Source organism: Dermacentor variabilis, chromosome 5 (assembly GCF_050947875.1).
Source record: "Dermacentor variabilis isolate Ectoservices chromosome 5, ASM5094787v1, whole genome shotgun sequence".
In the NCBI taxonomy this organism is placed as follows: Eukaryota; Metazoa; Arthropoda; class Arachnida; order Ixodida; family Ixodidae; genus Dermacentor; species Dermacentor variabilis.
In genome coordinates, this window is record NC_134572.1 from 12442339 (window position 1) to 12504477 (window position 62139).

The following is a 62139-nucleotide window of genomic DNA, read 5'->3' on the forward strand; positions in this document are numbered from 1 at the left end:
CACACCAGCTTTTCTTCAAGCATCTACTCACATTCTAAATTTAAAAATTTTCAGAGGCTGTGTTATATCTACACTACCAGCGTCTAGGTTTTCTGAAGTGTCCAATATTTTGTTGCAGTTCATGTTTCAAAAAAATTCTGGGGCCCATTACAGAAATTTGCAGTACAGAATAGTGTTGCTGCTGTTATTAAACCATCATGGGAATGTTGGGAAGTACAGGGTTTGTCAGCGTGCATGCTTTACTATACATACTCAATTCACTGGTGCACTTTTGATTCATGCTGCTCACTTCACTTTGCATCATCCATATCTTCATGATTTTTCATTGATGCCTCAATTTAAATTTAGGCATTATTGTATTGCCACTATAGTGGCTATTGTCATGCTGGCGCACACAAAAGCAATAGATTTGGTGCATAGAAATCGTACAAATGAACTTTTCTAGCAACTTTTCAACTCTGCTGGAATGCAGGGGCCACATGGTGACGTTACGTGTGAAACATACTGCACTATTCAATATGAAGGCAGGTGTGTTGGCTCCGACAAATTTTATTTTTTTTCACGGATCCCCATGCTCAAAAAACTTCTGCAGTCAGAAATACACGCACAGAGTACACGGTGACCTTGTGCGACATTCTTACTCATGAATTTCCATCAGTGGGTCCCATTGCAACTTTCATGTCATAATAAATATCAACACAACTGTAGTTGTACTGCATGCTAAGCCGTAGAGTGGGCCATTAGCCGTAGTTGCAGCACACATTGGCTAGGCTACTGGCTGCATCATATGCTGTGTTGAGCCAGTGCCGATTAATTTTGTGCTGGTTGAGCCACTGCTGCAGAAGCCCACATTAGTGCCACATTATCCTTTAGGTAAACACACTCATTAGTTTGGAGCAATCACCAGAGTTTTCAAGTGATCATCAACAAATCGCACATTTATTTATACTTCAAATGCCCTGGTGCGGGGTATTACGTGAGTTACATTTGTGCAAGGTCTTTGATGAATGACTTGAAGTGGCTAGAATTGGAGTGGTGCACAGAGTCGGTGGGCAGATGATTGCAGTCATTCGCTGTACAAATGAAAAATCAGTTGAGATGCGCAGTAGTGCATCTTGCGCACTATGCACAACGGCTGTGCACTACTGCGCAGCCATTGCGGAGCAAAAGGCGATGAGCAGGTATGATAGTCGAGCAGGCAAGAAACAAGTAATAAAACTCGTGGCAGAGGGACAGGAGCACTATTTTTCTGCATGGCTCAAGACTGGAAAGATTAGCTCTATGTTTTAGTTCTAAGATGCTCGAATAGTGAGAATAACCTGAGAAAACAAATATAATGGCGCAGTTTTGAATGGACTCAAGAGCTCTTGTAGATTAATCTGATGCAGCTCCCAAACTGCACGTGCATATCCTAGCTTGGGACAGACAAACCTTTGGTACGTTCGCAGTGTTACGTGAGGAGAGGTAAACTTACGGTTACACTGGACATACCCAAGGATAAGGTAAACTTCATTTGTTAGATTTACTATATGACACGACCAGTTGAGATCATAAGTCACCGTGATACCCAGGCATGATGACACTAAATATAACTCGGAAACAAAAATGCTGTACCTATGTGCTTGGTAGGAAGCAGGGCAGTGGAAGGAAATCTGCAAAGTTATCCTGCCATTTAAAGACATTAGCCAAGTTCTACACCAGTTTTCATTGGTTAGTAAAGCATTTTGAAGTAAAGCATTTTGAAGGGCAATGTTATCATGGAAGCTATGGATAGGATGGTAAAGCACACAATCGTCTGCGAAAAGGCAAATACAGGAGGAGATATTAGTCGGTAGGTCATTGATGAAGATTAGAAAAAGTAATGGTTTGAGAATGGTGCCTTGAGGAACTCCGGATATAACAGTGGCTAACAACGAAGCATGCCCATTAGCACAGACAAAATGATTCCTGTTTGTGAGGAAGTCACACTGCCAGTCAAAGACAAAGGGTTTAAGGTTTAGGTTTAAGAGCTTAAGGAATAACCATTTTGTGGCACCTTGTCAAAGGCTTTCTCGAAGTCCACGAACAGGACGTCTATGGGAATACTGTGATCAATGCTTGAGCTGATGTCATGAACAAATAATGCAAGCTAGGTCTCACAGGATAAACCTTTATGAAAGCCATGTTGCTGTGAGTGAAAGAAGCCTACAGAGATTAGAAACTTGGTTACACGCGAATAAATGACGTGCTTCATAAGTTTTGAGGTTTGATAGCTGTTACATGATGATGCAGCAACTTTCTTTGGAAAGGGGATAATCTTGCCCACCTTCCAGTCCTGCGGCACTATTCCTAATGACAGAGACTTGGACAATGTAAGAAAGGATGGCACTCGTACTATGTTTGGTATTCTTAAACACATTAGAGTTAATTCCATTGATGCTTGCAGAAGATGACAACCTAAGATTGTCAATTAGTTCACAGATACCAAGAGGGCTGTATAGGTAGGTATGTAGGGCATAGTGGGATAATCAAATTCTGGAAAATCGGGCAGTTCATCAGTGGGTTCATGGGTGAATACAGAAAAGAGTCATTGAGTACATTAGGAACCTCTGCTTCAGGGAGAGGGTTATTGTGACCGTCACATAAAGAAACAGTTTTATGGTGGCCCAATTGTTTTCTAGAATGCTTTGGATCATTCCGCAACATTGTAGGTAATGTCACAGAAAGAAAAAGCTGCTTAGCTTCTACTGCGATGCGCTGAAATGCTTTTTCTGTCGCACTGTATCTTGCTCAAGTGCATGCACTGTTTGAATTTTGGGTAGCTAGAAATTGTCTTTTCTTTTTATTGTTCAGACATTTTGAGTTTTTATTGAACCAAAGGGATGATACACACTGTAACATAAATAGTATGTATTTAGCAATTGGGTCACACAAATAGCTCTTAAATAATAGCCATTTGTTTCAACTGATCTACCTGGAAAATCAACTAGGAACTAGGTGCAGAAGTCAGCTGGGTCTCTATTTACGCTGGCACAATCCCCTTTATCGTACAGTGTTAATAATTTGTTCTTTTTTTAGGGTGTGATAGCTTGCAATGAATGGAACCGTGAATTATTACGCAATCACTCAACCCAGGTAAAATTTTGGAATGTGAATCAGGATGTGATAACAGAGTATCTCGTATGTGTGCACTTTTTATCAGCAAGTCTCGTTGGTTTCCAGATTAGTTGTGTTAGACCAAATGTGAGGCACGTGTACAAAAATTCGCATTCTTCATTATTCCTTCATGTAGGTGACAGCAGATCGAGTCAGTTTATGGAGGAAAAGTTAAAATCACTGCATAATATGACGGAAGCGTCACGGTGTTTGGACATTACACAGCAAAGCAATTCGTGTAGCAAAACAACAAAGGAAGGTTCAGCGCCAGGGCGGCAATAGCACACACCAAATATAACTGGTGGATATAAAGTGTTACAAACAAAAAAGAAGGCTTCGATTGACGTAGCTATGTTGATTAACAAGCAGCCAAGACTACAGTGGGTAGCCAGCATAACGCTACCACCATGCTTATTTTCACGGTCCCACCAAATTATCAAAATTGGAGGAAACGAATGTTCAGAATCGTCAACATAGGAATTTAACCATGTTTTGGTAAGTGCTATTATTTTAGGTTCAGTTGAGATTGAGACTCTCCATTGACCTTCTTTTAAATCATATCAGTACCACATTGCCCACTAGATAAGCACACTCGTTACTTTGAAGCAATAACCTGAGTTTGCAGGTCATCACTGAGATTTCATAAACCAAGATCTACCAGTGGAAAACAATGTTCACAGTTGTTTTAGAAATCAAACAATCTAATTTTCAATGAAACTGTGCTTTTGTGCTTATAAAGACATTAGGATAATTCCAGTTTTAGTACTGTCATTCTTTTAGTGAGGGCCACTCAGTTGCACTGTTTCAGCTTAGTTTGGTGCTGTATAGTTCATAGTGGTTTAACTAGTGAACAGGTCCAAAGTCAGCAAATGATGCGGTTATCGCTCAATAGAGCAAGCCATTGTGTAATTACAAGGAGTGCTAAAACCAAACTTGTCCTCTTAGCTGACAGAAGTGACAGAACGTTTCTTGATGCTCTGGCTGAAGCAAGAGAGAAATTCACTAGTGTCACAGAGGAACCTGCTCCAGTTCGAATCATAATTGTGTTCACCATTTTGCCCTCCCTGTACCACTGATATATTATTGGCACATATAAAGGTATAAAAAGGTAGTGGGGAAAAAACCTGACCCCAAGAAATGCCAATGAACCTGCAGTAGACTTATGCAACCTTTAGTAAGCATACACCAAGCCAGTTGCAGCTGTTAAAGGGAAACAACAACAAAATTTCACATTGACTAAATTGTAATAATATTTGGGGTTTTACGTGCCAAAACCACTTTCTGATTATGAGACACGCCGTAGTGGAGGACTCCGGAAATTTTGACCACCTGGGGTTCTTTAACATGCACCTAAATCTAAGCACACGGGTGTTTTTGCATTTCGCCCCCATCGAAATGCGGCCGCTGTTGCCGGGATTTGATCCCGCGACCTCGTGCTCAGCAGCCCAACACCATAGCCACTGAGCAACCACGACGGGTATTGACTAAATTGTTTATAAATGAGTAGTACATATATATTATTGCAGCAATCCTGGCAAAGCTGCAGGGCTGGTAAATTAAAAAATAAAATAAAAATAATAACAACCTTAAGCTATCCCCTAAGCAAAAAATGCACGCTTCTCGTGGCTAGCAGATATGATGCACATCCCAGGCCAGGGCATGGCCTCCAAAGATTTGTCACATGTGCCACCTAATCACGAAGGTCATGCCAAGGGGCCATGCAAGTTCTCAACATTACAGGTTCTGCGTCATTTCCAGTGAGCAATAATGGTGGCAGTCTTACCAGTTCTGGTAGTGGAAACACGTATTTTTTTGTGCTTTTCTTGTTGCATCAACTTATATTTCTAATACTAATATGTTCACAGAGGTTGCTCTATACCTACATTATCTGAATATAGGCTTTTTACATAGTCCAAAATTTCATTGCAGTTGACCTTTAAGCGGCACTCTATGCTGACTTTCTGCAATCACCTCCAACACCAAACAATCAATGTTCTTAGCATTATGGTGCACATTTTCTCTGGTGTGACTTTTTTCGTCAGTCAAAACGGAGACAGACAGCTCCCCAAAGGCGAAACCAGTTTTGCACACCAACCTGATGTCAGGCAGAATGCGACTACCTGAGCACACATATGCTCCCATATGATGTTGGACAAGGCCTCCCTCTCCAACTGCTCGTCCAAATCTGCATCACCCTACTCCATTGACTGCTGGCTCTAACATGAAACCTCATACTACTCGAAGAATTTATTTAGTTGGCTCTAATTGTCCCAGCAACATTCTGACACTACTGTGAGCACTTCAAGACTACCTGGAACCTATTCAAGTACTACAACAATGCTTTGCAGAGTTTCAGCCCTCTAGCTCTTCACATTTTCTTGCAGTAATTGGTTATAAATTTTAGGAATGTTTCAGTACTAACCAAGCAGCACAACTTGTAATTTCTTGGTCTCCAGTAATTACTAGTACCAGCTTTTAGAGTTTACCCAAATTATTTTTATAACTTTTACCAGTATGCACATAAACGTTTCTCAACCTCCTGCTATTCTTACCCCGGTATCTTGTTTATCTTTTTCGCTACTCCTCCAGCAAGCGTTACAGCATTTTAATTCAAGACTACCAGTAGTACCCTCGTGTGAGCTAATATGTCTGTGCATTCAAAGTATGTAACATTGAATTTTAGTCCCTAGATTTACCAGTAAATCAGTCGTATCAGAAACTGCATGCCGAACCCACAGCATGTGTCCTCACATTAATAATCAGTTGTTGTGCACAAGCTGAAAGACGAAGGGCTAGGGATTTGACGAACACAAGTGCAATCCCTATTTTAACAACTCATCCAAACCAGTACACTTCTTGCTTTCTTGTGTGTTTCCGTCTTCCGTCACGTGCTGGTCGTAATAAATCCATGCTGAAACCACGAAGTGCTTCATCCAAGACTTTTTACCATAAACTCAACCACTATCAACATTGAGAATGTCCCATGGGGCAACACTGCCAAACACAGTGCTAATATAGCGCATTATTGGGCCTAAACTGGCCCTGCTTTCTGTGCTACTAGGGATAAACAGATGTGACCCTCCCGTCATGCCAAAGAATAGCACAACTAATAAGGGCACCGGCATGACTGACACTATGATTTGCACAATGGATATAACCACAAAAATGTGCATAACATTCAGGTTAAGCACAATGAACATATCCGCAACTGCATATTCAAGAGCCATTGCCTTTGTGGGTTGTTTCCACTCATTCGTTTTAATGTAACACTTCCCGCTGCACACTCACATCGTCCATTACTTGTAAAACTCATGCTCGGACTCGTCCTTTTTGATGTTGTTCTTGTAGCCCTTCTCAAAGTCCTTGGCCAGCACCACATACCGATTCTCTCGCACAGCGTGCATGCCAGCCTGCAAAAGCGCAACATGCAAATGGCAAGATTACAAGGCATAGAAAACATACTCAAACGAGAAGTCCAGTAATATATTTTTCAGCATGTCAGAGAAGTTTAGATTCTTCTGCACCTCCAGTCATGTGCAAGACAGTTCAAATTGTAAATAAACACCAAAATAATAATAAAAATAGTGCACTTTGCATCATTTGTGCAGGACGTAAAGGAAGAGAAAAAAAAGAAAGGACAGGTGCTGTCTACATCATTTCTATATTTTATTATGTCCCGTCTAGTATTTGCGCTACACAAACTCAGTCTTCAAAAACAACATAACCAATCAGCCCATGAATGAACTTTTTACATAAAACTACAACTTTAAGAATTTTCAGCAGCATTTGCAAACAATGTGCAATATTCAGGCTGCTCTTGCACATGGCGTCACTGATTTGCATACCCTTGCTCAACAGTCATTGCACTTCAGGTGCAAGTTCATGAACCTGCAGAAGCAACAACATGACTTGATGGGGCCTCTGTTTTCGCTGAAGTGTAATACTATGACACCCTCTATCATTCACTTAGTAAATGCAGCTGTTGCCTCCAAGACTTCAGTGCACACCTGGGAGTCTTTATCTGCGTTTTGTTTGTTTATGTGCGTGTGTGTGTGATTGGATGTACAAGAGGCTTCAGACAAGATGACTTAAACCAGTCCATACATGAATTATGTATAACTTTCTATCGCAAGTAAAACTGCGTGATTACACATCCCTGAAGCACATGTGACACGTAAGGCACTTCAAACAAGTGCAAATATACTGTATTTACTCGCATAATGATCGCACTTTTTTGTAAAAAAAATTGACGCAAATTCAGGGGTGTGATCATTACGCGGGTTAAATTTCCCGCAAAAAGAAAACATTTTTTTTTCATGCCGCATTTGCTGCGGGATGACAACAGGTCAACAAATAGGTGGCTGCAGCTGTAACAGTGCGGGACGCCAAAACAAAAATGGCGGCCGGCGGAGCAATTCAAACACGCCGAGCGCAATTTTTCTTCTTTTGTGAGTAGATTACGCGCATTGAAACAGTTTTTTCCGTATCAGTAATGAATAATATCGTTACTATTGGCAAGTTTGCGGCAATAACATAGCCATGACCACTTTGATGGGACAGAAACGGAGATGGGCGCGCTTAGCTGCCAGTGACAGAAACACATGGCAGGCACGCTGCGGAAACTGTGTAATTTGTCTTCACTACTATCTTAATACAGCACGCTTCCGCTATGGGTGGGCGAATATCTTAGCTGTGTTGCACAAGTGTCAGCGTATGAATAGGGTGCACTTCTAACGTATCAGTGTAAACGTGGCTACTATCGTTGCCGCTTGCGATTTGTTGCGTGCCCACGAGTGCAGACGAGAATTGAAAAGCGCCTGTTTTGTTGTTGTTGACCACAACCATTATAAAGCCTACAAATAATAAAGGCACGGCAAGTTTCACTGTAGGTTTGTTTGTTTTTTCATGGAAGTGCGGAAAGTGATGAAAGGAATGAAATGAGGCATCTGCTTAAGAATGTTTGGCGTGTGCAGACCGCTTGGTATGTATTGAAGAGTTGTTCGCGTAGCATTCGACAGATGGTAAGTATGATGATCATTAGCTAGACTTGACACATGAGATATCACTGTGGCAATTTCGGGGTGGGATCATTACACGGGAAAGGAAAGAAATCTAATTTTGACGACAAAATTCTGGGCTGCGATCATTACGTGAGTGCGATCATTATGCAAGTAAATACGGTATATCTAAAAAAACTTATTCAAACTAACACTAGACTGAGCAGCCCATAGAGCTGCTTCTCATGTTGTCAGCGGTAATGTTAGACAAGGCATATGCTGGAAACAGAGCACTAGCGCAGTCGCATATCTCAAGACGGCAATGAATTTAACAGGTTCTTGCACCACACGACTCTTGTTGGCAAAAAGAATGCAGAAAAAAATTGTGAAGGCTATGCTACTGCAGAAACCTTCAAAACAGTACATACATTAAATGCAGAAATTACTTGTGCTTAATAAATGAAATAAAGAAACGAAGAATTAATGGAAAATAAAGTGGATGAAAAAACAACTTGCCGCAGGTGGGAACCGAACCCACAACCTTCGCATTTCGTGTGCGATGCTCTACCAATTGAGCTACCGCGGCACTGTTTTCCCATCCACTTTCTTGGGTATTTATGTGTCCTAGTAGAACCCTGGGAGTGTTAGCCAGCGCCACCACACACAGACCTTGGCGGCGGACGTGGGACGTCCTTTTTTGCCGCAGGCGTCACGAGAACGTGATCTTTTTGGGTGAAGGCAACTGGTCAATAAACCCACATATGCTACCTGAAGGCATCAATGTAGCCGGATTCGAGACCCTCGTTATGTAATAAACGAGAGGAAAGGGGGTTAACCGAGGGTCCCGATTTTATTAGTCATATCATAAGAAGCCAACAAACATTGACACCAAGGACAACATAGGGGAAATTACTTGTGCTTAATAAATGAAATAAAGAAACGAAGAATTAATGGAAAATAAAGTGGATGAAAAAACAACTTGCCGCAGGTGGGAACCGAACCCACAAAAGGACGTCCCACGTCCGCCGCCAAGGTCTGTGTGTGGTGGCGCTGGCTAACACTCCCAGGGTTCTACTAGGACACATAAATACCCAAGAAAGTGGATGGGAAAACAGCGCCGCGGTAGCTCAATTGGTAGAGCATCGCACGCGAAATGCGAAGGTTGCGGGTTCGGTTCCCACCTGCGGCAAGTTGTTTTTTCATCCACTTTATTTTCCATTAATTCTTCGTTTCTTTATTTCATTTATTAAGCACAAGTAATTTCCCCTATGTTGTCCTTGGTGTCAATGTTTGTTGGCTTCTTATGATACATTAAATGCAGCCACTCATGGCAATGTGTCTTCTACACATCCTTTAAAGGGTCCCTCACCAGGTCTGGCCATTTTGAGCTGACAAGCGCAGTGCATACAATGCGCACTAACGGTAGTGTCTGCAAGTACTACACCCCTATGCACCGCCAGAAAGAGCTTAAATTTCAAACGGAATGCCTCTTTCCTTTTTCCTCGTGGTTAGTACAGTGAAACCTCGTTAAACCGTAGTTGGCCGGAGCTCGGGAAAGGTACGTACTAAACGGTAGTACTGTTTAACCGAATAGCATGAGTTCGCCCACTTACCTGTCGAAAACGGAACTCAGAGAAAGTGCGATGAAAGGGGAAAAAACATGCAGTATTTATTCACTTCGCGCGACAAAAGCGTTATTTTCGTTTGATGCCGCGGCGGCCTAGCACGCCGACGACAGCGGCCTCAAACTTACTGAAGCTGCGTGCCAGCTTTTCAGCCAGCCCCCTCTTCTCGGCAAACACTCGCATGGCAGATTCCTCGTTGGCGTTACGTATTCACCGTGCACGTGCGCAGTAGTGCTGCAGAAGTCCCGGGGGCGCCTTTTTCATTACGGGTGCCGGAGTTTGGAATAATTTTCATTTGGAATAGAGTTACGTTGCGACGATTGTCGTCGCGACGATTGCATTCATGAGGCTGACGCAACGCGCAGCTTATGCTACTGTCGGGCCTGAATCGCCCGTGCTATCGCTTTCCGTGTCGTCTTCGTCACTGTCGCTAGTCGACACTTCGGCAACAACAGAGGCAACGATGGCGAAAAGTCGAACCTCGTAGCCGACATATCTTCGCGGTCGCAGCAGCGTTGCCGAGCAACTTCTTCGCATTCCAAATGCCACACACTGTAGTCAACAGCAGATCCCTGTTGCGTGCCAGCGCCGACTTCTTCGTGTCACGTTCGATAGCACGGACGATGTCTAATTTTTCTCCTATGCTGAGCACCCGGCGTCTTTTTTTATCCAAGCTTCGGAACGACGCGAGTTCTCGCTTGCACGACGCCATAACGCTCTCTGGCACCGCGTCGAAATGATGTTGATGTTGATGTGGCTTCACGCGCATACGCACAGGGCGCTTGGAGGCCGTTGTTCCGATCTCTGAGGCGTGTTGTTCTGCCGGGCCGCCCGATGGAGACGGCGCAGCGCCGCGTTTGCGCGACGAAAAGTTGGAACGCTACGTTTTAACCGATGCGTACGCAGTAAGCTGGTACGGTTTATGCGGACACGAAACACATTATGTTCAATGGCCGCTGAGTCGGGGATTTGACTTTACTACTTTTAAAACGAAACTACTGTTTAAGCGGGTACGGTTTAACGAGGTTTTACTGTAGTCGTCAATAGCACAAGTGCGCCTATGTGCACAAGTGCGACGTCACTCATAGTGACACATGACTTGGAGAATTATTCAAGGCAACATCACTTATTTGTTTAATATGTTGCTTCAATAGATTAATTAAAGTTTTACTTTGCACCGTAGCAAGAGTGATGTACTTCCAATTTGTCTACTTCTTCCCACGCCTTATAGTCGAGCACACAGAGAATGAAACCGTATCATGCGATCATGCTCTTTCATTCTCTCGTGCCTGCCTCAGTGTTCATGATTGTGACACTGACTTATACTGATAATCAGGTGTTCTCGTGCAGAGCATGCAAAACCGTCCGCTGCGCAAAACAAAACAAATGCAACAGCTTGCACGCAAGACCGTCGCTGGAAGTGCACCACTCAGCAAAAAAGGCGAGAGAGAGAGGGAGAAGAAGAAGAAAAGCCGGGGTCCATGAACGCGGTCCTCTGGCTCCTGCATAGGAATATGCAAGGAAGGAATTCCGCTTGTGAAGGCTAGACAGGGCACATGGAGAGAGAGTTTCCATGTTGGCGGTGATGCTCGCCTCCTCAAATCATGGGTTCGCAGCATTTCAAATATTTTTATTTCTGCTATTAATGAACTCATTCGAAAAATTCTTGCGGTAGAACGCTCTATACTGGGCATGTAACAACTTCCAGTATATAACCAAAATTTCCTATGCGGTCTGGTAAGAGGCTCTTTAAAGACTATAGTATTTCACAAGATGTCGGCACCTGAGCTATGGCGCGCATCCAGAGTGCCCAAGAGATAGCTTGATGCAAATTTTGTTCAGACCTGTAAGGGCGCTTCTAAATCTAAATTTAGGCCACTCCTATATGAATATTTGAGAATGGAGAAACTGTTTTGCTCAGTATTCAGCAAACCAATATCCTACTTCCATAAGTCAGTATAACTTAGCTTTCTTTCTCATGCAACAAGTAGTTCAAGAAGATGTATAGTGAGAGCATTCCTGTGTCTCGTGTGCGTTTGAATCCGGAGTTAGCCCCAAATTTGAGGTTTCCTCTTAAACCCTTGAGGGTCAATGACGTAAACAGACGGCGCCGCGAACAAGCCAAAATGGTCGATGCCGTGTATTTACGGCGCCCTTTGTATGTTTAAAAAGCGCACCCATTTCCTAACTTTTTCTTTTCTGGCATGTGCTGTCACTATGTGGGAATACAGGGAATTTCAAGGTGGAAGCCTTTAATGGATCACTGTCAAGGTCATCTGCCGTTAGCAGACACTAACAGCTGTCCAGCCTCCTGATTGGACTCCTGTGTGTCGTGACGTCACTGTCGCTAGGCACAGGTGTGTGCCTCCCGATTGGCTCGCGTGCGTGACGTCACTGTGGTCAAGTGCGGGTGTCGGGGTGGTTTGGCGCCGCGCAGAATGACTCATCACATCGGCACGCGTGGCGGCCGTGTGTACGACGGTGCGCCCTGACATCAATGTCGTCAGGCGCTTGAGGTGGCCTCCCAATTGGGCGCTGTGTGCCTGACGTCACTGTTGCATGGCGATTGTCTGCTTGGGTGTGGTGTGGCAGCAGCGGTGGCGGCAGTTCACTTTGCGGTATCGTGTGGGAAGGATGCCTCATCTCGCCAAACCAGTGTCTTCGAACAAGCGACGTGCGGCAGCCACTGAAAGCAAGCGGCGCTCAAGAGAGGCTGAGCATATACGTCGCATGCATCAGTGCAGCGAGGCGCGTTTGACACCAGAGTCCAGGGATGCAACGGGCCAATGCATGAGAGGCAATGCGCTTGCAGTGACTCGTTGCATCTCTGGGCACCAAGGCAAATGAAGCTCGGAAGCGCCATGACCGCCATCTTGCTGCGGCAAGCCGAGCAAGTACAAGTCAATCGAGCGAAGTGGATGATGACGATGGCCAACTACGGTACAGCTTGACACCGCCATGAAAAACGAGTCTCCTCCTGATCCACAAACGGCGCTGCAACAGTTCCAGGCGACCACAAACTACTTTAACAAACACTTCATCCAGAACGACGTTGCAGGCATTTAATAAACAAACAAACATTCACATAACAGTGTACGAGTTGTGTGCCTCCGTGGTGTTTTCGATGCAACAAATCCCTATTGGCAATGGTGTCAGGCTTCCACCGTTTCACACTTTAGTCTCGACAAAGTGTCTTCCGTTTTTATTGTCGCGCCTCCCTTTCTCGGTTTTCGTTGCATGGTTTGTTTTAGAACTAGCTTGCTCCGGCGCGTCTATATACTAACGCTCGCATGTTGGTGCACAGGTGGGCGGTGGTTTGGGTTTTGTTCCATGGGCGATTTCGGCTTCTTGCACTCACATAACTGATGGCTATATCATTACTAATCGCTGAAAGGGCGACCGCCTCTTTCTCGCTCGTTTAATGCTCACAGGGGTGCGCATAGGAAGGATGCCGCCGTGCATGCGTTGCTATTTCTTTTCTTTTTTGGAGACGCACGGAAACTAATTGCCTCTGGTTGGCGATAAGATGATTAGCAGAAGTTTGTCACACGTTTTGCTTTTTTGACGGGCACCCAACCAAACAGTTTTCTAGAGTGCGCTCACCTACGCAGTTCAATTACGCTATGGACGTAAATAAAAATATTAGTGTAACAGCGGGAACATTTGAGAGTTGTGAAATATTCTTGTGTGCGCATTTTCTAAGCCTTGAACTATGTGTATAACAATGCATCAAAACTTCTATTCTTACAAGTTGATTTCCTTTTTTTATTGTTTTTATTCATGAATAAACAGTACATATATACCAACACAAAATTTTTTTTTCTCACTTTACGGTCACTCTAGAAAAATTACAGTAATTTTTTTGTTAATAGGTCCATCAGAAGAATTGGAATCTGCAATAAAAAAAATCGACCCTGGGCGGTTGCATATGGCAAAAAAATCGACCCTCAGAGGGTTAAAGGGACACTAAAAAGAACTAGTATTAACCAGAGCTATATTAGTAAATCACACTTCTGCAATAACGAAGCAGCCACAACTAGCGCAAGACGAGTCATGGCAAACCAGAAGGTGTTTAAAAGCAAAAAGCAGATGGCAATGCCATCCTGAAGTTTTTGCACTACCTCGCTGCTACATCACAAATTTGAACACTGTCTACTCGGTTATAGTTTACTGTTTATCAGTGAAGAAGCACTAGTAGTACATTGAATTCTAGAGAAACCAGAGAATCAACCTAATAAAGTTCGAGAAGATTTTCTGTGCTGCCCAATTACGAGGATATATATTTCAAAAATTTGGGACAACACTCTGGCGTACTAGCGATAATGTTTTGGTGCAATTAAAAAAAAAGAAGGAAATTTGGACTTCATTTTCTCCACTAGTAAACAACCCTTTTCATGAAGTATTGATCAAATATGTACTTTAACAGCCTAAACCTATTCAATGTTGTTCTTTAGCGTCCCTTTAATCTTTGTATTTTCAATTCTAAATATAGTGCCCCTTACATTTAACTCAGAAATGAGCTATGACTACAGGAGAAATCAATCAAGACCACAAATACATTTCGCACATCATTGTAAGGTGCACATATTGTGTGTGCAACTTTCACTACGCAACGCTGCCAGTGTTTCACAAATTCATAAGTTTGGAACAGTGTTCACATGTGTTTTCACTGATCCTGCTGGTAGTGTAGCCTGTGCACATGATGATGTGCCAGATCAAAGTCTATTCGCTTACAGATATGAGCATATATCCAGCGCAAACTTCTAATGGCATGCCGCCTGGCACTCCTGCCAGCTATGCCTAACCAGCGCTGTCTCGTCAGGAGTCAGTGGACAAAGTTGCGGTTTGACGCAGAGTCACCGAAGTGCTTCTCAGCGGCTGTATAGCACTTGGAGAATGGAGGAACCACCCCAATAACAAAAGTGAGGGCACATCCCAGTCGCATGCTCCGATTACCGGACTCAGGTGGCTGCTAGGCCTACATGTTTTGCACATGCACAGTTCGTGTAAAATTTTTTAATGTGATAGCGTTAAGGAGCCCGTGTCGCAGAAAATTCGGCTTCGGCGTTCACCGTCAGACATCATTTCAGCAAAAAGGTTTTCAAACCACCTATACCCAGGCCATCTATGTGACGCAAGGAATTTAGTGAATTAATTTAATTTCTCAAGCTAAAATATGCGGAACAATCGTAAACTACTATACAGTCGACTCCCGTTAATACGAAGTTCACGGGGACCGCAAAAAACTTCGAATTAAACGAACTTCCAATTAAGCACAAAACACAAAAAACAGCACTTTATTTGTGGCGAAATCGAGTATTTTCTCTAAGAAAAATAGTCAGTCATCTTGCTTTGCTTCTTCTTGCCGAATCGCGCTGCTAAAAGCAAGTTCTGCAGGCTGTAGATGTGGCGGAACGCTTCTTCCGCGTTACCTTCAGCGGCAAAGAAGCGCTCCACAAGAGCAAGGCCCACAGCTACATCGGCAGCCTTAGGTTGCGGCTCGCCTTCAACGTCATCGTCGCTTTCCTGGGTCGCTTCCTGGGGCCGAATAATCTCTACAATTTCACTATCCGTCAGCGCACCGCACGTCTCGACGCCTTGTCTACGGCGACGTAATCTTCAAAATTGACGTCCCCGAGAGCATCACCAAAATCAGTGCCGTCAAGCTCGCTTGTTGACGCTTCCTCAGCTGAAATTTCAGAGGCATCCTCCGAAGAAGCTGCCACAAAACCACAAGCCCTGAAGCAGTTTGCGATTGTTTCTTGCTTCACACGATCCCATGCTCGCGCCAACATGTGGATGGCACTAAGCAGGCTCACCTCGTACTTTGTGGAGCTATCCATACACAAAATCATGTGTTTGAGGAGGTGCCGCCTGTACAGGACTTTAACATTCTTGATGATGCTTTGGTCCATTGGCTGCAAAACAGCCGTTGTGTTTGCAGGCAAAAATGCGAGGCGTATTGCACTCAAGGCTGGCACATTCACGTGAGCACTGCAGTGATCGACAAGGAACAACACCTTGCGGTTCGAAATAGCAAACTTGCGGTCCAATTTGCTTATCCAGCTCTTGAAGATTTCGGCCATCATCCACGCTTTTTTGTTCGCCTCATAGTCCACAGGCAGCGTTTTCACGCCTTTAAAACATCTCGGCTTCGCGGCTTTCCCGATCACAAGTAACCGACATCGTTCCGTGCCAGTCATGTTTGCCGCGATCAGCACCGACACTCTCTCTTTGCTGCGTTTGCCCCCAGCACAATTGTCGTCCTTGAATGTCAGGGTCTTCTCTGGTAGAAGCCGATAGAAGAGTGCAGTCTCATCTGCATTGAAGATGTCTTCCGGTCTGTATTCGGCGAGATAGTCACGCAGCTTTCCGTCCTTCCACGTGGCGCATGTTTCCTGGTTAATGGACGCCTTTTCACCACACACGCTCTTGAAAACCAGGTCATGGCGATATTTAAAGCGCGTCAGCCATCCATCTGACGAAACGAAGTCATCGATCCCCAACATTGCTGCAAGCGCTCGGGCTTTCATCACAACTATGTCTCCGCTGAGAGGCGTTTGTTGCTCCTGGCCTCCCTAATCCAAACCAGCAGAGCCTTCGCCAACTCTGGGTAAGCGCCGGTGCGCATTCGCTTCCGAGAAGTCTTGAACTTGTCGTTCTCAAATGCATCCATTATTGTCCGCTTGTTTTTGATGTAGTTAGAGAGCGTGTTCGGCTTGATCCCGTACTCCCGCCGGAGTTGATCGCGGAGGCCACGGCAGCCGTAGCAATGAATAATCGCGCCGCTCCAAAAAGGATGGCGTTGCGGGCGGCTGCGGTGGCGATGACACCAACGCGGAGCACGGAACTGTGGCAACACTTGAAAAATTGCACATTCTACCAAAGAATGACGGTCACCTCGAGGATCCCAGCTGAAAATTAACTTCCAATTTACTGAATGAGGACTTCGAATTATCGAGCGATTTCTTCTATAGGATTACATGCAAAACTGACGGGACCAGCACTTCACTTCTAATTAACCGAAAATTCCAATTAAGCGGCTTCGAATTATCGGGAGTCGACTGTTGCTACCACAAAGTGTGCCTTCGTATGGCGTTCGCGGCTGGTGTTTCCTGGTAAACATTACGGTTACATATGCTCCAGTTGCAGGGAAGCATGAGAAGCAGTCAGGGATCTTTGAATGCTATTGCGTTCTGCTGTTAAAGGCGAAGCTTAAGCATCCTCCAGATTTTTTTAGTTATCGTGCAGTACCACTTATATGGAAGTTTGCAACTCTAACGACTTATTTTATAATTCGTCTATGCTTCATAGGTATGCGTCATGAAATTCAATATAAGATTAAGTCTCATACTTTTTTGTCGCAAAATGTGATGTACTTATTACATAGAGAGCATCACAGATCTGAACCTATCCATGGTAAAACCTCATTCATCTGGGAAATCAGATAATCTGGATTCGTCCCGGCAAGCATGTGCATTATTTAATGGCCTCGAACTCTCATGAATACATACACGGCTGCACGTCAGCTAATTTGGACAACACTTGAAGTGAGTTGAGTACAGAGCACCGCAAATATGCAACACAAAAGTGCAAAATTGGTGCTAGAATACAACCGAAATGAAGCGGTGGAGTCCGCATCGCCATAGTCATCAGTGGGAACCATACGGGAATGAGAGGAATGCAAGAAATCTTTGTATATTTATGCCTTCATAGCCTTTATTTTTGTGTTTGCGGCCACTAACGCGTTGGCCATGTGCCATTTATGATTACGTTGGTAGGAACCACAGTTTTATCTACAGCAACTGAGGCAAATAACAGTTTCTTTCTAACTAGAATTGTGTTGGCCACGTGCCTTATGAATAGCATGGTCGCCATCTATGATTGTGTCAATAGTTTCGTCTACAGCAGTTGCAGCGAGCAGTAGTTTCGTTTTGACTTGGTACAATGCACGTACAATGTCACAAACACGAAGGAAGCTTTTGAGGATGATGAGCAATTCTACCGCGGCTTGAACACTGGCATTAAGCCTGCCAGCTAGATTGCAATGGATGGACAATCCGTTGCCAAGCAACTTACGTGGCAAAAGAAATAATGGGGATGTGCGCAGAGTAGTGAAAAGCCCATATCGGATAAAGATGCAGGTCTTATATCGTGGCTGCACCGCAAGCTCTTATCAGTTGCAAGGTGATAAGAACTGCTACTTTCACACTGTTCTTGTGCAAAATAGAAACGGCATGTGCAGATTTATTCAGTAAATTAAAGCATGTTGGTGTAGTAAGCACTTGTTTGTTCTCATAATATGATGGATAATTCGATGTCCAGTCAATTTGGAAGCTTTTTGCAGTTCTATGATGTCCAAATTAAGGTTTTGATGTACAGTCAAACCCGGCTATATCGAACTCGCAAAAAAACGCCTATCAGTTCGATATAGAGCATAATTCGATATAAGCCTGCTAAATAATTGGATGTCATAAAAGCACATACCATTTATAAAATCATTTTATTGGTGAAACTAGCTTAGTTTAGCACGACGTAGTCCTGCATTTTCTTCTGCTTGGGCAATTTCGCTGCCTGCGACGCACGCACTTTTCCACATGGTCAGCGTCGGAGCAGCTGAGGCCGCAACCTTCCGCATTCGCGCAGAAGCACCGACTAGCGCGAGCGCACCAATCACTTCGGAGGATGTGGGCCAAGGAGCGGCGTTGCTTTCCTCATTGTGCCCACTTTCACTTGCGCTCGGTACGATGTCGGCAATGTAGTCTTCGTTTTCGGGCTCTCCTGTGGTCGCGACACCATCATTTGCGATCACAAACTCGTCCACCGTTGATTCGTCAACAGCTTCCGGAAATTCTGACAGCTCGCTCCAAACTTCGGAAACATCGGCAACGGCTTCTTCACATTCATCAGGATTTAGTCATCACCGAGCACGCAAAAGTCGGCACGGCTGAAGCAATTTCGGATGAACCACTCGCACACGGCCCTGCGTACGCGTCGGGCGCCACGGGCACCGGGTCGCGAGTTTGGCTGCTTTAGCCGTACTCTCCCCCTTCAAGATCGTGCTGAGTGCTCCTCGGAATTATGTACGCTGCGGGGACATCTGACTTCTCATCACATTCAATCCTATTTATGATTTCGAGATTCACGACAAAACGCGAATTTTGCCGCTTCATCACGGCAACACTGTGGGAGGCGGCCTACAAGGCGCACACACAATGAACCAGAAAAGCAGCGAGACAACTCGCACTTCCGCCATCCTGCACGACGAGGGCACAAGAGCCTCTGATTGGCTGTCTGAGCAAGCGCTGCGGGTGGGCCAGGATCATTTTGTGCAGGGGGGTGTCGACGGCTCGTCCAAGGCAGGGCGGTCACGGTAGGGAGAGCGGTTGGATGGAGCCGCGCCGCCGGGTTTTCCCGCCACCGGGAGGGAAAGCCAACTTCCGGGGCACTTTCTGCTGCTTGACGTTCGATCTATCGGGAGTCGCTGCTTTTTTTGTTCGATGTAAGCGTAATTTTTGCTATATATACTCATTGTAACTATACCGTGTCCAGAAATTGTTCGATCTATAGAATAATTCGATGTAAACGGGTTCGATATAGTCGGGTTCGACTGTAGTACTACCCTTGAATGTGCAGAGTGCATGCTTCTGCGAGCACAGTTGCCACAGCTACAGTCGCGCTTGCGACCAAAACATTTTATGTCATGTGCTGGAGGCATAAAAAGTTGCACAAGAAATAAGCATAAACATAAGTTGACATAGCCATACACTGAAGTACAGTCAATGACTGAATTTTCGGACATGCCTGATATTTCGGACGTCTTCGCGGCACCGCCATGAGCCCCATAGAATCAATGTTAAGGACATCTGAAGTTTCAGACGCTCGAACTCCCCGTTCAATTTTCCGGACTTTTTGATGCGACGGAAGGTCCTTTGGCTCCTCTCGCAGCGCCCTTGCGAAGGAAATCAACTTGCAGCCGAAGCATATCACCGCTTTGAACCACAACTAGCCGAATCTAGCCGTCACACACCGATTTGGTCTGGCCACACTGGCTATGTTCATCGCCGCACATCCATCGCCGGCGGAGTTTCCGGAGCGGTGCCATTTCGTTTGTTTGCGCAGGCCACGTTTTGGCTAGCGTGGTGAGTGGTTGTTCTGTTGTGTCCAGTGTGCTCTGCGACGCTATGCCTAGGTGCTTCGACGCTCGTCAGCGAACTCCACTCTTCGCAACTTGAGAATTTCGCTTGCCTTCGATGGCCCCCACTCCATCTTCATCTTCCTCGCCGATGGCATCGAAGCGCGGAAAGCAGTATCGTCGATTAATGATGGAGAAGAAAGCCGCCATTATTAAGCAAGTCATGAGCGGCCGATCGCAGGCTGACGTGAGAAAGGAGTTCGGCTGGTTGTGGGGGATTCAGAAGACTCCAATGTTGAAAATGAGGAGCCAATGCCTGCGTCGCCTACAAGCGCCGAGTTGACACGAGCACTGTTGACTCTCATCGGTGTACAGTGCTGACATGACCCTTGCTCAGATCGAGGCGAATATGATTGCATGCAACCAGAACGCCGTCCAAACAACAATCAACAAGTTCTTCAAGCCACTGCAGCAACAACACTAACTGCCCAACAATGCACATGTACATAATAAACCGGCAGTCGGCTGCATGCAGAGTTTTTCAACACCTCTTTTTATATCCACTTCACTGATGCTTTGGCAGGGTTTCGGAAGCCTGGTACTTCACGCTTTACCTCTAGATCCGAGAAGAAAAAAGGTGCGTTTTTTTGCATGCATTCATTTTTTCGGACTGCTTGAATTTTTGGACGCTTTTACATTCCCTAGAGGGTCCGAAAAATCGGTTATTGACTGTAGTTATTTTTGTAGAAAGCATAAAAGATTAAAACTGCACTGTAAAACACGAGACCTTTACGACTGCAATCATTGCGTAGCTTTCATAGCGTTGCTTGTCAAGTATAAAATGGAGTACCATTGTGAGAAGCTCTATGCATCATAGTGCATTTGCAAAGCTAGAAAAATAACACCTTGAAAGGCAGCCATGTATGCTGCAGAGCAAGGCGTTACAAGCACATACCTCTTGGCATATGGCATTGATGTCAGCGCCCGAGATTCGGTCTGGCCGTGCCACATAGTCCTCCAGATCAAGCTCATCACTCAGGTTCATGCGGCCTGTAATGGTGGAGAAGATGAGCCGCTTTTGCCGGCGATCTGGTAGTGGGAACTCTATCTTGCGGTCCAGACGGCCTGGGCGGAGCAGTGCAGGGTCCAGTGTGTCCGCACGGTTTGTTGCCATTATCACCTGCGCAAGTGTTGCATTAAAAATGCGACAATTTGTGATGATTATGCATGTGCAGAGAGTCTTTGCCTTTATGCGTTTAGAAAATTATGATTGCTTTAAAATTTAGAAAGATAAAGCGTAATGCAAAAGGATAGAAAGTTGGGCGAGTTGGTACGGTAACGTGATCTTGGATTGTAGCGCGAAGTGACACGGACAGAGAGTAGAAGCAGGCAGGACGAGCGCTAACTAACAAAATTTTTATTGAAACTGACAACATATGGATAGGTGATTGCAAATACCGCAGAATATGAACATGACAAGGTCTAAAGACATCATTTAAGCATATCAAGGGGTAGGAAAGCCTAAAGAAAAGCATAATAAATGATGCCACAAGAATGCCTGATGCCAAAAACATGAAAATGAGAAATAGATGCATGTGCATTTCCCACCTGCCATGGGAATGATAGCAGGTGGGCTATCACAGTGTTAAAGTTCACTCTAGTGACCCTTTGTTGAAAACTTTACGGTTGCAGCAGCATGTTGCATCATGCTTCGACACACTGCGATATTGACACGTGAACTTGTTTATCTTCTATAGGTGAGTGCTTTTCACGGTCTAACGAATGTTATCGCTCAGCGGAGGACAGGCCTGCATGTGTAGGAAGTTTCTGGAAAGCTATCGATGGTTCTGTCTGTTGTCACCAAACCTTGTGTAATCTGATTGCATGTATGCGCGACGCGAATGGCGTAGAACTTTCTGGAAGACACGTAGGCACCAGCGATTACTCTGGAACGCTCAATGGCTCATGTATAAAAGCTGACACGCTTGACCCATTGATCATATTTTCGACGATCACCGACTGTGTTCGTTGCTGTCACCATTCTTTTAGTGTAGCCTGTTTATGAGGGCACAACATCACCCAATAAAACATTAGTTTCGTCATTCCCAGTTTTGCTGCTTTCTTCACCGTCACAACTACATGGCAATACCATCTCGCTAGCGCACATACAAGTGGAACATACAGCACACAAGTTTAAATGCACAAAAAAAGACAGGTGCATTTTACTGAACTAAAACTAAAAGTGTCAGAAGCGAGAACAGTCAAAAGCTAATTCCAAACCCCCATTGGTATCACCTTACCAGAGCATTAACACAATACGGCGGGTGCCGAAAGCAATAATTGACAAAATGTTATGTGTTTTCTCGACCCACCTATTGGTCACAACACCCACCTTGACGTTGGTAGTCTGGTCAAAACCATCCATCTGGTTCAGCAGCTCCAGAAGGATCCGCTGCACTTCTCGATCCGCTGCACATAATAGGCCCATTTTGATGAATAAAGCAAACATAATCTTTGGCACTGTGATGTTAAAAAATAAAATGAAGACGAAGGCTGCAAGTTGCACTCAAGCGTGGATCATCTGAAATGCAGTCTTAGATGAAGATAACCAGATTGGTCACGCAGAGGCAAACATTTCACCTTCGCATAATGCAACAGCACCGCTGCTAGAGAAAGCTACTTCCAGTTTGCTTTCCAGTTTATTTACTCATATCGTACTTAGCATTCACGGCACTTTCATAAAAAAATAAAATATCAGAATGGGTGTTCTTCATCATTAAGTGAAATTACCTTTATTCATGCCAGGTTATGCTTTGACCATTGATTAGTCTCTAAGAAAGTGGGCTTTTGTAGTTCATGCATGCATTGACATAATACTTGGGCCTATAATTTAATTTTTCTTTTCCTAGAATAAAGCAGTTGGTAGTGGGTCTTAATTATCAGTCTGTGACTGTATTGTATCACCAAGGTTTAGTGCCTTACCATGCATTTTTAAAAGCACTGTCTCGGAAATAACGGGTGGAGTGTGGCTAATTATAGCTGGGAATGCAAAGAGAAGGACAATCTTACTGGGTGTGCTCTGTGGACTATGTGCCTATATTGTGCCTATGTGCCTATTGACTGTATACCAAATATTCAAAAAACCAAATAGTAGATGCAGTCAATCCCCGATTTAACAAAATCTGCATTGTAACCAACTATTTTAATTTCCCGATTTTAGTTACATTGAAAATTGTTTATTTTTTCTGCAATTAATCAAATAATTTCATGACACGGTTTCTGTTGAACAAAGTTCTCAATCATTTCATGGATGTACAGTAGAACTTCATTGATATGGTCGCATTTCATACAATTTCCTGATACAAACATTCGCGACACACAAAAGATAACCTACTAAACAGCTAAGCTTCATTTTTACCTGTTTATACGTTTGCTGAAAACACAATCTTTTGGCACCAATTCTCAGGACGTCGCCAAATTCTGATCATATGATATGTTTTCAAGCTGCTAGATCGCATGTAAACAAGAAAAGTTTTGCGCGAGGCACACGCGATTGAAAGCTGTAGGCACCTGCCTGCGCCATGTGAAAATTCCACCATGCACACATTTCTCTTCTGGTACGAACATATCTCGCGGAGTTGTCGCATGTCACTATTCACAGCCATCACTGCCAACCCTATTGCAATAGGCATCTATCTGTTTCACAGCGCACAGGCACGTGGCACAGTGCCATTGGAACTTCAAAGTGTACAGCACACTATTAGGAGGCGATAACCTAGACACAGCGCTGTTCGCTGCACCAGGCAGCAGTGAGCATCATGTTTCGCTCTGGCAGCATGATATTCCAGCATTGCCCACCATCTTGATTTCATTTTGATTTCCTAACCAGCAAATCTCCGGGGGTCGTTGCACGACGCCATTCACAGCTATCACAGCCAACCCTATTGAAATAAACATATTCACCTCCTTTACCTCGCACATGCATGTGTGGCATAGCGCCACTGAAACTTACAAGTGTACTGCCCGCTTTTAATAATCAACCCAAACGCACTGCTGTTCCCTGCTGCAGGCGACGCAAAGGATGCATCATGTTTCGCTCTGATGGCACTGTATTCCAGCGTGGTCCGCCAGCTCAATTTGGTTTCGGTTTCCTGACCAGTAAATTTCGCGGGTTATCGCACAATGCCATTAACACAGCTATCACTGCCAACCCTACTGCGATAAGCATCTTCACCTATCTATTTTAGAGCCTGCACATGTGGCACAGTGCTGTTAGAAGCACACCACATGCTTTTAAAAGGTGATAACCCAAACGCGGTGCCATTCTCTGCTGCAGGCAATGCAAAGTGAGCGTCATGTTTCACTCTGAGAGAATTGCATTCTGGTGTCGCCCACCAGTACAATTTTGTTTTCCCTTCACAGTTGTAAAACATTACACAATAGAAAAACGATGACGCACGTCTCTGGCTGCCTAGTCCTTATGAACTCGATGAGCCTCGGCATCTCGTGCTGCAACAACTTGCGCAATGCTTCGCATTACAAAGATATCAACTACAGTTGAGTCAGCCAAACTTTCCTGTAACTTAGGATCGTACATTTTCTCAGCACATTCTTTCTCGCATTTCTTTCTTTTTTTTTTTTTTTCAAAATCGAACGAATGAGTCTTTACTGTACTTGGAGCCTCTTTGGCTAATAAATCTAGCAAAATGCTATACAAATGTTGAGCGAGGCAGAAGTCACTACTATGAAATCAACCTCTTCCCTGCTTTTCTTTCCACCAGTACTCTAAACATCTCTTGCTTATCTCGACTGCAGACCGGTTGATGCCCCCCTTCTGTCCACTTTAAATCCAAACACTTCTGGAACGTGTACATTACCTCCGTGTCTCACTGGGTGAATCCCTTAGCATGCCATTAAGATATGCTGAGTGGGCTCCGGCTTTTGCTCCAGCATAAACATGCCTGATCTTGTCGTGAGTATTTTCTCCAGTAAGTTTTTCTCTTTAGGTAACCACCTCAAGCTTCAATTAGAAAGGTACGGGCCTTTGTGTTATCGTACAGATTTTACCTTCTAATTTCTTTCTTACCATTCTTGTAAACCTCCATGGTCTTTCTTGTGTCCAATCTTTGCATTCAATTCGCTGTTTCTGTTTCTCTCACTTCCTTTTTGATGACTCTTGGTTGTCTATTTACACTTTGAACTGCCCTGTACTTGGTTGCCAACTTTCTTGATCCCTTCCTCCCTTCGGTGTCAATGCTTTTCAGATACAGATACTTGAGCACATTAGCAGCACATTTATTTTCATCCATGTTCCTGAGCCTTTCTTTGAAACAAATTTTGCCCTGCACTTCTTACTTCAAAAAAGGCCCAACCCCTGTGACCATGCAATGCCTAATTTGTTGTTTTGCCATGTGCTCCAGAATCTAACTGGCCTATCTATTTTTGGTTAAGAAAGGACAAGGCACTTCGAAAACATTTTTATCTTTAAAACAATTTGAATGAAATATGCACAGTTCATGTATTTTTACCAGCTGATTCCAAAAGCGCATTTATTTTTTTGTATGACCAATATTTTTTTTATAATGATATCCAAAACAGGATGTTCTTTGTTAGAAGCCTAATTAGCTAATCAACTTGCACTGCAATGTACAGCACACAGAATCGATTTTGAATGTTCATAGGGTGTCGTAACCTCTAAATCATTGTTTTAGATCATTTTGTAGAGAAGTTATATGTTGTCAAGCTTAGTCATAAAAAATATGACCTTGATGATAGAAAAATATCAGATTTCCGTATTTCTATCATAGTTATACTTAGAAGCTCACTATATTCCCTCTTTGCTTGGCCATTTGCCAAGTTCTTCCTCTACCTCTTGTGAATATATTTGTTATTTGTTCAGCGTCCAAATTGGGACTGGCGAGATTGAATCACTCGAGTTTGAATTGTACTCGAATTTCACTGTGTCACAATTTCAAGGGAGAATTTTAAGTATGAGCCATATTATAATTAACTTTCATTGTCTATAAAACATAGTTTTGCTTCCAAGGTCCAGTCCATAGAGCTTCAAGTCAAGCTTAATCACAACCAGAAAAAAAATCCACACTTCAGGTGTAAAAGTAAAACAGCAGAAAATAAATGTTCGTACCTCCAGTCTGTGCATCAAAGCGCTTGGTGGCAATGGCATCGATCTCGTCAATGAAGATGATGGCGGGTGCATTCTCCTTGGCCAACCGAAAGACATCCCGCACCATGCGAGGACCCTCGCCCAGGTACTTCTGCACGAACTCTGAGCCCACCACCCGGATGAAGGCCGCTGCATACAGAAGCAAGCATAATTGCGTGAAGCTAGCAGGGTACGATATAATATCTTTTAACAGATGACGTGTGGTCAGTCAATAGAAACTTCAACGTGTTTAGGCCAACACGACCCATGGTGCTTCCAGTGCACATTTCAAGGCATTGTTGGATCCAAGAATCATCATGTAGAATCTCTATTCTTAAAGGGAGAGGACAGCCATGCAGATGCGCTGCTGACAGAGAAGTTGGTGCAGAACATGGTACGCGATGTGACAGGATGCTGGGGGGATTTCAACCCATGACTGTTAAGTGTTCCTTGGACAATACCATCAGAACATAGCCAGGTGACAGCAGAGTCCTAGAAGTAGGGCAAGACCAGGGGAAGCGTATGATCATGTTCATTGCTCTCCACATTTATCACACAATAAGCAGGCGGAGGTTTGGTCGTGACCTGGTATGTGTGGTATAGTGTCTCCCCCTGCCAGATCTCCGTGTTATCATACATTTATGTTTTGTAGTAGTCCAGCTAGATGGCGCACCCCCCTTCTGTCATGTGACGAGCTTGGACCAATGAGGAGGTGCCATCTGGCGAGTGGAGTCTTCTTGTAATAAACGGCTGCTAGCCGGTTCAGTCCTAGTCTGGTTTTCATCAGGAGCAGTTGGCTCCGCGTCTCCCCCCCTGCGTTGGGCGCTCGCCGCACGTTCGCTGGGCGCGGGCTCCCCGCTTGCCTGCTGCTGCCGACACAACAACTTATGGCGACGAGGATGGGATTCCCACTGCGGTTCCGACCGAAGCCCCGGGAAACCAACGAGCTTCGTAAGTGAAGCGTCCCTTCCTGTGTCTGCACGGCAGGCAAATTCCACCGACGCACTTGGCGTCGTGAGGCTTCCGAGCCTAGGCCTTCTCAAACCCTTTGTTCTTCGTTGCCCCATTCCTGCTGCGAGCTCCGGCTTGTTTTCTGCACTGTCTCCTGCACGCTACCGGGCATGGCTTCTTTTATGGCGAACCTTCCCATTTTTCTTGAATTGCCCGGGCCACTGTTAATTCCATGGCATCGATGGAAAAAAATTTTTCAGGCCCACCTCGAAGCGGCCGGCAGTGGCGACTGGACGGACGCACGTCGAGCGTCCGTGCTCATCAGCGCTCTCAGGTGTGAGGGACAACGAAAGTACTTTGCAGACTAGGAGCAGGAAGCAGCAAGGCAGTTAACCGGCGCAGCGTCAGCGTCAAGCAAAGCAGCAAGGCAGTCGACCGGCGCAGCGCCAACGTCAAGTGAAGCGGTCCCGCCAGCGTCAGAATTCCAGAAACTGTTGCAGCGGCTTGATCGGCTGTTCGCCGCGTCAACAAATGTTCTAGCGGAGAGGCACGAATTCACCAGTCGAAGGCAGTTCGAGGGAGAAGGATTCCTGGAATTCGTGACCGCACTGAAGGAGAAGGCGGTACAGTGCAACTTTAGCACAACCTACAATGAGCGCGTCCGAGACCAAATAATACATGGGGTAGCGAACGCCAGCGTTCGCGAAAAGTTATTAGCTCATGGCGAAACCCTGTCCCTGGAAAAAGCAGAAGAAATTGGTCGCTCTTTAGAAGCCCTGCATCGAGCGAACCGCACGTTCGGCTCCGAAAATGTACGAAGAATTGAGGCATCTCAACTTGGCGTTCCGTCGACGGGCCAAGATGACAGACTTCTTCCGGGAAGCTGCCAAGATGGCCGACTTAGTCCGGCAGGCCATGAAAATAGCCGACTTTTTCCGGGAAACTGCCAAGATGGCCGACTTAGTCCGGCAGGCCATGAAAATGGCCGACATTTTCCGGGAAGCCGCCAAGATGACAGACTTCTTCCGAGAAGCTGCCAAGAGGGCAGACTTCTTCTGAGAAGCCGCCAAGAGGGTCGACATTTCGCACATGGCTCCTTCGGGAACCGTGGCGAATGCGATCGGTGTGGCAGCAGGAACCATATCGCGTCTTACAGGAACTGTCCAGCAAGAAATCGGCGATGCAACGCCTGCAACACGTTGGGCCATTTCGCTTCGGAATGTCGAAAGACCCGAACAGCGGTGCAACACGTCTCTTCTGCAGAGACGCTGTCTTCGTCAGCTTCCGCAGGGCAGCCGTCCACGTCTGTCTTGACGGTAAGCGCTTTTGAAACTAAAAAAGATTTGGAAGTTCCGGTCGTAGTTAACGGCGTCTCCATGCGACTGCTCATGGATACGGGAGCGTCTGTGTCATTCATGACGGCCGAAGATTTTAGAAATCACTTTGGTCGACAGCACAGGCTGTCACAAACAACAATGGACTTGAGAAATTTCTTCAAGCAACGCATCAACATTCAAGGCCTGTTTCAAGCCACTGTCCAGTTTTTCCAAAGGTCATGCTCCGTCACGTTCCACGTAACGACTGCAGGAACATCACTGCTGGGTTTAGACGCCATCCAACGCTTGGGCATACAGATCGACGGAACGTCGCTGACATGTCGTCTGCCATCGCTTCCTTCAGTACAGAGCCCCACAGGTGTGCCTCCGGGTCTTGATCACCTCTTCAGTGACAAGTTGGGTCTCGTCAACAACTTTGTGCACCGAATTCATCGGCAGCAAGATGCGAAACCAGTATCTTCAAAGTTGCGCCGTCTACCCCTGGCTCTCCGTGACCAGGTCACACATGAATTTCGACGTCATCGAGCGCGTCGAGGCTTCTGAGTGGGTGTCTCCACTCGTGGTGGTGCGCAAGAAGGATGGAACCATGCGGCTCAGTGTAGATCTACGGGAACAGGACAGTCTTGTGCCTCACGTTCAAGAAAGAGTCTTGCAGAAACAGTGGCAGACTGAACAGTACGTAGACAAATGTAGAGGTGCTCAGGCAACTAGTGTCAAGGTGGGAGACACCGTCAGAATTAGATTTAACAGGAAATAATTTTTTAAGTACAGTAAACCTCGTAAAGTCAAGGCCCAGATAGGACCATCTACTTTTTTACTCAGTGATGGGAAGATGTGGCATGTGTCTAAGTTAACCCTAGTGATAAAGGGTTCAGCAGTTAGTACATTGTGTACAAGTGACAAAGATTTTTTGTACTCATATGCAAACTTGGATAGTCATTCCGATGACTCGTCTGTAGCGACAGCGTCTTCTCAGAGTCATCAGCTTCAGTTGAGTAGTCCGTCTGACTGTATCACTTCCGAGTTTACACAGTCAGCAGTCGTCTCTGATTCCGTAGGAGAATCGGTAGCCTCCCAGGACTTGTTGGGATGTCGAGAGGAGCTTCCTGGGCAACCCTCTCCAGCTTTGAGCGACAACCACATTCAATTGTCCAACCAGGGGGAGGGAAATAGTGGGACGACTGGGTCTTTAAAGTCGACCGATACGCGTCGCAACCCCCAAAGTTCTTCTGAGGTACGCACGCGTCCTCATCGTGACAGAAAACAGCCTCCATGGCTCGATGATTTTGTTTCTGTAGTGTAGAGCGTATTGCCGTCTTCGAAATGCCACGGCTAGGGGCCTCGCTGTGACATTTAGGAGACAGTCCACATGTTTCAATAACACAGGTATAAAGTGCTCCTTGTTGCGGTGCAGTGAGTTTTGTGCCGTGTTCCTTGTCAGACTTTGTTTGAGTGACTGCCTGTGTTATGGTGCCCAAGACTGGTGCGCGTGTATGTGAACTTGGGCGGGGACGGATTGAATTTGTTGTGGACTTAAGTGCGTGCTTTGTGTGCGACTGGTGCGCATGTGTGAACGTGGGGGGGAACGAACTGAAATCGCCTTTGGACTTAAGTGCGCATCTTGTGTGCGCGTTTCACTGTATGTTTACTTTGTTTCCAGGGGGGGATGATGTAGTATAGTGCCACCCCCTGTCAGATCTCGGTGTCATCGTACATGTATGTTTTGTAGTTGTTTAGCTAGATGGCGCACCCCCCTTCTGTCATGTGACGAGCTTGGGCCAATCTGGAGGTGTCATCTGGCGTGTGAAGCCTTTATTAGTAATAAACGGCCGCGGGTCGGCCGAGTCTTCGTTCCGGTTTTCATCGGGAGCAGTTTGCTCTGTGTCTCCTTCCTGCACCGGCGCTAGCCGCGCGTTCGCCCGGTCGGGGCCCCCCGCTTGCCTGCCGCTGCCGACACAACACATTTCAAGACGCAGTAGTCACAACGTATACTGTAATACATAAAATTATACAAATTATAAAATTATAATTTTGAATGGATGTATAGCAGTAATAATTGCTCAGACAATTTCTGAAAATTCTTATGAGAAATTTGAAAAAAGCACCTCAAGGAACACGAATGAAGTTAATCATTTTGTATATTTAGTATAAGTGCCGAGTAAAAAAAAAACTAAAATATACAATATGCACCTGGTTCCTAGTTCGGCTTTTGTAGTCAGATCATGCAAAAAATTATATTATGAAGATTTGCTGGCATTAATACTAGCCATAGCAATGCCCATGCTATACAGTAAAGCAGTTGCTTTGCAAATGTGAAAGTAGTTAAGTTCCTATTGTAGAGAGAGCATTTATTTTTACTCATTGCGGCAGGCACCTGGTGTGTCACTTACTTTGTTCTTTAGGCTCACAAAACTATGGCTGTCAGGTCAGGGAGCATGAAGAAGACTCCTAATACTTGATGATTGTGTATGATCAATTTTTCTGTGCAAGCAAAGTGGTCTAGTGCGAGTCCAACTGGCACTGGAACCTCCATATGCTTTGTTCATTTCCTGTACAGTTCTGTGAAGTAATGTGGAGTGTTGCACGACATTTTACAGTAATGAATGCAGGCACATGAGCAGGCAGTGTTCAACATGTAAGAGATTAGGCAGCTAGTCAAGCTTCAGTCGAAGGCTGGTCTGAAATCGACTGCGTGCTGTAGTGCGAGTAAAAACCCCCACACGATGAGAAGGATTTCTCGTAGTAATTTGTACATAAGCTGTCGAAGAGCCGATGGTTAAAAGAAACCCATTGAGCTGAAAAAATAAAGATGCACTTGATATTAGTTAAACAGAATTATCAAAATAACACGCACTCATAAGCATCTAATGTTGAAACAGCCTATAAAGTCAGATCGGAAAACTGACAACCTGAGACTTTTTCCAGGCTACCCAATCGGTCAAAAATTGTCAAATCTGACAAATATTTGAAGTTCAGTCGACATTTCATATGGTGCATGATGATGGTAAAAGAATTCCAACGGAAATGTTTAACACGGAATAGAAAAGCTGTCGGACAGATTTCTATAGGCACAGTAACAAAAGAGTTAATGTGCACCCATTGCTTAGTAAACGACTGTTTCCACAATCTGTCTTCATCGAAATGGGGGGAATCCAACCCACAACCTTGTTTTTCTGCAGCCGACTGCCATGGCCACTGTCACAATGGATAAAAAGCAAGAACATTTAGCAGGATTCACTCCCCACCAAGGTGGCAATTGAACAGTGTCTGTAACAAAGACGTGGATAGTGCACATTGTCAGGAAACACACAGAAGCACAAGATGAGACTTGTTTTTGACAATAAACTAGCTTTCAACTGCCTCTGTCCCCACAAGTTTGACACAAGCTCTTGACAGGCTTTGTGCTTCCTGGAATGTTGGCGATATTGCAGAATGGACCGAAAGGCTGGCAAGTTGGTGCAGATTCATAGCTACACCAGGGCAGCATGCTGCAACACAAACAAAAAAAAGAGGGAAAGAATGTTCTGTCTATTTTTTTTAGTCTTTCTTTTCTGCATTCATGCTGCCCAGGTGTCTGTGAATTGGCGACATTACCTAGCCAAGTCAAGCTGCAGGCTTTCTTCTGTTAAATGTTTTTCTCTCACTGGTAGCACACCATCTTGAGCCACAGCAGCAAAAGTTTGGGCAGGATGGCTTAGTGCACGCACCTGTGGTGTGGTGTGCAACAGCCTTGGCCAGCATGGTCTTGCCACAGCCAGGTGGGCCATACATCAGCACCCCACGGGGTGGATCAATGCCGATCTGCTTGTACAGCTCGAAGTGGGTCAGTGGCAACTCCACAGCCTCCCTGATCTCCTGCTTCTGGATGTCCAGGCCTCCAATATCTGCATACTTGATGTCCGGCTTCTCGTCTGCACCGAGAAAGAGAAGCGAAGGATTGGTGGCACGAACTGCAGCAACCAATAAGGCACACAACCTACTACGACAACAGTGTAATACCTTTCCCACATCACACTTTCCAACCTTGAAATTTGAGAAATTCGACAGTCGAAGCCAAAAAATACAGTACTTGCTGAAAAATACTACAGATGGTGTGGTTACTCAATTTGTTTACTGTATTGCAGGCTGTATTGTCAGTGATTAGGCACCCTCACCTATAATTAAAGCAAGAATGGTCTTCCCAAACTATTTTTGTAGTGCAATGTCAGTTAATTAGTTATGTTTAGTTATTCAAAATTATAAATATTCATTTTGGGGCAGAAGTCGTATTCGAAAAGTTGCAGAGGCTGCTAAGAAACACTTCATCAACTTGTTTCCATGACTTTATCATATACATGGTTCTTTTTTCTGGGCTCTGAAAAAAGCTTGTGGAATATGAAAAAGTGATGTCCCTGTGTGCTTGTGCATTTGGATAGCGGTGCTCTTGATCGTGTTTCAAAAGAATGAAGAATGAAGCCTACATGCCTACAAAAGCTGACAAGTGTGTTTGCATCCACGTTCAGTGGCCGATTTTAGAAATGTAGTGGATTTTGATCTTCGCAACAATGGTGAGAATGTACTTTGGTCACCATGGCTAACTGCTTTCTTTCTGTTTTATCTGACGTGCAGGCTCCATTGTTTTGAAACATGATTGAGAACACTGCCAATCAGGTACACAAGCATGTAGTAACGTAACTTTTTTCTCATATTTCAATTCCTTTTCAGAGCTTGTAAAAAGAACCACGTAAAATGTGATGCCATAGAAACAACTTTAATGGGTGTTCCTGACCATGCTCAACTTTTCAAATATGACTTATGCCCACAAACGAATATTTAAAATTTGGAATAATTAAATATAATGTAATGAGATTTAATTACAAAGGTGATAATAAGTCTAGCAGCAGGGAACAGCACAAGCTTTCTTGCAATCATAGCATGGGTCACCATCGTCGTCTTTGAGCTGCCACCGAGAGAGAGAGAGTAAAATATCTTTATTAATAATATTTGAATGGCGAGAGCAGTGTGGGAGGAACCCTCAGACCAGAGTCCCTAAGATGATCCTGGCGATGTTTCGAGCCCGTTGTATCACAGCTCGGAGGACCTCGGGAGGTCCGTCACGGAGGGCATCGTCCCACAGCTCTTTGTTGCGTAGGGGGTGTATCAGTCGAGGTGGCCAGCGACCAAATGCTCTTTGTTGCTGAACGTACAGTGCTTCTATAGCCGCAAGGGGTGTGGCAACCAAGGCGCATATCTAATCTAGGCGAGCACGATGAATCGCCGCGCCAGGCATGGCACGTGCGTCATTCCCGATACATCTTCCCTCCTGTGGAGAATAGATGCCAAGTACTTGGTTGAAATTGTGGTCATACCGCAGGCGCTGCGGTGGTCTCCTATCTCTGGTGGATCGGCGCAATGTAAGAGCCTGCGGAGCCGTTGAGCTCACAGTCGGTCCAGTCGTAGTCACGGGCGGCGGCGTCTGCAGAATGTTCTCGGAGCTCACAGGCGAGTCTCCAGTTGCAGCAGGTGCCGTGGGTTGCAGTGCTTCACACGCTCGTTCGCTCTCCCGGTCGTCACATTCGAGGGCTTCTTGCTGGAACAGCTCACCAGTTGGAAGCAGATGCTGTCGGTTGCGACGTAGCACTCTGTTGTCCTCGGTAACTACTCGATAAGACCTCGGTGCAACTGCTTCGGTAACTTGAGCTCGGCAATTCCATGTCTTTTCCTGTGCTCTCACGACATCGCCGGTATTGAGAGGTGGTAACGTTCTCCCCCGAGTGTCTGCCTGGGCTCGCTTGAATACTGGTATGCTTGGCTGCTGCCTGAAGTCTGGGAGTAGAGTGCGAAGCCTCCTGCCCTGCAAGAGTACACCAGGGGAGCGGCCATCTTCGAGCGGAGTGGATCTGTAGTTGAGCAACCCGAGCCAGAAGTCGTTTTGTTTCTTCCGTTTTCTTTAGGATTCTTTTCACAATCTGAACCCCCTTCTCAGCGAGTCCATTCGATCGCAGGAACTCGGGGGCTCGACGTGACGTGGCTGAAGTCGTACCTGGATGCAAAGAGAGCAAATTCATAAGACGAAAACTGCGGCCCATTGTCCGTGTGGACTTCCATTGGAATGCCGTATCTTGAAAAGATGGCGCTCAACTTCTCAATTACGGCACTGGATGTTGTACGAGTCAGCTTCTCCACTTCCGGGAAGTTCGAATGGGCATCAAAAACCGACAGGTACGAGCTGCCTCCGTATTAAAAAATGTCAACGCCCACGCGGTACCATGCATGGGCCGGTGTAGGTCTGATCATAAAAGGCTCACTTTGCTGTTTGTACGTATATTTGCGGCAAACTGCACAACTCTGCAACAGGTTTTTGATTGGAATATGCACCGCTCATAGACTTCATTCTGTTGTTCTTGGCAGTACTCCTTGAATTTCTTAACAACGGTAGCATAATCTTGCTTGTTCTCGCCCCCGAGAAAAAGGAAGTTCTTAAATACCTCCAATGCGTCGTCTCCAGCAGTGCTGAGCAGCAGTGCTGTTTTGGCGGCCGTGGTTCGGGGCTCTTTTGGCGATTCCGTTGCTTCCAGAAAAAGCTCGAATTTCTGCTGGAACAATTCCCAGTTCTTGGCGATATTCCCAGTGACGATGAATCGCCGCACCAGGCATGGCACGTGCGTCATTCCCGATACAGGGGGTAAAGGAGAGTTGGCAAGGGAGGAATGAGGTTTGCAGTGCACTCAATCGTGACGTGGAAGATTGTGGGCAAGCTGCCACAGCCAGGGCAACGATCTGCATAACAGTGTGGTGTTGCACTTGGGTCGCAAGCCCCAAGGGTAGCGTTGGCCTGGCGGCCTGGGGCACAACTGGAAGCATCCGAAGGTCCTGGCAAAGCATGAGTCGACTGCTAACAGAACAACTTGTTTATTCTAGCATCGCAAAAGATCGGCCGGTCAGGTCGACCGAAGTGGAGAGACGGGAGAGCACATTACTCGACGGAAGAAATCGGAGCCTCTCTCTTGGCGTCCGGGGGCAGCTGCTTTTATACTCTCGGAGCTGAGGGCAAGAAGGAACGGCTCTGGATGGGGTGCACGTGACGGCGGGGCACGGACACGCTGAGAGACACGTTGAGACAAGAAGTGATGCATCCGCCGGGCCGGCGCCGGTCAGACCTCCTCGCTTCACAGTTGGGGAGCTCCTCTCCCCGGCTGCCGCGCTTTGACAAGCGTAGGCACCAACATGCACACACATTCACACACACACACGAAGACACGTGGCATTGAAACATGCCTGGACGCGCTTGGCAGGAAGCGTTACGGCAGCGCTGAACGGGCCAAAATGTCCGCCGCTTTGAATGAAGCCCCGGCGTCCGTTGCATCCGCGCCGGCTATACTGCGCGTTGTAGGCGAAACGTAACAGACCGCCCCGCCGGGAGAAGATCCCGATGGTCAGGGGACTGCATCCGCTGTCCGGAGGGATGTCGCTCGATGATGCTCATAACCGAAGTCGGTCGTCCTTCGGCGTTTCTTGAGCGCAGCGCACAGAGAAGGCCTCGTTCTCACGTTCAGGTTCACACAGGACACTGCAAAGTGACTTCGGGAGAGTTGCCATTTTTGTTCTCGTTCCCAGCAAGCGTTAGAACTACGCTGAAACTCAACCGCTCAGTCAGCAAGCACGACACAACCCTCACTAAGCCCTGCCAGGCTCTTTCCCCTTTTATACTACTGCCTAGTTCCTTACCGTAGTCTAGCAGCACTCAGAACGCGTCCACAAATTGGAAAATTGCACTGGAAAGCACGTCATCACTTTGAAACACTAAACAAAAGCAATATGTTAAAAATCCTGCCTCAGGAAGAAAAACATCAGTAACAAACAACTTTGAGGCTGATTCCTACGTTAGGGGCCTCGACTTAAGCCATCGGCATTACCATTGAGACTCCCCTTTTTGTAACGCACCTCAAAGGAATATTGTTGCAAAGCGAGGCTCCAGCGCAGGAGGCAGCCATTTATGGAAGAGATTGTCTGCAGCCATTGGAGAGGGCAGTGATCCGTCTCGAAGCATGCGAAGTGGAGACCGCAGCGAGCGACCGTACACCAGCTCAGCTGGCGAAAACCTTGTAGCCGCATGCGGCGCGGTCCTCAATGCAAACATCACCCCAGGCAGACACAGCTCCCAGTCAGTTTGTCGTTCAAACCACAATGCTCTCAACACGCGCTTCATGACGGAGTGGAGCTTCTCAACGGAATTCGACTGTAGGTGTAACAGCTTCACCCCGCACCTTTCGAGAAAGGCTGTCGTCAAAGCGCTAGTAAACCCTGTGCCCTGATCTGACTGGATTTCCACAGGAAAACCAACTCGCGCAAAATATGGACAGTAGTGCATTGACTATCTCAAATGAGCTGAGTTCTTTAAGCGGCACTGCTTCAGGGAACTTTGTCGCTGGGCAGATCACAGTCAAAATGTGTCTGTACCCCATGGTTGTTACCAGCAGAGGTCCCACTGTATCAATAACGAGCAGTCTAAAAGGCTCCGTAATGATAGGTACCAACTTCAACGGCGCCCTCGATTTGTCCCCTGGTTTGCCCACCCGCTGACAGGTGTCACATGTCCTCACGAAGTGTTCTGCATCACGAAAACACCTTGGCCAATAGTACTCTTGCAAGAGACGGTCCGTAGTCTTCTTAACTCCTAGGTGTCCGGACCACGAACCCCCATGCGACAAGCGCAACAGATCCTGACGGCAGCACTGAGGCACGATCAGCTGATCGAACTCCACTCCCCTGTGGTCTAGATACTTCCGACACAGGACCCCATCTCTTTCCACAAAACGCGCATTTTTCTTGGCGATACCTTCCTTGACATTGCAGCGCATGTTTTCTAGGCTGCCATCTTTTTTTTGCTAGGCTATCAAAGCCAACCGGCTGACTTTTAGCAACCTATTAAGTCCATCTGACGTAGGCGCGATGAGCAAATCTGCAGATAGCTCTTCTAACTTTCCCTTGTCGGGCATTTCCTCTCCAGTATCTGGTGTCTTCAATGCTACAGGCTCAATTTTATTCAGTTCGGACGTGCTCTGAATATCAGCTTGCTGCGCCTCCGACCCTTTCTCATTGTTTGACGTCGGCCCCGCAACTACCGCCTTTGCAGCTAGCTCCCGAACTCTCGATCTGGTTAAGGCCTGAACGCTAGCCTCACCAAACAAAAGCCCCTTCTAGCGCAGGAGGTGATCGGACCTGTTCGAAAATAGGTACGGGTACTGGGGGGGCAGCATAGATGACACAGCGGCCTCCGTCTCAAGTGCTCCGAAAGGTCCTTCGATAAGCACTTTTGCTACGGGCAGACACACGCTATGAGCTTCCACGGCTTGCTTGATCCATGCGCACTCGCCCATGAACATATCGGGTTCTACGTAAGAGGGGTGAACTACATTCATTGTAGCTGCGGAATCACGAAGCACTCGGCACTCTTTCCCGTTCACGAGGAGGTCTCGCATGTAAGGCTCGAGAAGCTTCATGTTCTCGTCAGTGCTGCATAATGACAAAAACACGACTTTTGTTTTGTTTCTGGACACTGCGCCGAAAAGTGACCCGGCTTCTGGCACGTATAACAAACGCGCGCTTGCCTCGTCTCGAACCGCTTTCTGCGTTCGGCTTCGGCTGCCACCGTCTCCTTACGTTCGGTCGGACTGCTTTCACTCGCATCCGCACTACGTGTGTCCCCCCTTGCTCTCATGGGTGTGAACTTCGGCCTCTCAAACTTGGAGCCAAATTCACCCTTTTGACCGTCCTTAGCTCCGCGAGCCCGACGCGTCACAAACTCCTCAGCTAGCTCGGCGGCTTTAGCCACTGTACTAACGTCTGGCCTATCCAAGACCCAGTACCGCACGTTCTCAGGTAACCGACTATAAAACTGTTCCAGCCCGAAACATTGCAGAACTTTCTCGTGATCACCAAACGCTTTCTCTTCTTTGAGCCACTCCTGCATGTTTGACATAAGTCTGTAGGCAAACTGTATATGACTCACTTCTGCCTTTCTCATTTTCCCGAAACTTAACCTAACGAAGGGGAGTATGGTATCCCAATTGGTGTGGTCGGACAAGACATAGATCCTCAACATGTCAGTGAGTGTTCGGTCCAACTGCTCCATGAGACCGTTCGTTTGCAGGAGGGACGCGATCGATCCGGTGAATGATGTTGCACTCGTGAAGAAGGGGTTGTATTGCTTCTGACACGAAGACACAACTCATATTGCTAAGTAGTTCTCGAGGAGCACCGTGGGAAAGGACGAAATTTTGAAGAACGAACATTGCAACGTTGCACATGGTCGCTGCGGGAAGGGCCGCGGTCTCGGCGTGGCAATTCAGGTGATTGATGCCAACAATAATCCATCAATTTCCGCATCCGCTGTATGGAAGTGGGCCATAGAGGTTGATGCCGACATGGTTGAGTGGTAGAGCAGGACACGGTAGTGGCTGTAGTGCACCAGGAGGGCGCTATGGAGGGGCCTTGCTTTGTTGACAGACAGTGCAAGATTGAACATACTGCTGAACAAAGCGGTACATTCCATGCCAGTAATATTGCTGACGCAGCCTAGTGAATGTTTTTAGAACACAGGCGTGGACACTTTGAGGGTCAGCATGGAAGTACACGCAGACGTTGGAGCACGTGTGATGAGGGATGGCCAGAAGCTACTTCCAACCGTCGGACATATAGTTGCGGCAGTAGAGGGCATTGTCTTGCATGGCAAAGTGGGCTGCCTGACAGCATAGCGTCTGCATTGAAGCAACGACCGATGCATGGCAAGGTAGTCGAGCAGTAGGGCAAGCCATGGGTCACTGCTTTGCTCGGAGGGCATATCAATGGCCCATCCCTCACAATCACAGCATGGGTCATCATTGTCTTCGAGCTGCCACAGAAAACATGAGGCGTGTCTGCTTCATTACAGCAAATAATTAGCTAGAAAACTGCACTTCAAAAATAGCTTGAGTAACTCAGAACTGCAAACAATATGCTATTGGTCTCATTTGCCTAAGGTACACCACACAATCTTTATAAAGTTTGGTCCTAGTTACCTTTCCGGAAGTCTATAAATGCTTGTTGGGTGCAAAAAGACATTTCTTAGCAGAATCAGCATGCCCAGTATGAAGCTGATAAGAGTGCTTCTGTATCCCTGCCTGGGACATGAAACAACCCAGACAGCACTTTCAGGCTGCTCCTCCAGCAACATTCTGAGGTCTCAACAGACATTGCAAAACATGCATGAACAGTGCTAAGGAAGAAAAGGTGTGCGGAATTGGTGCTGGACACTTCACTCACAATGCCAGTAATCAACTCACCTTAAAGGGACAGACAACTGTTCATAACATTACTTGAGATAGCCCCTCTGATGGAAAGATTGTGCATCCTACTGACGGAAAACAGCATTGTTCCCTTCATTAAATAGACACTAAAGGCAAATACGAAGTCGACGTGGACTGTTAAAATACCATTCCAGAAACCTTGCAGTAAAACGCCCCGCCATGGAGAAACCGAGCCAAGACAGAGCGTTGGATTTGCCGCTGCAGCTACTCTTGGTCAAGTGGCATGGACCATTCGTGAATCCCACGACATCTCGTGGACGTGGCATTCTATGCTACTTGCAGTTTGTGCGAGTTTCACAAGCCAGCAAAACTAGCGCAGCACCACGCGATGACAAAACTACTGAAAGGCAAAAGAGCGGGCGGCGTAGAGAGGAGAAAACGAAACCTTTCATCTGCCCACGTCGTTGTCAAGGATAGCGTCGTTCAGTTCTTTCTTTCTAAAAAAAAAAAAATCAAATAGAACTTGACAAGTAGCATTTTCTTTCGCCTTATAATGCAATAGAATGTTCTTTTCATTACGAGTGTTTGAGTACTAGTGACAGAATTATAATGAGGAGTGCCTTCGTCATCGGGCTAGTACTTGAATGCCGCGGGGGAGTCTCTAATTGTGTCCTGCATTTACCTCAATTTCTCTATTACTAAAGCTTGGTTCACGATAATACTGACATCTTAGACGTTGTCAAGCACTGATCTACCACTTTAGCTTGACTTAATATTTGCCTTTGGTGTCCCTTTAAATGACAATTTATATTTTTAATTCTTCACAAAATGTGAAGAATGACGTTTGGTGCCCCGCCCGGCAAAAACATGACAACTAATAGGATGCCCAATCACGTGACCTTCCCATAGTGTATGCAGCCGTGGGCCTTGTTTTAATAATGAAATCCATTACACTTTTGCTTATAATTTTTTTCTTTGTTTGCTGTTTAACCCCCCCCCCTTTTTTTTTTATTTGCAGTGTGCAGCTATATCTTCGCTAATAGTGAGCAAAAAAGTGTTGCTGCCTTCACGTGACGGCTTGCAGAGATGGGGGCCTTTCAAAATCTTGGCCATCGCTTTCACTGCCATCACCTGTGGACTTGTTAATATGAACTTACGCTGTGCTTTCCCATGCGAGCTAGAATTTCCAATTCCAAACTGCTGAGGTTTCTGAGCAACTTTTTGTGCAAGAGGGCACAATAGGTTTGTTCGATTCAGAAAAGGTGCATGGCACCACAAACAAAAAGGTGCGAGTGATGCTGGTTGTAGTGCACTGGGTTTCACCGACTTGCTGCAAGGTTCAAAGGTGTACTGTACCGTGGCAGCACATTGCAAGGTTGCACCCTGTGCAATCGAGAATGGGGGCGCAGAGTGTGCTGCTGTACCTCGAACAAATGAAGGCCTAGGTGCAGCACATCGTAAATAGACATAGAAGGTGCAAAGAAACTTGGTTGAATTGAATAGACCTATTGAAATCGCGCATGGTGCCATTGCACCATTGTGTGCAAAAGCATGGTTTCGTTTTGGATGAGCTTTTGGATGCTTGTGACAAAATAAGGAGGCAGGGGGCAAGCCATGAATCATGGCTTGCCCCTTGCCTCCTTATTTTGTCACAAGCATGCCACAATGCCACAAATGGTGCTAACTGCTATCACTACTGCAGATATTGGTGTTTAATAATACAGACCAGCACGCAGCATGGAGATGGAGCTGTCGGCCTCTGGGGGCAGGACATCGACGAGTGCATTGCTGTGCTTATGGAGTGCCACCGAAGCACTGGGCTTGAGCAGCTCACGGTCCAGCGTGGAGAGGATGCGTACATAGTAGTTGGAGCCTGTGGTGGAGCCCACAATGCCCGTGTGCGGGTCCACAGCCTCCAGGAACTGACCAATGACCAGTGGCACGCTTTGGATGCGCTTCACCTCCTCCTGGGCGTGCAGGTATTCCTTCTTCAGGTTGCGTTGCTCATCCTTGATATATTCCTCCTGCACTGCCAGGAACTCCAGCTGACGCTCCAGTTTCTGCAATGCGAAAGCAGTATGTGTAAAGAAATTACACAGATAACCATGTACAGTAGGAATGGACGTTTTGCGAGGCATTTCGCAGATAGCTAGCTACCCAAAATTCTCCAAAGTGTTAACACATGGTCCAACGTGTTTTTGTAAGAGGAGCATTTGTGTCGGTGAGAACTGCAGCAGGCAAAAACGACATTAATGACGACAGTGTGACGACAATGACATGACAACTAATTCAATGTACTCCAGCCAAGAAATGTTGCAACCTGTTTTATACACCCTGGCCAAGCTTGAAATCGGTGAAATGTTGCATAGACTCACAGCGCTGGTACTATTATATGCAATTTGTTTCTACATGATGCATACAAAGGATGGTGGCAGTCATTAGTGCATTCAAATACTGTGTTTATGGCCAAATAAAAACTGCCGCAGGCACACATACATTACTCTTGCTTTTTTATGCAAATTCTTGCTTTGTGACGTGACATATGCACCAATTGTTTAAAAACGCCAGTCAGCATTGGCACGAGAAGAGTATGAAAGCATCTATGAGCTAATAATGGATAGAGGATTTGGTTATTGTGCTGAGGGATCCTGGTTTGAGCCAACCCTCGCAAAATAAATTTTTGAGCATGATACATATGATATGTTAAGTGCAAACTGCCACAAATTGCACAAACAAATTAACAAAGGTTTCTGCGAGTTCGCTTCCATTAACCCTTTCAAGATCAAGGACGTAACTATACGGCGCCGCGATCCAAAATGGTCAATTCCATATATTTACGGCGCCATCTGTACGTTTAAAAAGCGCGCCAATTTCCTAACTTTTTCTTTCTTGGCATGTGCTGCCACTATGTGGGAATACAGGGAATTTTTTTCCCGCACCTCCCTCTGTCGGTTTTTGTTGCATGGTTTGTTTTAGAGCTAGTTTGCTTCGGCGCGTCTCTCGCTTCACCGCGAACTAAGCGTGGGAAACAGCGCACGGCGGACCCTGTCCACGATGGCTTTTAAGATACAGCGGCCCGGTCGTGTGCGAGCGGCCGCCCTAAGTAGAACGCCACCTTCCCCTCACCGCCACCACCGTTGCCCATGAGACTGAGGGATCGCCAGCCGTTTGTGCGTAGGCGCGATTAACAGTGGGCGTGAAAGAGAAAATCTGGGGGCTTTTGCTCCTTGAATATACGACTCTGCCTAGGCACTATGGAGGAGGTTTCTTAGCGCATGTTGTATTCGTTTGTCCTTAGACATGCCGGCATTGCAGAGTGCGGAGCCCGCCGGCTGCCCGCGCGGTGAGGCAGTGGGCGCAGACGCCCCATTTGGTGATCACTGTGTCTGAAGGGGCAAGGTTGTATAAGTTGCAGGTCGCTTTTTTTGTCGCGACGATAGATTGGATTTTTTACAAGCACTGCTCCAGTAGCGCACATGTAACTGGTAAACAGAGGACTCAGGAGAGCTCCTTAGGTGATAATAAAGCAGACAGCGCAGGATCTCCAGGGCACCCAACGGGTACCGGAGGGATCCAAGCTGGAAGCAGGGTGCCTCATGGGTTGGCGCCGCGGAGGCCAAAGCGTACCAGGGGGTGTTTGCATAAAAAAGTGGCTGTCTGCAATAGCGAACATCCCATCTTATACACCCCAGGCACACGCAGGCCTCGGCGAGCCCCAACCCACGGACCAGTCCGGGTTCTAGATTTGGAGTCCTGGAGGTGCCGCCAATAATGCGAAATAATGACATGTTGTTAAATTAGTAAAGCAGACGACTGAATCCAGCCGCCAACTTGTGACGTTAAGCTCGAGCACTACCGCGCCCCGCGACTTCTGCAACACCATATATTATGTGGGAGCTCAAAGAGAACTATAAAAGAAAGGTGCTCCAGCCTGCAACACCAGTCAGAACTTTGCCTCTGAAGGTACGTCGGACAGACATTCTCGTGCCTTCGGTGCTGGTGCTGAATCAGTCGTCACCGGCGGCCTTTCAGCCACTTGCGCTCAACTGACTTAGCACGAGTGCCGCAGCCGCGAGACTGCATGTCCGACACAGCGGTCGCTAAATCGGGCGTCAGTGCCCACTGCTGCACCTATTTTACCGCGCCGGCAGCCAGCGTCCAAGCGTAAACAAACTCGACCCCACTCCGCAATGCCGGCACACCTAGGGACAAACGCTTACACATATGCGCTAAGAAACCTCATCCGCAGTGCCTAAGCAGAGTCATATATTCAAGGAGCAAAAGCACCCAGATCTTCTCTCTCGCGCCCGCTCTTACTGGCGCCTGCGCACAAACGGATGTCGATCCCTCAAATGAACGTCTCATCCATTCCCCTGGCGCCTTGCATGCAACGGTGCACTTCCTCACCGCTTTCTTCTCTCACGTGCGCGAGTTTGAGCCGCTATGAATGGCTCAGCCACGTAGGCTTTCACTCACACATACAGCATGTGGGCCAAGCGGACGATTTTATCGCCCTTGGACTTTATACAGAGACTCACGGTGATGGCGATGGCAAAAACGCACCTGGAAAGTCCATATAATTGCTACTGCAATAATAAAAACACTTAATCTAGTTTGAATAGTAAGGTGTAATGTTTACTTCATTCAAAAATAAAACAGAAGGAAGGGTTAGTAAAATGCACAGCAAGTAAATTATTCTCAATTAAAAAATGGTAAAACCCTTTGCAAATTGAGTCAAATATTGTCAAATACGAATGAAAAGGAGGCGCACGCAAGCAAATATTTTTCAAAGTGAGCTATTTTTATCAAGTGATAGCAACAATTTTGGTTTGAGGCCCAAACTTTATCAGAAGTGATTCTCTCTCAGCCGCTACAAAGTCAACGTCAACCGTCCTGATATAAGCTCAGCTCGCGCACAACACCCCAGTGTTGTGTTTCACTTTTTTAGAGAGTTTATTTCAGTTTGAATGAGGGACACCTGCATCTCGGCGTCAGCCAACACTTTGTTTTTTTAGCTCGAGCTGCTTCAAAGATGCGGTGACACGCTTCCTTTCTCGTTCGTTCTTGAGTGCTTCAGCCCTTTCTGTTTTCGTCCTTTCTAGCTCCTCCTTCCACCGTGCGTTCGCCCCACGGACCATTTGATGCATTCTCTTGGTCACTTCTACGCTGGCAACTCCTCCAGCCGATGACACGGCGTCAAAGACAATTCGTTAGATGACCAGAGATTGTTCCTTCTGATTTTCGACAAGACAGCCCTTGTTAACAGAAGATACCCACACCACAGACGCATTTCCGTGCGAAAGAGAGAGAATCATCTTGGCAAAAGTGAGTAGTTCCTTGTGTGAACCACAGATGCTTGTCCAAAGGGTATCCAGCTGAACCGTGCTCCTGTCACAATTTTTCAGCGCTGCTTGCGCAGAGGCTAAGGAGCCCACATGCTTGTAGGACCGCATAGCCCGATCAGCTTCCGCTCCGGTCATCCAGTGGTGTTCTGTCACAACTTCGAGTGCATCAGTTAAACACCTTTCCCCAAGCTCGAGTATCAGTGCGCACACGGGATTCAGAGAGGACGATCCCCTCGTCAGCTTAAATTTCAACGGTGACCTTACCACAATTTTTTTGGCGCAGTTCTTTATGAAAGCGGCGCAGTCACTTCTGAACTCAAAAATAGTACCATCTGAAAGTTTTGGGGCCTTTCGGAGCGCATTCTTCGTAGAAAAGCCAAGGTCGATTTTGGGCATCGCAAGAACGTTCGCATGCTGGTCCATGTCAACCTTTATCAACTTCAACGAACTGTCCGCTGTCACCATCACTTCTTTCTTCACTATTCGCAGAAGATTTTGCAATGCTGTACCAAGAAATGGAAGCATAGGCGAATCCGTCTGGAACTGAGCCAGGAACGGCTGCAATTCATCCGCGATACAAAGCATAAAAGTTAGCTTTGCAGACAACAGAGGATCATGGATGGGTGTTTCAATGACGCCATAACTGGCGCTGGTCGGTCACTTGTTCTCATTTCGACACGACTCAACATACAGCTTTAAGTAAGGCAGGACCTCAAGAGCCCTCGAAATTACACGAACATATTCAAGCCATCGCACAGAGCAAAACTTCAAAGGGTCAATGTTGCTCCCGGTAATGCGTGCGTATTCAGCACGTCGGGGAGGTACGCATTTAAGTAAATTGTACATAGCCCGGAGAAATCCCACAAGTTGCAATCCTGTTGCCGTGTGTCCGGTTTTGAACGCGCCATTCACTACATGAAGGCCACAGCTTCCAACGTCAACAATTTGGCGGCCGTCGTTGGATTCACACAGTTCTTGCTTGATCTCACGGAGAAACTTCATGTTACATTTGGCCCGTCCATTGATATTTGAAGAATTTTCGAACGTGAGAGTCCATCAGTGGCACTTTTAAATGCGGACACCAATTCTTCAGCTCGCGTGCGCCCAAGAAAGCATGACGTCAGGTAGCGTGTTTTCACGCTTCCCTCTGCACCCGACCAAAAGCGAATAAACACGTCCATTTGCTCCTTTTGTGCAACTTTGTTTAACGATTTGTCAAACGCTAAGACAATGTCGGAGGCTGGGTTCAATTCCGACACGAGGCTCTTTCTAAAGAAAGGCGCGAGGCCATAGACAATAGTATATCCCACCTTATCTTTGCCAAGCTGCACTTTCTTGGCAGTAGCTGATGATGGGAACATCAACGGGAACAGAGAAGCCGATGCCGCGGCAGCACGGAATGATGTGTACGTCATAACAGCATTTATCGCCTCAGTGTCACGTTGAAAAATATCCTTTGCTGCACCCTTGGGTTGGATGTCTGTAGCTGTGGTTGAAGCAGATGAAGGCGGCGCAGTATCTGACGCCACTGGCCCAGCTTTGATCACAACAGTGCCCGGCGGTTCACTTGCCGGCAGCGTAAGAAACGAAGCTACAGAGGGTGTCCAGGGCCGGTATTTTGTAGCGATGCCTTTTCCGATTCTGTGCTTTTTCAGGCTTTTCGCGCTTGGCCACTGGTCAGAGCGACGGTTTGCCCACATTATCAACGTGATCAGGCGGCCGTGTGTGGTGGATGATAAGAATAGCATAGAATAAGGCATAAGGCATCGCTACAAAATAGCGGCCCTGGCTCTGTTTGCAGCAAGCCGGTGCTTCTTAATTACAGCGTGACTTGTCCCCGCTCTTCTTCCCATGTTGCTCAGCGAAAACTGCTTTCTGCATAGCGTACAGTACACCGCGTTCGCATTATTTTCAACGAGCCTAACCTAGGCTGCGAACTCGCAATGTTTCGGATTCGTCCAGTCCTGGACGAAACTACACTTGGACGCGCTCATACCTGTCACACCAAACAAAGCTTGCCTGCTGCACCACCGCAATAACTAAACCAAGTTGGGTTAGAACGGGGTCACTAAAAATTTTTTTAATAACGCGACACAGTTCGATACATTGTATCTCTGCCGGCATTGGCAGATCGCGGCAGCGTTATGGCAGGGCGCGAAGCTATAGTCACACTCTGCTTTGCCACCTGGGTCCCGCGCGTGCCACCCCTCGAGGTAGAAATGGATGTTTCCATCAAAGCATTGTGCAGGAAGAGTTCGTTTAAGACTCGTACTGGAAAGCGGAAGCGTAGCGACAACTTTCTGTGGCTCTGCAGGGAAAGCTACAGAGGCAAAGTGTGCGCAAGTGAGAGCACTTCTGAAGAGTCCCGCGTTTTCATCCATGTTAGTTTAAGCTGGGGAAGAGAAAACAAACACCTTATTAGAAACAGTTAAATAAGACAAAACACACCACTGAATGTAAAAGTTACTTATTTTGCGGCTTTTCCCTTCCCCGTCTGGGCAAAAGGGAAACCGCCGCTCGTGAAAGTAGCGTCGATTCAGCGTCTTCTCCGAGCAGCCGAATGCACTGTCGAACCTCTATGGTCAAACGCTGGTGGACTAGTTGGCACGGTAACACATGTGCAGAACCTCCGCCCCCGTAGCTTTCCCTTCATAGCCACAGAAAGTTGTCCGCAAGTTTATAGTCTCGCTCGCAACGCTTTCTGCCGCCTCGCTGGAGCTTTCTCGCCTGGGAACCAACAAAGGGGGGGGGGTGAGGGGGGGCGCCAGCGACCGGCGAAAAACTCTGATTGTGAGCCTTAAGAAGCCCGTTCTCTGCATTACGTGGCGCCATCGGTGACAGCACCGGGAAGTGTCCGCATAATTTCGACTCGCTTCAAAATTCGAAGCATCACGCTTTTTGCCGCTTTCCTGGCACGTTCTCTAGAAAGTACAGTGCGGGAGGCCGGTGATGGCTGTGGAAAAAACGCGCTTCGTATGAATCATATAAAGTGCATACTGTCTGTTACTCGAGCCAGCATTACTGCGACTTTCGTTCCCTTTCAATAATATTACAGCTAATTTTCCCTAAGAAAGGCACAAATTCCCCGAGTTTTCCCCGAGTTTTTCCATACTATTCAAATTCCCTGAGAATTCCCGGTTTTCCCGGTTGGTAGACACCCTGTGAATCAGGTCGGGAGACAGAGCAGGTGGTAGGGATACCAAGGTTTGCAATTTCTTGCCACACAACTGCTTGAATAACGGAAATAGTAGGGGCCGCTTGGTCAAAGGTACCGTCAGGGGGTCGTGGATGAAGGGGGGCCGGACTCATCGCTTCAATCTCACGGCGAACGATACGTGTGACGTTCTCTTGAAATGCCTCGTGTGGCAGTAAGAGCAGAGCAAGAGGACATGGCAGGGGTGTTTGGGGGCCGGGAGAACTGTGGCACGACGTGGCGGCTTTTGGCAACCTCGAAGCGGTGGCATTCTTTGACGATGGCGGCAATGGTAGAAACGTCCTTATAGACGGGCAAATTGAAGGCGCCGTCCGCGAAGCCTTTTAGGATATGGCCCACCTTGTCAACCACGGTCATGTGTTCATTGACTTTCCAGCAAAGCGCGCGCACTTCCTGTATGTAGGAGACATACAATTCAGTCGACGACTGGACACGGGTGGCAAGCTCTTTTCGCGCAGCCTGTTGGCGACCTGACGGATTGCCAAATAGGTCGCGAAGCCGCGCTTTGAAAATGTCCCAGTTGGAGAGCTCGATCTCATGGGTGCGAAACCAGACATGTGATGTCCCGTCCAGATAAAAGATCACATTGGCAAGCACTATGGTAGGGTCCCAGTGGTGGCTTTGGTTGGCATGCTGCTTATACAGTGCAGTCCACTTATAACAATATCGAGAAAGACAAAGAATATGATCATTATAACCGATGATCGCTATATCTGGACTGCAGTTATAAAAAACGGTAAGAAACGTGGAACATACCTTTGCAGCTTTGAATCCGCTACTTGCTCTAAAGAACAGATGATGTAGAAAGTAGGCCGTGAAAAACAAACTTTATTTCTAGCACCAATGACCGTGTCAAGGGTTAGGTGCGCCGAAATAGTCCGAAATCTGCGCTTGCTTTTGCGGCAGCTTCAGCTTCACAACAGCTGTGTGCATGGATTCCAGCTGCTGCGCAAACACTGGCGGCAATCCATTAGCATGCATAAAATCAATTAAGGAGTCGATCGACAACAGTGCACTTTGCGTGGACATCGAGGTCGGGGCCAAGGAGCCACTGTCAATCTTGTTGTCACTGTCGCTGCTACCGTCGCACAACTTTGTTGTCTGTCGAGACAGCACATCTTCGCCGATCGCCTCATCAGTGACCTCATCGCAGAATGAGGCAGCATTGTCTGCAGTCAAAAACTCCTCCTTCGACGCACCACCTGTGTCACCAGTAGAAACGAGCTCCCAGAGCTCGGTTATGTCAGCAGCGTCCATCGTGTTGGTCTCAGTGGGTTGAGGAAGTTCGTCCTTACGCACAAAGCTCGCCTTTTTGAAGCAATTGGTGATGAACCACTGGTAAAGCGCCTCTTCAACATCGGCGTACAAAGGGTCTCTAACCCTTTTCCGCTGATCGGCATGGCCGCTGATAGCTCCTGCCTTCACAATCGTGGTGCCCCCGGTTTTCAAGATGGTTGATATCGTTAACTGAGCGAACTCATACTTCTTCACAAGGGCGCTCACCTTGAAGCCACATCGAGAGTCCTGCAAGATATCCATCTTCATGGCAAGCGACACAGCTTCGCGCTTTGTTGGCGCCATCTTCGAACTGGGTTGAACCGTTGGTTGCACACTGCTTCGGTGGCGTCAGCCTGCTATCGCGAGAGACGCGGGACAGGCACCACCGCGCTGCTTTCCTCGTCGCTTTTTCTTTCTCTCTCTTTTGGAGCGACTGTGGCCAACGACGTGCATGAAGCAGGTGCGCCATCTTGTGGCGCCCTGCGCCTGCTCAGCTATTCTCCGGTGCGCGGGCAGGGCGGCACGTGCTGCGTGGTAATGGCGGAAAATACAAACTTACGGAGGGAAACATTGCCTCGTCTCGACATCGTTTGTTTCAGGGAACTAAGCAACGCAAATGTTACGATTATTTGGCACGGAAAACGTCGTCCAGACGGCAAAATTTTGATCGTTATATCCGATATGCAGTGAATAACCTATCGTTATAAATGTATTTTTTCCCCATAGACCTAATGCATAAAATAACACTCTCATGCCGACCCATCGTTATAACTGGCATATCGTTATATGTGGTATCGTTATAAGTGGACTGCACTGTACATGCTGAGCCAGTCGTCAACGCCAACGTCATTTTGGGTGGAGAATGTCCCAGGATCAGCGAGACTAGGGCCATGGCTGAGAACCCGACGGTGCGGCCGCTTTGGAGCTCTGTGGCGAGGATGGGGTACATTCCACCTCCAACACAATGTTACACGAAGGACGAGTCAGTAAGACGAGCAACTATTTACAGGTTATATTTACAACAGCAGTTGCAGCGCTGACCAGTTAGATTCACATCGCGAGCCCAGTTCGTTGTTCCTCCTCTTTTCTTGAGTGGTGGCGCCCACGTGCCTTGTTCAAACAATCAAATACCACACGCGTGTAGCAATATCTTTAAGGGCACACTGGGCCTTGAAATAAAATCCCTAGAAAGGATCCACAGGGTAGGCACCCGAAGCAGACACCGAAAGCGCCCGGATTGTCAGACTCTTTGATTTTGCTGAAAAAATAAATTCTTTCTAATTGTTCTAAACTTAAAGACACATCATTTTCTATTTCCAAGGACTTCTCGAAAAGAGCGAGAGAATTAAGAGCCCGATTATGGCAGCTTTCCACAAACAACAGAGCCAAAGGTGTAAAAGCAAAGCTAACGTTTGACAAACTGAAAGCTGACAGGAAAACATTTCCTGGAGATCCGAGAAAGAATGCCAGGAGTGAAATAAAGCAAGGCATCTGTTCCTCCCAGAGTGACCATAACACTTCATCCACGCGTAGAGGCCGTAATAAAAAATAATGCAAACTGACATCACAAGAAAAAAATCAGAATTCTTTCCTTGAATGCATGAAGTATAGTAAACAAAGTTGGTCAACTAGAACATCTGATCCTGTCGTACCAGCCTCACGTATTAGTAATAACTGAAACATGGCTGTATCTAAGGGTCTTGAATTCTGAAATGATCCCTTCGTCATGTAGGTTGTTTCGCAGAGACAGGGGATCAAGAGGAGGAGGGGTATCAGTAGCAATTAAAACAAATTTGAAATGTTTAATGTTACATGGTATTCCGGACCATAAAAATGTAGTGCAGGATCCCTTATTGTGATAAGCGCATAATCTTGGGGGGCGTATAGAGACCACCAAATGTTGCACCTGAATATCTTGAAATGATGCACGACTATCCTTCAAAGCACACCAATACAAAGTCAAAAATTATCGCAGCTGGTGACTTCAACTTACCCGAAATTGGATTACTCTTACACATGACGGTCGGGAAGTACGAAGTCCGGAATTGCTACTGGGCACCACCTTCAGTTTTTCTTTAGATCAACTGGTTACTGAAGATACCCAGATAAGTTTATCCTCATCGTCATTTCTAGACCTAACATTCATGAGCAGTGCACTGCAGGGATTTACTGTGACCATTGAAAATAATATTTCCGATCTTAAGGCAATTATCTTATCCTCCCCCGTATCGACTCGACAACACAAAAAAAAACAATCCCCACATATGTAAAAGATTATGCGCGTGCTGACGATCTTGCTGTGTTTAGCTCCATGGAATCAAATTTGCCAGAGTTCAATAGAATGACAGACGTGAACGAACATATCAGCAGAGAATACCCATGGGTAACCCAAGAAATAATGCAGATGAAAAGAAAGATAAAACGCCGAAGGAAAAAAAAGGAAAGAACGGCGACACCCATAATTTTATTACTTTACAACATAAAAATTGCACAAGCCAAATCACGTTTTCACAACATTACCTTCGTTCATGGCACAGAACCCTCAGAAATTCTGGCGATATTTGGCTGATAAACACGAAATCATTTCACAAATAAAAATTTCAGATACCATTATTTCTGAACCGGAAGGTATTGCGAAAGAATTTAACACTTTTTTCCAATCTGTTTTCACGAAACATGCCTCTAATGCCCAACTAGAAACGTATCCGCTTATAGTGTTTATGCCAGAGTTAAGCAAAGTAGGCATCATTTCTCTTTAAGAAAATTGGATTTGAAGAAATCCCCCGGCCCCGACAACATTACTAATTCATTTCTGAACCGTTATGCCAAATGGGTATCCAAATACCTGCAAAATATTTATCACCTCCTTTGAAACAGTGACATTACCAAAAGATTGGCGCAATGCTAAGATCACTCCAATTCCCAAATCGGGTTCAAAATTAGAATTAAGTAACTACCGCCCTGTGTCGTTAACAAGTGCTTGTTGCAAACTATTGGAACACATAATTTTCAAGGCCATAATGTCCGATTTAGGAAATAACAATCTGCTTTACAGCCAACAACACGGATTTAGATCAGGTCTGTCAACCGTAACCCAACTCGCTGAGTTAAGGGACGAAATATCTAATGCAATGAACGATGGAGACTAAATAGACGCAATATTCTTAGATTTTTCCAAGGCGTTTGACGTTGTCCCGCATCAAGATTTAATTACAACACTATCAGCTTTTGGTATTGACAGCAAAATAATTTCATGGATTTGCAGCTTTCTAATAAATCGAAAACCAAGTGTGACCATAGATAAACATGTCTCGCACCAATTTGAGTTTTACTCAGGGGTTCCACAAGGTTCCGTTCTTGCTCCTATCTTATTTTTTATGTACGTCATTGATACCCAGAGTTCAATGCTCATGAAACGGTCCAAATGCGGTTTTTCGCTGATGCTTGTGTAGTACATACAGTTGCACGTAATATAGGACACCAAGCGAACTAAACAATTCAATCCATCCGTTCATGGTGCGACACATGGGGCATGAGACTTAATGCATTGACAACAAAATGCATGACATTTACAGATCCACTTCATTTCATGTATACTCTAGGAAACACCACACTCGTCAAATGCAATCAGGTAAAATACTGGGGCCTTAATATCACGTCAAACCTTAACTGGGAACCTCACCTCTCCTCCATATGTCAGATCACTGAAGGTAAACTGTCCTTCTTAAGATGTAAGCTGCGCAACACTCCGCCATAGGTCAAATTAAATACCTACAAAACGCTTATCAGACCATAATTAGAATGTTCTGATTTAATCTGGTGCCCTTATCAAAAACACTTAATTGATAAATTAGAGTGCATACAAAAACTGGCAATCAGATTCGTATATTCTGATTATTCAGGGCAGTCCAGTGTCTGAACTATTATCGAAAGAACATTTAGAACCACTGGCACAACAAATAACCTCAAAACTTAAATTCATTTACCTTTTGCACGCACACTTCAAAATTCCACTGTCACGTTACTTACTTGATCCCTTTTTACACTCATCAAGAACTAACCACAGTAAGGTAGTTTGCCAAGCTCCAAGCCGCGTTAATATACATAAATATTCACTGTTTCCCTCCGCTACCTCTTACTAGAACAACTTACCTAACAGTGCTGTGTGTTGTAATACAGTGAACTTTTTGTAACCAAATCAGGGTGTCTATCAAGTTGACATTTTCAAATTCCCTGAGTTTTGCAGGTTCTCCGTGAGTGCCTTTGCAAATTTCCCTGAGTGATGCAGAACTATGTTTTACGTCAAGACGGGCTGAAACCATATTACCTGATGCTGTCACTCTCTCATAAGCACATGAAAAAAATGAAATGGTGACTTAATCAAATTTGAATACTAAGAAGTAGTGTTTCTGTTATTCAAAAAGAGAATAGAAGGCAGGGGTTAGCAAAATGCACAGCAAATAAAGTGTCTTCAAAAAAAAATTGCATATGGAGTTGGACATTCTCAAATACGAATAAAGAGGAGATGCATATAGAAGCAAATATTTTCGAATATGAGCTATTTCTATCAATTGATAGCAAGCTCAGTGGTATGAGGCCCGAACTCTGTCACAATTGAGATTCTCTCTCAGCAGCTCGTAAGTCAACCTCAACTGTCCTGACATACTCTCAGCCCACGCACAATGCCCGAGTGTTGTGTTTCACTGCTTTAAAGAGTTTATTTCGGTTTGGATGAAGGACACCAGGATCTCAACATCAGCCAAAACTTTGTTTTTTGAGCTCAAGCTCTTTCAAAATGGCGGCAGCAAGCTTCCTTTCCCATTTATTCCTTAATGCGTCAGTCATTTCTGTTCTTGTCCTCCTTCCGCCACTTGTTCGCCCCAAGGACCATTTGAAGCATCTTGGTCAGTTGCACAGTCCACGACCGATTTTTCGAACTCCCTAGGAGCTGCGAAAACGTCCGAAAAATCGGCCAGTTGGAAAAAAATAAATGCATGTCATTTACTGCCCTTAGGGGCTCAAACGGCCACAGGCACGTTCGAAAACGCTCTGAAGGTCTGTCGGTACACATATTAGGCATGTCGGTGCTCGTACTGTGACAGGAAATATCGGGTGCACGCGTGCATAATTAAGGAATACATACTGTGTTCCGTGGCAATAGTCCCTTCCCACACTTATGCTTCACTGCAATACTTTTGCGTATGCTTCACCAAGTAACATTTCTGTAGAGAGGCGAAGCTGACTTTTGGGAACAGGTATTGTGCAACGCACTGTGTTTTCCAAGTTTCTAAGCCAATTGCGAGGGCCACAAAGGCGGAGTCCATGCCATTGCTGACAGCAGCTAATTATTTCAATAAAAAACTCGTCACCCAATCCCTATGCAAGAAGCTTCACAGCGAATGTTGAAGCAGCTAGGCCTAGCATTGCCGCAGTGGTGGCAACAGCTGCCAGCGGATCTACGTGCGAGAGTGCCGGTTCGAGGTGGAAAGTAATCAGAACGGCAGTGGTGGTGCCTTTGATTATTGTCGTTTCAGACCTGCGGTCACAGCAAAACGTCCAGAAAATTGGACGGCGAAGAGTTCTTGCATCCGAAATTTGACACATTCTGATACATTGACTCTATGGGGTACGTGGCGGTGCCGCGAAGCCGTCCAAATTATCGGGAATCCGGAAAGTCGGTCGTTGACTGTACACTGGCAACTCCTCCAGCCGACGACAGGGCGTCAAAGACGATTCATTACGATTCCTGTCTGTTGCTCGAGTCAGCATTACCACGACTTTCGACCCTTTCAATAAAGCTGTCGCTAATTTTCCCTGACAGAGGCACAAATTCTCTGAGTTTTCCAACTTTTTCCAGAGTACTCAAAATCCCTGAGAATTCCCAGTTTTCCCAGTTTTCCCGTTTGGCAGACACCCTGCAAATATAAATTTTCTGTTCATGATTGCTGTTGTTTAACCTTTGCAACCACTTAAGCAAGGGCTTGCTGTTGTTTAACCTTTGCAACCACTTAAGCAAGGGCTTTCAAAGCATGCAGTATGTTCAAATAAAATAAAAAATCCGAAATGGGCAGAAAGCATAGGGCCCTTCAATATACCAGCGTAAACAACTGCTTCGTTCAGCTGCCAATAGTGTCTATACTGGCATACTGGTATTGGCGTTTCTGCGAGAAAACTATGCGCTGTGTAAATGAACAATCATACACGCAAAGTCCTCAAGTGTGTCTACTTTACGGAACATATTGTGTACATGAAGAGAATACGAAGAATGATAAGTAAGCAGCATAACAATGCTCCCGTACTACGATCTCATATTTGCTGTTTCTGAAGGTGTTTGGTCGCTCATATCAGTGCGATTCAGACTGATGCAACAGTGCTTCCAAGCACAAAATGTGTCTGTTTTGATATGTTCTGACATTAATTTTTGTCATCAATGAGAGGCTAGCATTATATCTGTAGCAAACGACGAGTGGTCGCTGTACCTGCCAATGTAAACAAATGCACCAGTTGGTGCTTTGGACTGTCGACGGCATTCCTGCGGGATACAAATGCAGAAAGATGTGCTCCACATCTTAAAGTGAGATTGCGAAGCCCTTCCCTGAAAACGAGTAAAACACATGAAATAGCAAACAGTGCATATAAAATCAGTGGTTAGGGTTACCCTTGGTCTTATGTTGCAGCACGATATGCAGCCTATAGGCACTGGCTCTCATGGTGGCGGCTGAAATGCAACGGCAATTCGTGGCTATTGAATTCATCAGAATCGTAACTGTCAATATTTGACAGATCCGGAGAGCTGGTGCAACTGAAACTGTCACCCGAAGGTCCGGCGCAGTCACAAATGAGCTGAGCGTCTGCTCTTCGCTGGTTTCGTTCGCCCAGCGGGCGAGACCGGCATGCCTAGCACGCCTTCCACGTAAAGCCCCTTAAACTTCCTAAAGTAGCGACACTCTCCTCCTCCGCCTTCACTAGTCCTCGTTTCTCCTCACGCTTCCTCCTTGACCATGACGCCGCCCATACCGCTCTAGTGTAGCAGACGAGTTTTCGCAGTGTTAATGCACGCATGGCAAAACGGTGGGATTTAAGCGTTCGCGTTGGCTTTCTAGCTCCGAGTAACTTCATGCACAACATAGAATTTTTATACGGACAGTTATACAAATTCAGTGATGGCAGCTTTTTTTTTCCTGCTTTGATAACTATCTTTTAAAAACCTATCTGAACAAGCGCTAACGCTGTGCCATGACGACTCCGAATGTATCGAGTGTGCTACAACTAGGTACGCAACTTCTTTAGAGTGAGTGTTGCAAGATACTGTTGTGAATGGCTGTAAATAACACATTTACGATCGAATGCCAACATCCTTACCTCCAGCAAGCCTTCAGTAGCATAAATAATCCACGCCGTCCTTGCTATGTGAATTCCCGGCGCATATCGGCTATCACGTACCAAGGCCGACAGAGGGCACGAACAATCGCTGCTGAAGGTTTGAAAGGGTATTACAAGCTACAGTGCCACCAACATGCATACCTGCCACTCTTCTAAGCATCTGCAAAGGCTCAGAGGTGGGCGATGGTGCTATTATGTTTCTCGTGCCTCAATGGCGACAGAAATACATTCGGCCGATAATTGAGTCGGGACTCTGCGTATATAGAAAATGAAATCAATTTTTAAATATTTGTTTGCGAAGCGGTAATGCGGTAACAGCACTTCATTCAGGCTCAAACAAGTGCATTACTTTTTCAGGTTAGTGACTCATCACGAATAACATTTCATAGTGCATTAGCTTGTCCGTTCACGAAGGGACTTACTTGTCGCGAACTGAGTTGCACTAAGGTGCATACATTGAGAGCGGTTGGGCTCACTCTGAAATAACATTTGTGAGATATGACTTTAGTGAAGTGATGGCCACACAAAGAATTGCCGGGCTATGACGTGGCCAAAACTACAGCAAGTGAAATCTTGCAGTCATTCAATTGAGGCACCATTTGTTGTCTCATTACGTGTGTCTCAAAGAAATTGTGGTCAAATGTGACAATAGTTGAACGAAAGAGTAAGCAAACAACCAAACGAACGAGCGAACAATGACTAAACCAGCCAGTGAACGAGCATGCGACCGCACATTTTCTTTGCGAGTGCTCCACCACCAATATCTTAACCTACACACACTTTAAAGCTGACACAAATGATGTACGTCTCAAAGACATGATGCTGTCGTTTGGCGACAAGCGCTGTTTCAGGAGAGCGCACATACACTTTTTGCTTGCATCGCAAATCTACCAGGCAACCGCCAATGACGAACACGAACAAAAGAGGCAAACAAAGCTATTCGCTCTAATCAAGGCTATTTAGTAATTACAAAATGCAGAGAGGGATGCACTGAATCCTAAAGGTTTCGTAATCATATTTTTGCATGCAGCCTCGCGTGCCCATGAATTCAAGCCTGTTGGCATACAATATGATTAAACACGCCAAATACGACCGTACTACTTATATAAATAAAGTACCCGTCGCGTAGGACTATACTATGAGAGACTCTCAACTACCTTGTAAAGTCGTGTGGAGAATGTTGGTCTAGAGTTCTCCCTCCCAATTTGATGAATTCATAATAATAATATTTGGGGTTTCACGTGCCAAAACCACTTTCTGATTATGAGGCACGCCGTAGTGGAGGACTCCGGAAATTTTGACCACCTGGGGTTCTTTAACGTGTACCTAAATCTAAGCACACGGGTGTTTTCGCATTTCGCCCCCATCGAAATGCGGCCGCCGTGGCCGGGATCCCGCGACCTCGTGTTCAGCAGCCCAACACCATAGCCACTGAGCAACCACGGCGGGTATTGATGAATTCATGTCTTTCTTCCTAACCCGTAGCGCTTACCAGACAGAATTGAGAAGAGCTTCTTGTCTTTGCTGAAACTCTTTTGGCATACGAAGGCACAGCTGGGTATGGTGACGGAAAATGCCGTGAAGCGACGTTGCACTTGCCACGAAAGTTCAAGGCGTTCACAAACCAAAACAACACAGAAGAGCAACGGCGGCAACATGTGTTCCTCGCCACTCCGTAGATGCTTCTCAAGTGAAAATGGCGTTGAAGCGCAACTGTAAAGAAACGAAGCCGACGCGAGGGCCCATGTGATGTCATTAGGCCAATGGTGACGCGGCGTCGACCAGAGCGCGTGAAGAGGGGGCGGCATTGTTTAAAGCATGGCACTACTTTATGAAGTTTAAGGGGCTTTACTTCCACGCTGGGGACACTCATGACGTCACGCGAAGAGGTTCGCTCAGCTGCTTGGTCAGGTTTCGGTTTAGTTCTTGCGCTTTCGTTGTTTATTTAAAATTATTTTCGAATTTGCGGAACAATCCTAATATCAGATATGTGACAGGGGTGTCTCGGGAACCTAATATTCCATTACCTTGACATGGTCAAAAAAAATCACCAGAGTTGCCCTTTAAGCCATTAAAAATTTTTGTTGAGGTATCACTAACAGCGACACAACAACCACGGTGCCCCTCTTCAATGGCTAGGAAAAGGATTTGTAAAATTAACCATACCTTATACTTGATGTAAAAGTCCTCTGCATCTTGATCGTCTGTGCCAGGTAATTTGGGTTCCAAGTTCAGCACCTCCTCCTGTAACAAAAGTATTACACTGCAAACAGGGTTTGCGAAAACATACAAAATGTGTGACATATCTGCCTTCGGATTTTTTAAGATCAATTATTTATAACAATAAGTCTTAGACTCGGATCTTAGAGGAACTGCACGTTATAGCAATCTGCCTCAAGTACGAGCTAGGGACAGTTGCCGTTTGTTTTGCAGGAAACAGGTCACGGTGAATAACGCTGACTGGCCTCTGTGGTGTAGGGCACACGCCTCCACGGAGGAAGGAGAACATCTCGAATACAGGATGGAAATGCTCTGCTGAGTTATCTTGTGCCTTCGCCAAATATTTTCGAATTCCAATGCGTGCTTGTCATGAAGAGCACGCCCGGACATTACTGTAACTTGCGACGCCAAGCTCAACTCTATTCAGTTGTCTCCATACACTCAAGGTTTTGGATGCCACAAATGCAAAAGGAACTCCACTAGAGAGCCCGATGGCAGTTGTCATCCGTACAGTGACGGCGACAGAGGACCATTCGCTGCGACTTAAACAAATCAAGTGCAATAATATCGAAAATGTAAGTACATATACAAATCGCAAACCTTGCGCTGTCCAAAATGCTGTTAACAGCGCGAGATTCACAGTACAGTAATAGAACAGTGTGTACAGGCCTCGTCTATTGTTTTGTTTCTCTTTTAGTTCTTAAGTTTACGTCCAAAGATTAAGAAGATTGCAATATTACGTAGCACATGACAGTAAAATACCGACCGTTTCGCTCGAGGCACGACCTTATGAAGTTAAAGCTTGCACACTTGAAAAGCAATTGTGCACAATCACGCCGTTTCATTCAGGCACGGAAAACGACGCGTCGCCTCACACCGCCAGCGTTTCGAGGTGGTATATATTCAAAACGACTAAAAGGGCTGCCATGGTTCAAGGCTGTGTGGCATACGTGCAATCCACAATTTGTCTATAATGTGACATCGTTTCTAAAGTAAGCTGCTTACCTTGTCGGGCACGATGATACCAATATCTTCCATTTTAGAAACACTCGCTGCAATTGCCTCACGGCGCAAGACGAGACGGATGGATGGATGGATGGCGGCTATACCCTTTGTAACGGGAGGCGGCTGGCGCCACCTAGCCTTTTGCTCCCCCTCCTATTTTATTATTATTATTTTTTCTTTATATCCTCTTTTCCTTAACCTAGTTTTCACTCCCTCCTCCCCCCAAAATAACTATCTAAAGCAGTAGAGGAAACATTATCTCCCCGATTTATGGAATTATCTATCCCTTGACTTCCTCCACCAATCCTCTAGCCTCCCCTTCGTTACTGCCACTCTTTTCTCGTCTATTTGCCCTCGTTCCCCGGGAAAACCTCAGCACTATACACTCTTAGGCAAAGTTGCACCCTTTGGCTTGCCCCTTCTGCCACACAACGATAATCGTTATCTGCCTTGATGCGTTTCCTTTCTTTAACGCTGCGAGCCCGGTACTTTCCAGTAAAGAACGGCACGCGCATTATCAGCATAGAACAGTTTACACCTTTTGGAGTGCCCCTTCTGATAACGCGCGTGCCTTTCGTTACTGGAAAGTTCCGGGCTCGCAGAGATAAAGAAAGGAAACGCATCAAGGCAGATAACGATTATTGTTGTGTGGCAGAAGGGGCAAGCCAAAGGGTGTAACTTTGCCTAAGAGTGTATATGCTCAGTGGTCTCCATTTCGGCTCCGCAAGCTGTGCACCGAAGGTCCACGTCTTCAAATTTAGCCCTGTATGTTTTCGTTCTCAAAACCCCCGTCCTAGCTTCGAATAATAGTGAGCTGCCCCGCGAGTTATCAAATAAGAGCTCTCTCTTAATCTCCTGTTTTGTGACAAGTCACATAATTTCAATGATGCCAGACTTTGCAAGCTTCACTGCTCTGTATTTCGCGAAGAATCAGTCTCCATGTGGGCACAAAGCATGCGGACCCTACTGGACAAGCCGTAACTAAATCTTACAGTATTAGTTTTATTTCTCTTTCTTTTGCTTCTACAAGTCACGTATTTCATTTATACATTATGAACAAAAATCAACACTGCGTTAGCGAAGTGCTGCACAATGGCTGCACATAGCTGCACTTTGTGAGAAACTGTATGGTTTCAGCCATGGAGGAAGTTTCCTTCCTCTGTGGTTTCCATAGAGTTTCTCACTATAGCGAGAAACTCTATATATGGTGGTTTCAGCAGCGCAGCAATGGCACCCTCTAAACCACACCGTTGGCCGTTCGTTTCAAAAGGTGCAGGAAAGTTGCAGGGCTGGGAATGGGGCTAGTTCACGATTTTGCTGCACCATTCTTGGGCGGGTACCCCACAGAACACCCTCTCTACTGCCGTTGCGAACTTGATACAGACTCTATAATACTACACACTCTCCTATAGTGCAGACGTACAGGCAGTTCGGGTGCTACAGGTGCGGAGCAGCAGCGCAGCGGAAGACACAGCACATATGCGCAAGCGCGGTTACGCTTACGTGCTTTTGATGCATCTACGCAAGCGCAGGTGTGTTTACGCCCCAGAAGCCAATTATACGAGCAGTTCAGGACTTCAACAAAACAGCAAGTTGGGCCAGCTGGTAGGGATTCATAGTGGTTCGTTACAGCGCAATATAAGACAAGGACACAAGAAAGTATAAAAACGACGACACGGCGCTGACTCTCAACTGATATTTTATTGAAGATGTGTATAACATAAATATATGGGGAACCACCGCTTGAGTTTTCACGACGCCTGCAGCGCCGCCCTGGCGGTCAGAACGTGCACAATGCAGCCGCTCCCGCGGACGAAAACTGCTATACTGGTAGTGACGTTGCGTGCGCTGAAAGTCGAAGGAAAACAAAAGGACGCCGACAGTACTGTTGCGCATACAAGTGTCACAACTACGTCGGAATGAGGGAGGATGTATCCTTCTGCGTCTTTCCATCTAAACCCAACGAACAAGAACGGAGGCAGCGTTGGATCCAAAGTCAGGCGAGCGGAGTAAGTTCCCATCTTGTCCGAGTCGAGCGGCCACACGCCCTGGAACAGCCTTTCACCGTGGAGATCGGCTATTCA

The 62139-nt window shown here is 46.1% G+C and overlaps 1 protein-coding gene and 1 pseudogene across 1 annotated transcript; both read right to left on the reverse strand.

Annotated features, from left to right (window-relative positions):
• Positions 1 to 6350: 6350 nt before the first annotated feature.
• LOC142582253 (26S proteasome regulatory subunit 6B) lies at positions 6351 to 60170 on the reverse strand. The gene is made up of 8 exons (XM_075691729.1): positions 60056 to 60170; positions 58997 to 59074; positions 41337 to 41670; positions 32051 to 32254; positions 26038 to 26205; positions 22285 to 22361; positions 20848 to 21072; positions 6351 to 6545 (listed from the first exon to the last, which is right to left on the reverse strand). The coding sequence occupies exons 1-8, from the start codon at positions 60086 to 60088 to the stop codon at positions 6432 to 6434; spliced, it is 1233 nt and encodes a 410-aa protein (XP_075547844.1). The 5' UTR covers positions 60089 to 60170; the 3' UTR covers positions 6351 to 6431.
• On the reverse strand, positions 45480 to 47393 carry LOC142582254 (uncharacterized; annotated as a pseudogene).
• Positions 60171 to 62139: the final 1969 nt, after the last annotated feature.

Coding starts and splice junctions, on each gene's coding strand:
- LOC142582253 (XM_075691729.1), bottom strand. CDS start 60,088: ATGGAAGATATTGGTATCATCGTGCCCGACAAG. Junction 32,255..41,336: donor CATCTCCATGCTGCGTGCTG/GTCTGTATTATT, acceptor TTCTCGGTGCAG/ACGAGAAGCCGGACATCAAG. Junction 22,362..26,037: donor CTTTGATGCACAGACTGGAG/GTACGAACATTT, acceptor TATTATGTGCAG/CGGATCGAGAAGTGCAGCGG.